Source organism: Saccopteryx bilineata, chromosome 2 (genome assembly GCF_036850765.1).
Source record: "Saccopteryx bilineata isolate mSacBil1 chromosome 2, mSacBil1_pri_phased_curated, whole genome shotgun sequence".
NCBI classification, from domain to species: domain Eukaryota; kingdom Metazoa; phylum Chordata; class Mammalia; order Chiroptera; family Emballonuridae; genus Saccopteryx; species Saccopteryx bilineata.
Genome location: NC_089491.1, coordinates 26,993,875 through 27,065,963, shown reverse-complemented (window position 1 = coordinate 27,065,963; position 72,089 = coordinate 26,993,875). Strand labels below are relative to the sequence as shown.

The 72,089-nt window shown below is 40.7% G+C and overlaps 1 protein-coding gene across 3 annotated transcripts; it reads left to right on the top strand.

Annotated features, from left to right (window-relative positions):
* Positions 1-27,967: 27,967 nt before the first annotated feature.
* On the top strand, positions 27,968-68,197 carry RAD23B (RAD23 homolog B, nucleotide excision repair protein). Of its 3 annotated transcripts, none has more exons than XM_066256585.1 (10): positions 27,969-28,437; positions 42,224-42,305; positions 45,857-45,936; positions 48,536-48,810; positions 53,487-53,542; positions 56,542-56,663; positions 58,394-58,526; positions 60,742-60,869; positions 61,555-61,725; positions 66,422-68,197. In XM_066256585.1, exons 1-10 carry the CDS (start codon positions 28,372-28,374, stop codon positions 66,533-66,535), a joined length of 1,227 nt encoding a protein of 408 aa, XP_066112682.1. In that variant the 5' UTR covers positions 27,969-28,371; the 3' UTR covers positions 66,536-68,197. The 3 variants fall into 3 exon arrangements, with proteins under 3 accessions (XP_066112683.1, XP_066112682.1, XP_066112681.1); XM_066256584.1 differs by having other exon boundaries at positions 27,972-28,437; positions 56,536-56,663; XM_066256586.1 differs by lacking the exon at positions 61,555-61,725 and having other exon boundaries at positions 27,968-28,437; positions 56,536-56,663.
* The last annotated feature ends 3,892 nt before the right edge of the window (positions 68,198-72,089 follow it).

Genomic DNA, 72,089 nt, shown 5'->3' with positions numbered 1-72,089 from the left:
TGCTTGCTCTGTGCCAGGTACTTCTCTAATCTCTTTATTTGTGATAAAGTTAATTTAAGGATTAAATGAGATAAAACATGAGATGTGCTAAGAATACCACCTAGCACGGGGTGTGTTCAAAAAATGTCAGCCTATTCAGAACCCTCACAAAGATCCTGTGTCATAAATAATATCATTATTTCTATAGTACAGAGATCTTAACTGAGGCTTAGAAGGCTTAAATGCCTTGCCCTACATCAGCTGTTCTCAAACTGTAGTTCCAGAATTGCCTAGGGCAGTGTTCTCATCCACCAGTTCTGCACTGGTCCACCAAAGAGTTAACCATCCTGATGTTGTATGAAGATTACAGACCCAATGATCTTAGTTGAATTTGCTTATGCTCAGGGTGATTGCCACTTGTTAGCCTGTATCATTGATGAAAATTCTATTGAAGTTGTCTTAGCTATCTTTGGAACGTGTAGGCCATTCGAACAACCTTTTTTGCACCGTGCAGAGCATTTACAAATCATGCACAATGAATAGAAAACATCTGGACAAACTTACATAGTATTCAATGCATCGTACACATGAAGTTCTGAAATCAAGCACCAGCTTGTAACGCGTTGCACGGTTATGTGAGGTAAGATAAAACTTTACTCGTTGAATGTTTCCGCCTGGCCTGCTAGGTCACGGGTCTCCAAGTGTAAAAGGGATAAAAACCACTGGCCTACAGAGCTCCTTAAAACAGCTTGCTGGGCCCCGCCCTTGAATTTCTGTTTCAGTGCGTCTGAGGTGGGAGCCCAGAATGTGCATTTCCAACAAGTGCCCCAGTGGTGCCCTTGTGCTGTGCAGGGATCACACTGCCTAGATGATCCCATTCCTAAAGACCTGGCCCCTGCTGGCCGCGCTCTCCACCACTACTCAGCGCTCTCTCCTTGTCATGTTAATGCAGTGTAAAGGGTCTCAGTATCAAGCTAATGTTAGAACTTAGACAACGTTTTTTAAAATAATTATAAAAGAATTTTAAAAGAACCTGGTCTGTGGTGGTACAGTGGATAAAGCATTTACCTGGAACATTGAGGTTGCCAGTTCAAAGCCTTGGGCTTGCCCAGTCAGGGCACATATGTGAAGCAAGCAATGAACAACTAAAATGAAGCATCTATGACTTGATACTTCTTGCTGCCCCGCCCCTGTAAAATCAATAAATAAAATCTTTTTTTTTTTTTTTTTTTTTTAGTGTGAGAGAGAGAGAGACAGACAGGGACAGACAGACAGGAAGGGAGAGAGATGAGAAGCATCAATTCTTTGTTGCAATTCCTTAGTTGTTCATTAATTGGTTTCTCATATGTGCCTTGACCAGGGGAGGGAAGGGACCTCCAGCAGAGCAAGTGACCCCTCGCTCAAGCCAGTGACCCTGGACTCAAGCCAGTGACCTTGGGCTTCAAGCCAGCTACCTTTAGGCTCAAACCAGCAACCATGGGCTCATGTCCACAACCCCACGCTCAAGCTGGTGAGCCTGTGTTCAAGCTGGATGAGCCAGTGCTCAAGCTGGTGACCTTGGAGTTCTGAACCTGGGTCCTCAGCATCCCAGGCTGATGCTCTATCCACTGTGCCCCACCTGGTCAGGCAATAAATAAAATCTTTAAAAAGAGAGAGAGAGAGAGAGAGAGAGAAAGAGAGAGAGAGAGAGAATAAAATGGTTGACTACACTACATACTGGGAAATCCTGAGCCAAACAGGGCATCAATTCTAAGGGGCACACTAGTCAAAAGTTTTCATTGGTAAGGGTCTTCTGCTTACTTTCAGCCACCAAATATGCTGGTGAAATGGATCATATCTTTTCTAAATTATGCAGGTGGCTGGACCTTCCCATGCAAATTATGGCTTGTTCTTATTGAATACACACCTCCTTCATGATAATGATTTTCCCCAAAAGGAAAAGAAGGCAATGGAAGTAAGAGAAACACACAAAGGTTTTGATCTGAAATCCATGTTCTTGTTCTTTGAAAAAATATGAAACAATTTTGGCAAAATGTTGAGTTTTGTTAAAGCTGGTTGATAAGTACACAGGTGTTTATTATAATACTATCCATATATTTCAAAATCTTTGAACTGTTTTCTAAATACATACTCTTACAAAGCCCCATGCCTAGTAGTCGATAGGGAAAGAACAGGGAGGAAAAACAGACACAGCTCCACCTCCCACGGGAGTCACTGCCCAGAGAAGGGGTGGCCCCGAAGCAAAACCGCTACAGACTGGTAGAGAGTCATCAACTGCCATCTCTGTCACACAGCTAAGGCTTGGCATGTGCGGAAGGCTTTTAACCCTAGAAACTGACCTAGACTTGGGAGCCGGGGACTGTTTCCCTGTGAGGTGGAAATTAAGCTATGAGCTGAAGGACATGTAAGTGTTAACTAGGACCAAATTGGTAGAGGCACAGAGAAAACAGTAAAAGGCTAAATGTTGGGAAGGAACAGGAGTTTTTAAAGGAATGAAAGCATGCCTGTGGGTCTGAAGAATAGTGAGCAAGTAAAAGGGTGGCACATGACAGAGCTTAAGGAGCGGGCAAGGGCCAAACCACGTAGAACCAGACTGAGGATGCTAACTTGAGCAGTGCCTTAGCAGAACGTAATGGGCCTTCATGGTTACTCGTAACAGGTTGAAGGTATAAGTATTAAAGACTCAACAATTAAGCATCTGTAGTATAACAAGTTGTATACTGGCAAACTGGCTCTTCAAATAAAAAAAAAATGTTCTGATTGGAGTGTTTGCCAATTTCTCTGGTGTAAATACTCTCACTCCCACCATGTCTGACTTCAACCACCTGATGTTACAGAACATGGAGTTGGGAAGACAGGTGTAGATAGGCTCTCCTGAGCTAATATAATCTGGCTTCTGCTTATCATTGTATTATAACTCTATTCTAGACAGACTCTAAATGGATATGATATTGCGTACTTTGGTATTAATGAGAAACAATCAGTTGTTGATGGCAGAGAGAATTTTTTTTGTTGTTGTTGTTTTTTACTGAGAATATAAAATGTTCTTATTCTATGAATTAAATCATCAGAATGAATTTTAGGTTTTGCCACTTTATGTAGTCAAATCAGAATAAACCATGATATCAAGCTAACCTTCAGCTTCTAAGCCTTGTCCATCCTTGTTTTCCTTATGTGTAAAAAAACAAATGCTTGAAGGTACAAAATACTTATTATTTTATGAAACAAGGTCTTCTATAATCAAGATCTAATTTACACCCATTAAGGATTTCTAGTTTTATTGTCAGGGTGTAGGGACACAGAAAATCAACCATCCACTTGCCAGTGGTTGCTAACTTATAAACCAAAATTTCTCCTCTTCTCTGTGTGTCAGAAAATCACCACTGAAGCTGGTTAAACAATTTGACTTTGCATTTTCAACATGTAGTCCTTAGCTTACTATGAGGAGGCATCTAATAGGTCAAATATCTGGATAATTATGTAAGCATTTTTATATCCAAAATTAATTCCAAGTGAAATTAATTCTACAATTAAAATTTTAAGACACCTGATTTTCTAGAGCCACTCTAGGTGATGGCCTACTTTGTGGAAGGTAGGCATCCCTGACTTTCTAAAGAAGTTTAAAAATAAAATCAGCGTTAGCTCATGAATCCCACTTCAGTACAACATAGATGTTTTCAGTACCTTTTATAAACCAGACTGCATGGAAGGTAGAAGGTAGAATTTCTTGATTGCTAATTTTTTTAAAGACTGAAATGTCTTAAAAGAATGGTCTCCTTGACCAAGGGTATCAGGCAGAATCCTCTAGCATCATTGACAAGGGGCTACAATAATTTCCCTTGTAAAATATTCCTATATGATTCATTTACTGCATGAAATAAAAGTGAACAGTGGCTCACACTTGCATGGAATATTGTTTGAAATCTCTCTGAGGATTTGTTATTACTCTAAAAACACCCCGCCTGACCAGGTGGTGGCGCAGTGGATAGAGCGTCGGACTGGGATGCAGAGGACCCAGGTTCAAGACCCCGAGCTCGCCAGCTTGGATCCAATGTTGCTGGCTCGAGCAAGGGGTCACTCAGTCTGCTGAAGGCCCACGGTCAAGGCACATATGAGAAAGAAATCAATGAACAACTAAGGTGTTGCAACGCACAATGAAAAAACTGATTGATGCTTCTCATCTCTCTCCGTTTCTGTCTGCCTGTCCCTGTCTATCCCTCTCTCTGACTCTCTCTACATCTCTGTAAAAAATAAAAAAATTAAAAAAATTAAAAAATTTAAAAACACCCCATTGCAGAAATTTATCATGAAATCTTTATTCACTCATGCTTACTTCAAGAGCTAGAGCTGGAGCCCGAAAGAGCTACCCAGGGGCACATGGCCATGAATTAGCCATATTGCTCTAAGAGACATCTAAATTTTTATTGTGGACATGAGTTTTCAGACATACCCAAAATTAGTAAAATGAATTATCATGTACCTATCACCTAGCTTCAATTATCAACTCATGGCTGATATTTTATTTATTTTATTATCAATTCAGTGAGAGGAGAGGAGGCAGAGACAGACTCCCGCATGCTCCTCGACCGGAATCCACCCTACAAGCCCACTAGGGGGTGATGCTCTGTCTATCTAGGGTATTGCTCCATTGCTCAGCTACCAAGTTCTTTTCAGAGCCTGAGGCAGAAGCCACAGAGCCATCTTCAGTGCCTGGGGCCAATTCACACCAATTGAGCCATGGCTGCAGGAGAGGAAGAGAAAGAGAGAGAGAGAGAGAGAGAGAAGCAAAAGAAGGTGAGAAGGTGGAGAAGCAGATGTAGCAGATGGACACTTCTTCTGTGTGCCCTGACTAGGAATCAAATCTGGGACATCCACATGCTGGGATGACACTCTACCACTGAACCAACTGGCCAGGTCTGGCTAATCTTTATCTTTACTCCCTTCCTCTTCCCATTCATTCATTTCCACACTGAATTCCTGAGAGCTTTCAAAGGAAGTCATGGAATCTTACCCTGTGGCCATAACAACTACTCACATTCTCTCATGGAGACTAGACTTTCTTGTAACCTTTCAGCCTGAGCATAACCCTCAAAGAAGGAATGAACACATTTTCTGAGGTATTCTGTTTACATGCTCAGGGTTTTTCATCAATCATATAAAAAAGGTGACATTTTCAGCTCAGACAAAAGTGATTCATCAAGCCAGAGAGGTGAGTCATTGAGGACATGTAACACCGTACAGTTTAACCTGCTCTTTGACTGTAAACACCTGTCATACTTTGCCATACATCTCTCCCTGATCTTCTGTAACGAGAGATCTGTTTACTGAATCCTGAATCCTACTGTTATAGTAAGAAATGAATTCAATATTTTGGCAGGAATGCTCAGTTTTTGGAGAGATTAAATTTAAATAACATCCAAAAGCAAGTTCATACCTTTTCTTCTGAAGTAAAGCAAACCACTAGAAAAAGAACTGGGGGAAGAGAGAGAGAAATTCTTTCAACCAGCAAATCTTCACTTATCAATTTTTCTTAAAGAAATAATCAAGTGAGTCTCCAAAAATATATGTATTCAGGTATTTATTGCAATAGTTGAATATTGGGAGAATATCAGAAACAATTATCCAACAATAGAAGATTGTGGAATGAACTGTGGAATATTCCACCCAATGGAATATTATAAAACCTTAAAAAATGCAGAAAAATGTTTGTGATATATTAATTAAAACAGAGTTTTCTTTAATAAATTGTAAAAAAATATATGGCAGAAGAAACTATAGCTTAAGACTTAAGAGACATATTAGCTATTTTTTGGTGTAATGTATTGTTCAAGCATGTGTGCACACAAAATTGAGATCTGAACAATGATCAGTTATTGAATGAATTTTTAAAATTCAAGAATTTTTAAAATTATTTTTTAAATGTGATAACGGCATATTACCTTTTAACTTCTATATTGAGAGATGAAATGCAGTGCTGAAGGGGTTAGGAGACTATAGATGAAACAAGATTAACAAAGTTTGCGGATTCATTATATTCTACTCTCTACTTCTGCACATGTTTAAAATTATAGACTGTAAAAAAATGTATGAAGTTATAAACAGTAGGTATACTGTGATTCTATTTATTTATTTTAGACATCTTATTTTCTTATTCTACTATATGAAACATGACAGTTTATATTGTGAGGTCGGTTGGCAATGGGGGAAGGTCACGTGAGGAACCAGGCCCGGGAACTTTGGCTGGAACCGCCCACAACCATGCGCCAAAAGAAACTTCCCAGGAGCTCTTTGGAAAAGAACAACTGTCCATCAGCCAATGAAATTTTGTCATGTCATATCAACTCGGCCACCCTAATGGCCCTATAAATTACCCCCCAGTGGGAGAATCCGTGCAACTTCTCTGGCCATCGTCTCATGGACCAGAGAACCTCATCTGGGAAGCGCTCTACTAAATAAAGTTTTTGCTGTTCCACACTTGGTAGCTATGCCCTTCCTTCTTCTTCAGCAGGGAAAATACCTTACATTTGGTGCTGAAACCTGGGAGGAGTTTGAAGCCCACTGGGGCTGCTCCTCTCCCCTTCCCTTCTGAGAAAGAACCAGGATCTTTGACCTCCTACCCACTTCGGCACATGGTGTGGTAAGTCCCCTGCCTCCAGACTCCTCTCAGTTCTTTCCGCTGAGACTCCCTGTCCGTAATCACAGCTGCGTCAGGGACCTCTTATCCATTCCGAGTGCATGTGTGCCCATGGAGACGTCCCAGACACACCCACTCTTCCTAACCATCTGGTGGCCAGAGCAGAATTATCTGATCTCTGATCACTCTGAGGGCTGAGGGTGGCCATAGAGGCACAGGAATCTAAACCTGATTCAAAAACACTCCTGGAGTGCCTTATCTAAAATCTCTCCCTCCCTAAAGAAGAAGAAACTATTATTCTTCTCCACTGTGGCCAGGCCACAAAACCCACTGGGTAATTGAACCAGGTGGCCTCCTGAATGGACTTTCGATTTTAACACCCTCACTAATTTAACTGTTGCCAAAGAACTGGGAACTGGTTGGAGATCCCTTACATTCTGGGCTTCTAGTATTTGTGTTCCTGTCCTAATCTCTGTGCTGCCTGTTCTATGGTACAGGCCCTTTTTGGCCAGAGAAACCTCACCTAAACCCTCCACTCCTGATCTTTCCTCCTTTGCTGACCCCCAGCTCTCTCTCCCTCCTGCCCGATCCCCAGGGCACCCCTCTCTCAGGACCCCTCTCTGGTCCCCTGCAAACCTCTTCTGCTCGGGTCTCTTCCCTCCAGGAAGCCCCCTCCCCTGCCAGCCAGGAGCCCCACCCTTCTCCGCTGTGTTCTTAAGCCCCGCCTCTGTCAGGCCACCCTCCGCCGGCCATTGGCCCTCACCAGGTTTGCAGGGCTCCTGACCCCACAGCCCAACCCCAGTCTTCTTGCAGGAAGGCTTGGCCTTGTCCTGCCTCTGGCTCCGGTGTTTCTCACCAGATCTGGGTGCTGGGCTCCCCAGGAGCCCCCCCTCTTATTCTCAACCCCCAAACCCCTATTCGAGACCTGATGAACATGGCATTTAAGGTTTTTAATGGTCAGGAGGAACAGGCCGAGGCTGCTCGCCAGGTCCGCATGCAGCAAAAAGTAACTCTCCAAACCCAGGCTCTTGTGGCAGCCCTGAGGCCGGCAGAGCAACAGGGGCAAAGCACAGGAAGTGCCCGACCCAAGTCTGAGCCGCAAAGAAGAACCTCACCAGAAGCTTGCTTTAAATGTGGCAGGGAGGGTCACTGGTCCTGGCAGTGCCCCTGCCCGAGGCCACCCACTAAGCCCTGCCCTAACTGCAAGCAGCCTGGTCACTGGCAGAGCGATTGCCCCTTTTGGGCAACAGGCTTTTCCTCGCACCTCTACATGGAGGACAAGCCACCCAGATGAGAGGCCAAGCCAGCCAGGCAGGCCCATCTCTCGAACTCCTAGGCCTCATGGATGACTGACATGGCCCAGACTCAAAAACTCCCATCACCCTCACCAAGCCCGGGTAATGCTACAAATAGCGGGTAAGTCCATCTCATTTCTTGTGGACATGGGGCTACCTTCTCTGTTTTGCCATCATACTCTGGACCTCTAGTTCCCTCATGGGTCTCGGTTATAGGGGTGGATGTGACCCCATATGGTAATACTGACTACTCCTACTGCAGCCAAACTCCTGGGGCAAAAACCTTGGTACCATGTCTCTCGCCTCAAGCTTGCCCCATACAGGACTGCTGGCAGTCGGAACCATTGGGCCCTACCCATCTCCAGCTCACCAAAAGGTTGGGCCCTGCAGATCCCCCATTGCTCCTGTCCCTCCCACCAGGAACCTGCCTCCAGAGTGAGCTAAAGCAGGGAGCAATGCTGTTCAATGAGAATGGCCCAATGGAAGAAAGCATCAGGGTCCTCCACTGTCTGCAAGAAAAACTGCACAAGGAACTTTCCTTCTACAACCCGCTTAACTCCTGATGGCAGCCACCCATCCTCACCTGGGCTGCCCCTATCCTAGGTCCTCTTCTAATTATCAGCATATTACTCATGTTTGCTCCTCTTTTTTAAAAATTCTTACAGGGCCACATCTGCGAGGTTTCTCGAGTCACGGTCAACCAGATGCTCCTACACCCATATACGCAACTCCCCTCAGAGCCACCACCTCCCGATCTCCCCTCCCCATGACACCCCTAACCAGCAGGAAGTAGCCAGATGAATAGCGGCGCCCCTATCTCACATAAAAGGTCGGAATGTGAGGTCGGTTGGCAATGGGGGAAGGTCACGTGAGGAACCAGGCCCGGGAACTTTGGCTGGAACCACCCACACCCATGCGCCAAAAGAAACTTCCCAGGAGCCCTTTGAAAAAGAACGACTGTCCGTCAGCCAATGAAATTTCACCATGTCATATCAACTTGACCACCCTAACGACCCTATAAATTACCCCCACACAGAAGAATCCACACGACTTCTCTGGCCCCCATCTCCTGGACCAGAGAACCTTGTCCGGGAAGCACTCTACTAAATAAAGCTTTTGCTGTTCCACACTTGGTGGCTAAGTCCTTCCTTCTTCCTCGGCGGAGAAAATACCTTACATATATAGTTTTTTAACATAGACATAATAGACTTTTTTGTAATAAATTACTTATTATTTATTTAACAACTTGACCTAATTTATGCTAGACATTAATCACCCAAAATTTTGTCTTTACCCATTATTTCTAACATACCACTGAACATTAGTTCATAAGCTGTTAAAAAATAACAATGTAAAATGAAGTCGCACATTGTCTCAAACTACATTTGTTGATCTTCAATTAATCTCAGACCCATACATCAGGTATGAAATGAGTTTTATCCTGTGACCTGAGAGCTATTCATTCCTGAAGCAAGCAAAGAGATAAGCACAAATCCTTTGACATCTTGGACTTTCAAGTTGCAGTACAAAGCTAGATCTTCATAAACAAAACCGTGAAGCAAACTGACTTTCCTGAAAGGTGAGTGCAGAGAAACAAACAAAAACTTACTTTATATAAATAATTTGTATACTTTACACAACTTTAGGGACAATTTTGACTAAATTAGTAAGAAAATGCTATTCTTTCAGGTAGCAATTATGCTTTTACTCTGTTAAGATAGCTGGATTTTCCTTTGGTAGGGAAAATGTCACCAAGACGTTACACTTTCAAACGCCTAAAGAGGCATTTTTGCTTTAAGTGGGACTTCCAGATTGTGACTGCCTGTATACAAAATGAAGTAGGATAAAGTAAATATAAAGTACTTAAAACATCAGAACTCCTGTTGATGGGTGTGTTGTCCTAAGTAACCTGCTCCTGCTTAAAGACTCTACCGAAGTTCTTATGTGGAGGAAAGAGAAAGTCTAGAAACTGGCTTTCTGTGTTCCTGCTTGTGCCTCCAAGCTCCAAATTATTTACAGGTAGCTGACTAGAAAACCCTGCTTGCTTCTAGTATTGGTCTCCCTTCCCAAACCCTCTCAACTTACAGTCCTGAGCCTCATTTCAAGTAAGGTTCTGTTCCACTCTAGCTCCTGAACCCAAGTTCATTCTCTGTCTCGCTCCACCAGAGAGTGGAGTCCAGAATGGATCTTGCTGCTGTTTCCTGTAGCCAGATGGGTGCGGAGAGCAGGAGGCTTCTCCCTGACCACTTCCCCGATAGCATCTCAGGACTTCTGTTTTGGTTTCCTGATTGCTCCCCTGGTCAACACCAAGACAGAAGCGCTGAGTCTCACCACTCTGACCTCAGATGTGGCCCTTACCCTTAATCATATAGTAACCACAAGCTTAGCTCCCTACATCTGGGACCACACTGCCCCCTGGTGGGTGCAGTTCTTCCTGCCTGGAGATACTTGCAGCCCGCCCACCCCTCACTCCACACGTTGCACCAAAATATCTCTGTAGGTAGGGATTGAATTGTAATTTGCCACAATTGTGAAAAACATAAACAGGACTGCAGGATACTCCTAAGGGTTGTGTCCGCTGATAACATTAATTCAGGCTTTACACAAGTTGGATTGTTAATCATAGCCATTACTAACATTTAAATTATGAAAACTTCAATTGATCTATATTAAAAGCAAAGATCATAAATGATCAGAACTCATCACTTCTTAATAATCTCACTACATTTTACTATTGTCTATGCCATGAGTTATTTCCATCTATTGTTATCTGGAAGGTAGAAATTATTCCACTTTTCAAATTATGGTTGAATTGGAACCATAGGCTGGCTATGGATAAGAGTTCAGCAAAACTTAGGCCCTGGCCGGTTGGCTCAGTGGTAGAGCGTCGGCCTGGCGTGCAGGAGTCCCGGGTTTGATTCCCAGCCAGGGCACACAGGAGAAGCGCCCATCTGCTTCTCCACCCCCCTCCTCCTTCCTCTCTGTCTCTCTCTTCCCCTCCCGCAGCCAAGGCTCCATTGGAGCAAAGTTGAGGATGGCTCCATGGCCTCTGCCTCAGGCGCTAGAATGGCCCTGGTTGCAACAGAGCAATGCTTCAGATGGGCAGAGCATCGCCCCCTGGTGGGCATGCCGGGTGGATCCCGGTTGGGCGCATGCGAGAGTCTGTCTGACTGCCTCCCCGTTTCCAACTTCAGAAAAATACAAAAAAAATTTTAAAAAAAAAAGAGTTCAGCAAAACTCAGGGAAAGCATTCAGTCAGATTCAGTTAGCTATAGGGGATTTAAAACGAAGAGTATTGCATATTTTATTACCATTTATCTAATTTTTTATTTTGAGACTGAGGAGAGAGAGAATCAGGGAGGTAGAGAGATGAGAAGCATTGACTCATAGTTGCATCACTTTAGTTGTTCACTGATTGCTTCTTATATGTGCCTTGATGGGAGGGCGGGGGTTCCAGCCAAGCCAGTAACCCCTTGCTCAAACCAATGAGCTTGGGCTCCAAGTCAGCGACCTTTGGGCTCAAGCCAGTGACCTTTGGGTTTCAAGCCAGTGACCTTTGGGCTCAAGCCAGTGACCATGTGGTCATGTCTATGATCCCACGCTCAAGTCAGATGAGCCCATGCTGAAGCCACTGACCTCGGGGTTTTGAACCTGGGACCTCAACATCCCAGGTCGATGCTCTATCCACTGTGCCACCACCGGTCAGACTATGTTATTATCATTCATAAATTGTGTGCTACACACCCTTTATATCAGTAAAATGTACAAATGGATATAATTTTTTTCAGAGAGCTAACTTAAACATCTTGCAGCACATTGCAGTACCCCTTCCTCCACTCCAGCCCTAGTTCTACAGACTTACTAAATTCTCCTGATTCTGCTCGCCTCCCATTACTGACTTTACTACCTCCCAGATGGGGGTAGAAGCTCACACCCAACCCCGTCTTCATGTATCTTGTCCAGGTGGAAGGACATCCGTTAACATCTCACCCCTGGCGTCTGCTCCCGCACACATCCCTCCCCCATCTTTCTCCATGTGGGGAAGCCTGTCCTGTTCTGGTGTTGCCTGAGGCTGCTGAGTTGGTTGGTCAAATTCTGGAGTTCATGTGAAGAACTCCACTTTGTCCAAGTTAGAAGCTGTGCTCTATAAAGTAGCATTGATTAGTAATGAGGGCCACATATTGGTCACATATCTGCTGACTCCTTTGTCTTAGTTCTCGGCTGGTTCAAAACTGAATGGGGAGCCGGGATGGATAGCTCAGTGTTAGAGCATCATCCCAAAGCACAGAGCTTGTTGGTTCAATCCCTTCCTTTCTCTCTAAAATCAATAAAATAAACATGTTTTAAAAACTGAATGAGGAAAAGCGGTGCTATTTATTGGGCTCCTTATAAACTCCAAAAGGGTCTTCTGTCATTGGCCTCTGCTCCTGAGGTCCCAGAATGCCTTGTGGCTGTGCCTTTATGTATTGGTATGCACGAGCCTTTTCTAAGTTAAGAAAACCTAACTGGCAAATTTATTTGATTAGGATTCCTCCTTATTACCAATATCTGCATGTGATAATATTGTAATAATGCTTATACGACTGCGCATCTTTCACATGCCAGATATTATACAAACAAGTATAATTACTGACCAGAGTGCCTTAGTAACTTTCCCCAGGCCACACAGTGACCACGCCCATTTTCTGATCCCACGGCCCTTGCTCTTTTCCTCACACTTTATCTACCCTCTTTCTTCCTCTTCCCTCCCACCCACCTCTCGAGTCTTCCCTCCTCTCCTCCCTCTCCCCTCTTTCCCCAGTCCTGCCACCACTGCACCTCATTCTCTAGGTCTTTGACACATCAGAAGACAGCATTTGTGCCCTCAGAGATCGCAGAACACACACACACACACACACACACACACACACACACACACACCCCGACAGCTGGGCCTCCAGACACTTGGCAGCAGGCTGTAGGAAAACTGTGGCTGTCCTTTTAGTGTCCTCCTCAGGTTTCTCACGAGGAATGTTCAGCATCTATTCATGGTCCTGGGGGAGGAGGTTACAAAGAGCCTAGTGTGCATGGAGAGACCACAGGACTTCATCAAGCCGGGGTCTGTCCAGGCTTGACCTGGGGCGGGGCTCTGGGTGAAAACTACAGCCTTCCCTCACACAGAGTGTTTGCTGCGACCTCTGAATCAGAGTGTTTGCTGGTGTCGATAGGTGTGTCACAGGTTCAGGAACTGGGCGGACAGTTTAGGAATTACGTGGGGAACGACTGAGGAGGGAATGAAAGAAAAACATGTAATATATAAATGCTTATATATTATATAATTATATTTATATATGATTATCTATAATAATGTATTTATATATCATACATAATGCACTTTTTATTATTTATTTATTTATTGTGACAGAGTCAGACAAAGGGACAGATAGGGACAGACAAGAAGAGAGAGAGATGAGAAGCATCAATTCTTCATTGAGGCACCTTAGTTGTTCATTGATTGCCTTCTCATATGTGCCTTGACTGGGGGGCTACAGCAGACCAAGTGACTCCTTGCTTGAGCCAGCAACTTTGGGCTCAAGCTGGTGAGCTTTGCTCAAACCAGATGAGCCCATGCTCATGCTGGCAACCTCGGGGTCTCGAACCTGGGTCTTCCACGTCCCAGTTTGATGCTCTATCCACTGCACTACCACCTGTTCAGGCCATAATGCATTTTTGATGGAGTAAAATTGCTTCTGAGGATGTGAAAATTTGTTCTTGGGGGAAAAATATATAGTATCTTATGAAATCATCATCATGACCCTGGAAGGTCAGTATGACACCCCCACTTAATGGCTAAAGCTGAGGCTTGGTGAGTTCACCTGGTTGTTTGTCCTCTTTAGCCACCAGTAATTAGTAGCAGGGCAAGCCTTCTGACCACTAGACTACAACACCTGCAATGTGCTTTTACCCACGGAAGGGGAAGACGAATGAAACGGTAAAGCTGTGGAGGAAAAATCAAGTCATGCAAAAAGGGGCTCTATTTTCATGGAATATGAAGCTAGCATATGGCAGAGCCCGCTGAAGCTGGTCAGAGCTATCAACTGCCAAGTTACAGGGAAAAGAAGACCCACCAAGATAGAGTATGGAAGCAACTCGAGATGCTGGGAAATCTGGGATGTAAAAGAAAGGACTTAGGCACACAAATGTTGAGAACAAAATGTGCTATGAAATATGAACTATTAGGTGCACATTGGTGTAATTTTTTATTTTGGGGCCATAGCTTCAAACGCAGGAATGACAGATATTTGACTAAGAATAGAAAGCATTTTTCAAGAAAATGAAAAGAAAGAATGTGTTTAGTCAGAAACCAACTCATCTGGCCAAAAAAGCTGTAAATGGAAAACAGATGGGAAGGGATCTCTAAAAAAACACCTAGATAAAACTAAAATGGGTTTCCATGGATGACATTATGGAGGGCTGGGAAGAATTTCAACAGAGAGGGAGGTACAGAGTAATTCAATGAGAAAACAATTGGAAAAGACATCAGAAACAAATAGGATGCAGTAGATATACAGGCATCGTACAGAGAACATGAGCAACAGGGTAACCTCGAGATGATAGCACAAAGGGACAAACAAGACCTCACAGAGACCTCTGCGAGTTGGCGGGATGGAATGGATTCATGGGAACATAATGCTAGAAGGGCGTGCTGTGCACAGAAGACCCACTGGGAGGAGACGGAACAGCACCGGAGGCTGTGATAACAACGGGTTCAGAGGAATCCCTGAACACTTGGATGAGGATGAAAGGAGAGGGGAACAGAGGGATGTTTTTATGGAAGCAGAGCTGAGTCACTTAAGGAAAGCCACAAAACTGGCAGAGCACACATATTCCGGATACTTCATTCAAATAAAAGCAGATCCTTTCACCTGCCTTCGTAATAATTTAATCTCCTAGGACATAGGGAAAGAATAAAAATAACTGTGCTCTGACTGATTCCACCCAATGGGAAAAAGCCATTTGCTGGAGCGGAAGGGATGAATTCTTTTCAAAAGAGGGCAAGATTGAGCTGGATAAAATGTATATAGAGGCCATTAGAAAGCTAGATTTTAAAATATTTTAAGGTCTGACCTGTGGTGGCGCAGTGGATAAAGCGTCGACCTGGAATGCTGAGGTCGCCGGTTCAAAACCCTGGGCTTGCCTGGTCAAGGCACATATGGGAGTTGATACTTCCTGCTCCTCCCTCCCCCTTCTCTCTCTCTCTCACTCTCTCTCCTCTCTAAAAAAAAATTAATAAAAGTAAAAAAAAAAAAAAAAAGAGGAATGTTTAAAAAATAAATAAATAAAATATTTTAAGGAAATATCAAAACCAGGCAAAGACAACACAAAGAAAGAAAATTATAGGCCAATATCCCTGATGAACATAGATATTAAAATATTTTAAGAAAATATAGGCATAACTCCACAAGTTTCCAAAAGAACAGAGTACCAGGAGGTACTAAGAAGCATGACTTTGGACAACTCCAATGGAAGAAAAAAGGTGAAGATACTCTTAAATTAGAGTGATGGCACACACTACTTCTGGATAGGATGTAGGATGAACATTCAGAAAGATGGAGGCAAATGATAACTCTACAGTAGGGACACAGAACCACATAAATAGCAGCTGTAATTTTAAAAGCCTGGAAGAATCAAAGCATGCAAAAATGGTAAGGGCCAAAGTATAATGGGACCAAGGGAACTTATAATAAATGGTAGGAAGAATGTACTATTTCTCAAATGATATCACATTCCTTTATGCTCTGATACGGACTGTGATCATGGGGCTGAAAAGACAAAAGTGGGTAAGAGTATGTTGACATCTAAAGCTGGAAAAGGTGTTATTGATTCCTGGATTCAGACATGGTGGTCCACAGTCTGTGAATCAACTGGCATTCTTTTGCCTATCTTCAAACTTTCTTATTTCAAATACTTTGGGTCCTGGGGCTCTTCTTAATTAACATGTAGTAGAACAACTCTACAGAATACAAGCACGCATGTGTTCCAAAACCACAAATAATAAACATGCATCCATGAAAAAGGAACCCACACATTCCATTGTAAGTTTAAAAACATATTTTAATGTAGTTGGCCCATATCTTTTCTTGCATGTATTGTACATTGTTGAGTGAAATTGGTTTTATAGTTTCTAATTCCCATTGGTATTCCCAGTCTGTCTCATCTTTTCTTGGGTTTCCTCACTGACAGTTCCAAACTATTATAAAGTAGATGTAAGCATAATGTCTTTAAGATTCATTTATGTTGTAGCATGTATCAAAATTTCCTTTAAAAAATATTTTGGGGGGAGAGATACAGGAAAGAAGAAAAATAAGAAGCATCAACTTGTAGTTACTTCACTTTAGTTGTTCGTTGATTGCTTCTCATATGTACCTTGACCAGGGGGCTCAAGCCAAGCCAGTGACCCCTTGCTCAGGCCAGCAACCTTAAGCTCAAGCCAGCAACCTTGGGATCATGTTGATGGTCTTGCGCTCAAGCCAGCAACCCCGTGTTCAAGCTGGCAAGTCTGTGCTCAGGCTGGAAGAACCGCGCTCAAGCTAGTGACCTGGGGTTTCAAATCTGGGACCTTAGCATCCAAAAGTCAATGCTCTATCACTGTATCACCATTGGTCAGGCAGTTTCCTTCCTTTTAAAGGCTGAATAACACCCTTGTATGTTTATACCATATTTTATTTACCCCATTTAATCTGCCTGTGGGCATTTGGGTTGTTTCCACCTTTTGATTATGGTGACTTATGCTGCTGTGAACATGAGTGTGCAAATATCTGTTTGAATCTCTGCTTTGAATCCTTTTAGTTATATAAGTATTAATGGAACTGCTGGATCAAATGGCAATGTTACACTTTTTTTGAACATCAGCCATAGTGGCTGCACCATTTACATTCCTACCAGCAATGCACAAGAATTCCAGTTTTCCCTCATCCTAGCAACTTCCTGAGATTACTTTAGTTGTTCACAGATTGCTTCTCATATGTACTTTGACTGGGGGGGCTCAAGCCATGCCAGTGACCCCTTGCTCAAGCCAGCAACCTTGGGCTCAAGCCAGCAACCTTGGGCAGAGATTGAGAGATTTATTTGACACAGGTAGGACCTGAAAGATAATCACTCCCCAATAAAGATGGAGAATAAATTATAATAAACTCATTAATAAATAAACATGATATCAAAAAAAAGCCAGCTATGATTTTTAGCTCAAAAGGCAAGGCTGGTATGCTTGAAATAAATGTACTAAAATCAGTTTTAGTTAGAAATGAAAAACCTGTTGAATGAGAAAAAGAATGTTGAATTGGGGGGGGGGGGGGAAGAACCAAAACTGTTTAAACACATTGACCTTTAGTAAAAGATCTATTTCACAATTTATTGCTAACAATTTTTCTACTCGCTCTTGCAAAACTAATGAGAAAATCAGGTCAAATAAGAAAAAGGAATGTTGGGTTGTGTAAATGATACTGTTTAAACATAAAACATGTGAATGCCAGGCCTTTGCCCCAGTGACTGGCTGACTGCACCGTAAAGTCAACTTTCCAAGTCATAGATAGCTAAGCTGGGAAAAATACTTTCAGGGGTATTCATGTAGTGTGTGTGTATAAGAGTTGACGTTCTAGAAGGTAAGAATCACCTATATGGCTAAATGGCTTTCCAAAAGGTTGTAAAATATTGTAAACTCATCAGCAAACTATGGAAACATCATTCCCATACACTTTTGATAATAATGTTGGAGGTTAAGTCTAACAGTTCATTTTAACACATAACAATAGCACCTTGTTTCAAAGGACTGTTTTTGGTGGATGGCTGAACTGTCCTTTTATTATTAACTGAGCTCTTCTTCTGTTCCAGGCACTCTTCCTGGTGCTTAAAGAATGTGAATGAGCAAGGTAGACAACGATTCCTTTCTTCTAACAGGACTAACAGAAACTAGTCAAGAAACAATACTGTGCAAGAACATTGCCTCATTCTCCAGGATGCAACGTACGCACTGAATCAGAGAATCCTAGAGGGCACCGTGTCCCCAGCAGGAAGACTAGTTGGGTGCAGGGAAGCAGGAGTGGGTCCACTTACCTCTCCCAGTGACCCACTGAGAAATTTTTCTGTCCCAAGAATGGTGAGACAATAAATTTTTATTGTTTTAAGCCACCTCGTTTATCCTACTTTGTGATAGCAACCCTAGGAAACAAATACAGGTGTATTCCAGGAAGATCCCATTAAAGGTCTCTTGACAATGACGTGGGGGGAGTACAGTATAGGGAAACCACAGGGAGAGTGTAGTACCCTGAAGTGAAAAATAAGGGCTCTTTAGGCTTGAAAGAGCAAAACAGGAAGCAGTTCTAATAGAACTTGGAAAGAGAGAATCACCTGTAAGAGGAGACCCACCTGGAGGATCACCCTACAGAAGCAATGACCTTGTATTAAGAGCACTGTCAACCACAAAGAGAAATAAACTCCCTAACTTCACTCTCCTCCCTCTCTCCCATCTCCTGCTAGGACTCCCCAGGAAACCAATTGTGGTAGTCTACACAGGTCAGCCCTCTTGGGCCTGGTGAAGAGGGAAGACAGAGCGATGGAGGAAGAGGAATGAAAGCTATCTGGCATGGTCTCTGTAGCAACTCTATTTTTTTTTTTTCTGAGCGCTATTGATTCTCTTCATGTGCTTTTTTAAAAATAGAACTTATTACCTGGCCTGTGGTGGCTCAGTAGATAAAGCGTCAATCTTGAACACTGAGATCACTGGTTTGAAACCCTGGGCTTGCCTGGTCAAGGCACATGTGGGAATTGATGCTTCCTGCTCCTCCTCCTCTTCTCCCTCTCTCTCTCTCTCTCTCTCTCTCTCTCTCTCTCTCTCTCTCTCTCTCTCTTCTCTAAAATGTATACTTATAATCTTAAAAAAAAATAGAACTTATCATCACCCAATAGAGTCTACCTCCAACATTATTATCAAAAGTGTATGGGAATGGCCTGACCAGGCAGTGGCGCAGTGGATACAGCGTCGGACTGGGATGCAGAGAACCTAGGTTCGAGATCCCGAGGTCGCCAGCTTGAGCCGGGCTCATCTGGTTTGAGCAAAGCTCACCAGCTTGGACACAAGGTCACTGGCTTGAGCAAGGGGTTACTCGGTCTGCTGAAGGCCCATGGTCAAGGCACATATGAGAAAGCAATCAATGAACAACTAAGGTGTCGCAATGCGCAACAAAAAACTAATGATTGATGCTTCTCATCTCTCTTAGTTCCTGTCTGTCCCTATCTATCCCTCTCTCTGACTCTCTCTCTGTCTCTGTAAAAAAAAAAAAGTGTATGGGAATGATGTTTCCATAGTTTGCTGATGAGTTTTTCAATATTTTACAACTTTTTGGAAAGTCTGACTATAAATACCTTTGTTTTTATATTATCTGCTTATCTATTATCCTACTAAAACAATTTTCCACCTTTTTCATCTCATGGCACACATGATTACTAAAATTCTGCAGCACATCAAAAAATATATTTTTTGCTAATTGATCCCCCCACAAAAAAAATAGGTATAACTTTCATTCATTCACACCAGACAACTATTGTTGTGTTGGCTGTTGTAATTTTTTAATTTGACAATCTGGGAAAAAGAGGTCAGTGCCCCTAACTAAATAGTCTGGGAGTGCACATTTTAAAAATTCTTGCGGCCAAAGCAGTTGAAAATTGCTGAAGAAAGGAAGAGAGAAAGGGAGGAAGGGAGGAAGGGAGGAAGGGAGGAAGGAAGGAAGGAAGGAAGGAAGGAAGGAAGGAAGGAAGGAAGGAAGGAGGAAGGAAGGAAAGAAGAGGGGGGAGGGAGGGAGGGAGGGAGGGAGGGAGGGAGGGAGAAAGAGAGAGAGAGAGAGAGAAAGAAAGAAAGCAAACTGCTACATTAGAATATAAACTCCTTGAGGGCAGGGGCTTTGTTTGGTTTCCTATTGCACCTCCAGCACCCAAAACAGTTCCTGGCAAGGGGCAAGTCATAACTATTTCCTGAATGAATGGTAAGTCTGGTATTTTTACCCCAGTATTTTCTTTTCCTTCTTTCTTTGATTTAAAAAAAAATAAGTTTATTCGAGCCAAACTGACACTACAGAAGCTAGGTCTCAATGCTCCCCTACCCGGGGATTTCTAAGTCAGCAGATGCCGCCTCTCTGCCGGCTCATCCGCTTCCCTGAAATCGTTTGACTGATTTCCAAAAATACAAGCAAAATTCCCTGGCTTGTTACCAAATATTTAGAATGAATGACTCCCTTTGATCTTTTATCTTGACCCAACAGCTCTTGAAGAAGTCCAAGGCCTACCCTCCGAGACTTTGCTCACAAGTGCCTCAGCTTGGTGGCCTCTGTGTTTGGGGTGGGGGCCGGTGGAGGTGGGGGTCCTGTCATCTGTCATGTGGATGGTGGGACTCTGGGCAGAGGCAACTACATCTTACAAGAATGCAAATAGCCTGTCCAAACTGTGCTAGTGGGCCAGGAGCATGTATGTCTGACATAGTTTTTCTAGAAATTAAAACAGAAACAATACAGTAATATAATGTTATAGTAATTAAATATATAGAAATATAGAATAATATGGAAGATATATAGAAATAAGTTAGGATATAATATTAAAAGCCATTAAGGCCTGACCTGTGGTGGCACAGTCGATAAAGCGTCGACCTGGAAATGCTGAGGTTGCTGGTTCAAAACCCTGGGCTTGCCTGGTCAAGGCACATATGGGAGTTGATGCTTCCAGCTCCTCCCCCCTTCTCTCTCTATGTTTCTCTCTCCCCCCCTCTCTCCTCTCTAAAAATGAATAAATAAAATTAAAAAAAAACTTTTAAAAGCCATTAAGGCAAGTGAATAAGGCTATGCCATCTGGATAGGAATTAATCTAGTGTATACAGATATGATAGACACACTCTACCTTTTGGGCAGGGCCCAATAAGTGTGTGTGTGTGTGTGTGTGTGTGTGTGTGTATGTATGTGAAGTTATATATAAATAAAAAGTGGCTTGATGTGATAACTCTGTAGGTTAACATAAACAAGAAGGTTCCATAGAAACACCTTAAAAGTGACTTGATGTGACCTTTCAGTAAATTAACATAAAAAGGGCTCCCTGCTAGGAACTTCCAAAAAGGTGGTTTGAGGTGATAATCTTGTAGATTGACACCTGTTAGAAGGCGGAGGCCAGAAAAGGTACTAAAGCGAAGGGGCTCCCTGCTGCGGTAGCTGCCCAGACTCCCAACATTGAATGTGGGCTGTCTCCACGCCGCTCTGACCACAGACAACCGAGAGGAGCACACCGACGGGCCCCCTTAAGCTGCACTCAGGTACGCCAAAAAATTTTGTGAGTCATAAACTGCCTGTGTGATTCTTGACACTAACTTGAGTGTCTTTTCTCCGTTGGCAGCTGGTCTCAGGAGTGATAAGTAGAATTCTCCCAGCCGCCTCAAGAGTCGTCTCTGAGAGGCTGCTAGCCCTGCTGTTAAGCAGGAGTGTCCCACTGTGCGGGAAGTTGAACTGCAGACGCCTGACTGACGTAGAGCTCTGGCTCTACTGGGACAACTGTACTTTAGGAAGTGTTATTGAGTGAATCTTTCAATTAACTGACCTTTAAAATCTACTGTTGTCACCACTATTTGAGGGAATATATTTTTAAATATATCTAAAAAATTTCTAAAGACATTCAAAACAACACTTATTTTTCAGAAAGGGGGAGGAGGATTTTTACCTACAATTTCTCTTTCTATACTTTTTTAAAATTTATTTTATTTTTTATTTATTCATTTTAGTGAAGAGAGAGAGAGAGAGAGAGAGAGAGATGGGGGGGGGCAGGAAGCATCAACTCCCGTATGTGCCTTGACCAGGCAAGCCCAGGGTTTTGAACCAGCGACCTCAGCGTTCCAGGTCTATGCTTGATCCACTGCACCATCACAGGTCAGGCTCTCTTTCTATACTTTTAACTGTATATTTTTTTGCCATGAGCAAATTTTTTTTAAACATACACTTATAAATGGACAGCCATCTCTCAATTCTTTTTTTCCTGCAGACAATAGTAGTTGTAGCAAGCAGTGTTTTAATATTGTAACTCTATACACTATAGTCTAGTTTTTAAAATGTCTTATCATGTTTTCCTACAACTGTTGACAACTTTAAGTGACTTTGTCATTTTTTTAATGAATGTATTCGAACATCCACATTGTGCTAGACTCTGAAGATACTAGTACGAACAAGAGTGACACACATCTGGCCTCACAGAGCTTACAATTGACTTGGGAGTCAGTCAACATATGTGTGGGGCAGCTGTGTTAGGCTTGCTCGCAGTTTACCTGCTGCAAGCACTTTGTTCCATTAGTGCACAAGCACGTGGCAGAGGTACGTGTACATAGCCTATATAAGTAAGGTGACCAATCGTCCTCCTTTAGGAAGGACAGTCCTTCTTTTGTAAGTTCCGTCCTCCCTTAAAAAGTGTCCTCCTACATGTCCTCCTTTTTGATATTGGAAGACTAATCTGTAAATGTCCGTATTCAATCGATGCAAAATCGATCCATTGCGTGTGATGTGACGTATTTGTATTTGACATGACGATTTGTCAAGGATCAGTAGTACAGTGCGGTGAGACGCGATTATGAGATGCATGCACTCCGCACAGGAGACCTTGAGAGAGCTTTCAATAGATATACCAATAGATATACAGAGCGCGCAAATGGCTTTGTGTACTTCTTACTGAAACACGACACAGCACATGACATTGTAGACTCACGATTATTTCTTTCTCAGTGAATATTCAATCATAGGTAAGCACAATTCACGTTTTATTAATTCACTACTTAATAATTTCTAAATACGTATAACTTTATTTACAAGTATTTTCCTGAAATTCGAGTTTTAAAGTCGAAATCCAACCTAAAACCATATCTATTAATAATGCATTTGGATTAAATAGTTGCTTAAAACAGATGTTTTTAATTAGAAAATGATAAATACACCCGAATATCACTCCAAATCAGTGGTTTTGTTTGATATTTAGTTTTACTAAATGAGTACTTTTTCTTACAATCATTAAAAATTAAAAGGCATGTAAGCATAATTACAATATAAAATATTACAAATGTTTTTATTACGCATTCATGGCCAAGCACGTGAAGGTTCCCATTAGATTAGGATAGAAGGTAGAGAAACAACGGAGCCAAAAACTGGTGGGGCCTGCTTTTCTTCTAGCCTCGCACTGGCTGGCGAGAAAAAAACACACAACAGGAAAACACTCCCCATATTACACTCAATTATATTATAGTGTATTATTGTTGCAATGAATAAAATTTATTTTATTTACAATATTGTTTTCTTCTATTTATTTCTGTCCTCCTTTTCCTTGTAAAAAAGTTGGTCACCTTAATATAAGGGGACGGGTGCTTCCCCCAGGGCAGCGATTCTCTCAGATCTCTCTCTCCGCCAGGAGGTGCGCTTTTCCTTGCTCCCTGGCCCTGACTGCGAATAGCACACTTTCCTTGGTTTGTTAGCTTTCCCTTTTATTGTTTATGTGCTCGCCTGTCCTTGCAGCCTTCAATACACGGGTACGGCCGACACTTTCACACTCCCCACTTCATCTACGCTCTGTCCAAATTCAGTGGGAGCCTGCCTGGTCCGGCCACCAGCATTACAATATGCAATCAGCACCTACTCTGTTCCAGGCACTTTTCTATATGCTGGGGAAGGAGCCGTGAATAAGGCAGTGAGTTTCTTTCCCTAAGAAGCAGACATGGGAAGCAGAGTCATCATGTGAGACAGACAATAACAAGTTAAAAAATAATAATTTCAGGTAGATCCATGAAAAAAATTTAATCCAGGGTAATGGTGTACCTATCTATCTCAGGGAGTTTTCTGGGGCTCAAATGAGATTATACAGGGAAAGTGTCTAGAATGGAGCCAGGCCGAGAGTAAAGGGCAATATATGTTTATTTATTTATTTATTATTTATTTTTTTTGTATTTTTCTGAAGCTGGAAACGGGGAGAGACAGTCAGACTCCCGCATGCGCCCGACCGGGATCCACCCAGCACGCCCACCAGGGGGCGATGCTCTGCCCCTCCGGGGCGTCGCTCTGTTATGACCAGAGCCATTCTAGCACCTGGGGCAGAGGCCAAGGAGCCATCCCCAGTGCCCGGGCCATCTTTGCTCCAATGGAGCCTCGCTGCGGGAGGGGAAGAGAGAGACAGAGAGGAAGGAGAGGGGGAGGGGTGGAGAGGCAGATGGGCGCCTCTCCTGTGTGCTCTGGCTGGGAATCAAACCTGGGACCTCTGCACGCCAGGCCGACGCTCTACCACTGAGCCAACCGTCCAGGGCCTATATGTTTATTATATGATATGAGAGTTGTTGGAGAAGTCTTCTCTAAGGAAGTAAAATTTAACCTGGAACCTGAATGATGAAAAGGAGTTAGCCATTTAAAGATATGGAAAGACAAGAGTTTCAAACTGAAGTCATCCTGACTGCAAGGCTGAGGCCAGAACTGGCTCAGGTTGTTTGGAGCATGAAAGAAATGGGGTGCAGAGGGTGACAGTGAGAAAAGGAAAGAGATGAGGTCGGGAATTTGGCAGGAGTCAGATCATGTGACCTGTCTAAGGATAGGTAAGGAGTTTGAATTTTATTCTAAAGTATATATAATTACATATTAATAATAGATATGACATGCTTTGATTTATTGTTGAAAAAGACTGCTCTGACTGCTGGGGAAGCCATTGGAGGAAAAGACTGGAAGTAAAGAGCCCAGTTGGGAGGTGAATGAAGGATCATGATTGTAAAGCCAGTAGCCGCGGCCACCATCACAGCCCCCTGGCCCGTGCAGGTTCTTATTTGATTCAGACAGATGGTAATGAAACAACGGAGCCAAGAACTGGTGGGCCATCATCTTCATCCTAGTTTGCACCCGGCGGGCAAGTAATACACACAATGGGAAAACACTTCCCTTTCCATTCAGGGCTCCCAAAGCCACTGAATTATCCGAGTTTCCTAGAATCAAAGTTTTCTACCTCACCAGCCTTATTCACCTCTGCTCCCCATCTCCTTCTCTCTGCACGAACTGGCTTCTCCTTCAGCACGCCACCATTTTGGCTGCTTCTCCTCTCCTCCACGTGGCCTTTCTTTGCTCTCCTTTCTCTGAGCTCTCCTCTAATGCTAATCTCAGGAACCAAGAGAGAGGAAGCTCCCGGTCTGCCCCATATTAATAGTGTAGAAATCAAAACTTTTAATCCAATATACAAACAAGGAAGTCTCTGATACAAAGTCATTTAGGGTGGGAAAGGCTTAGTCTTAAAACTAAACCTTGGGGTATAACAACCCTGCCTGCTTACAGCCTGTCTCCCACACCCAATGCAAATTATAAGCTAGCAAACCTATATATCATATTTACAAACTTATCTGACCAACAATGATGGATTAGTTCCGGGTAGTAGGAGGAGAAATGGTGAGAAATGGCTGAAAATTGGAAAATAATTTGGAGAATAAACTTGACAGGACTTGATAATGGAATCGATGTGGAGGTTGAGTGGGAGGAAAGGAGGAAGGGAGGAAGACCTATCAGGGATGATGACTAGATTTTTGGTCTGACCACCTGGGTAAGATGGTGGTACCATGATATATGATAAGGAAACACTGGGAGAGGAGCAGGTTTCAGGAGGAAGAGAGTTTCGGAGGGAAATCATTGGCTCTGTCTGTGTTAAGTTTCAGAGGCTTATTATATTTCCAGGGAAGATATTGCATGGCAATTGGTTAATCCTATCAATAGCTAAGGGGAAGAAGTTCAGGTTGGAGGCATTTTAAAACAAGGGATGATATCAGCTGGTGACTAACAGAGATACAGGAACACAGAAGGCAGGTTAGATATTGAATTATAATACTAATACTTGCTGTGAAGGGGAACATGAAGTTAGTGAAGAGGGAGGCTGGTCAGAGAAAGTTCCACAGAAGAATCATATCTGAATTTCTAGTATTTGTAGAACACCAAGCAGTGACTTGTATCAGTGAGTCCCACTGTCCCACTGTCGCATAGTTCCTTTGAAACTGTATGCAAAGTATTTAATGTAGCTAATGGTCTAATTGTAACTTTGCTTTTTACTTGAACTACTTAAAGTCAAATGTGCCCTATTATGAGAATAGCCAGGCACCCAGGAGTAAAGGCTCTGGAGCCATTCTGTTGGGTTCAAGTTCTGGGTCAACCACTTAACTAGGAGGGTGTTTCTAAGCATATTACTCAACACCTCTATACTTCAGTTTTTCTTTCTTTTCCTTTTTTTTTTTTTTTTTTTGTGAGAGAGGAAAGGAAGAGGGGAGAGGGAGAGAGAAAGAGAGAGAGAGAGAGAGAGAGAGAGAGAGAGAGAGGCATTAACACGTAGTTGCTTTCACTTTAGTTGTGCATTGATTGCTTCTTGTACATGCCTTGATTGGGGATTGGATCTCTGACTCATCTGAGCCGCAACCACTCATCCAAGCCAGGACCTTGGGCTTTTCAGGCTACGGATTTCTAGGATCATGTGGAGGATCCTTCACTCAAGATAAGTGACAAGTCCATGCTCAAGTTGGTGACCTCAGCATTCTGGGTGGAGGCTACACTTGAGTTTTCTTATCTGTAAACGGGCATACTGGACGGCTTATTATGTTCCTTGTACTAAGATTTTACGTATATTATTCACTCCCCCCCATAATTAATAGAGTTGAATGCTGTTAGTATCCTCATCTCACTGATGAGAAACGGAAGCCCATTCATCCATTCCACAAACATTTATTGTGTGTCTGCCATGTGCCAGGCATGTTTCTTCTGCTGGCGTTAATTAAATCCTTGCCTTTGTGCAGTTTCAATCTGGAGTTTAGAGAAGGGAGAAAGATGAAAAACATAATAAAGATGTACATTAAAAGGTAATTACAAGATGATAAATACTGTAGGAAAAAAACGGCAGAATAATGGAGCTAGAGAAGTTAAGGTGCTCCACCCCTCAATTCATCCCTTTATTTTACTGTTTCAAACATTATACTTTAGTGTAACAGGAGTCCTGGGGGGGGGGCGATTAATCTATCAGAACATATCTACGTTGCTGTTTTTTCAGTCACCTTCCACTTAACCATATTTGTTTTCTTAAAATGTAAAATAGAAATTTAGAACACGAAGGTAATGTAGCAGTTACAGCCTCTGGCTTAGAAAGTAGTTGATGGAAGTTGCGGTTTTAAGTTGGGTGTCTAGGGTAGACCTCACTGAGCAGGTGACATTGTAGCAAAGATTAGATGGAGGCGAGACGGCGAGCGACCCAGGTGTCCGGGGGAAGAGGATTCGGGAAAGGGAACAGCCAATGCAAAGGCAGGCGGGAGCACATGCTTAGTAGGCGCGCGCGCGAACACACACACACACACACACACACACACTCACACACACTCACACACACACTCACACACACACTCCCCCACCACCCAGAGCAAACCGGAGAGAGTAAGACGTGGTGAGAGATAGGGGCTACGGAATGAGATTCAGGAACTTTTGACTTTTTCTCTGGGTGAGATGACAGACCAATGGACAGTTCTGCCTAAAGGAATGCTATCACTTGACCGCCTGTTCTCGGCCCTTCTATTTAGGCTCAAAGTCCAGCAGGCAGTCCGGCGCTAGAGCCTGTGCTCTCAAGATTAAAGAACCAGCCGCCACCACAAAGGCTCAGCTACACAGCCAGAGCCTCCCCACGACTGGTGACCATGATCCTTTCACTTAAGCCCCGCCCCGACCTACCGCCCTCTAGTTCCCCAGCTCCAAGGCTCGGTATCCACTCAGCCGAGTCACCACGTAGCGCTTCCCCAGCTACGGATTGCGCAATTCAAGCAGCCGGGCGGAGTCTGGATGTAGGCGGAGCGACGTAGGAGACGCGACGAGGCAGCCTTTAGAGCCCACGATACACAGTGACTGCGCCTGCGTACACCGGATCCGGGCCGCCGACATTCCAGAGCCGCCATTGCCCCGCCCTAATTCCGGGGCGGAGTTCTTAGCCACGCCTGCGCACAGCCCCGCCGCAACCTACGCCTGCGCGCTTCGCCATCCCGGCCCCATCCCCCAGGTTTTTCGGGTGGGGGAGGGGGCGCTTCTCCGCGAGTCACGATGATGGCGGCCACCATCCTGTGGTGAGCTAGCGGATTCTCTGCTTCTCTCGAAGAACCCCTCGAGCCTCCTGCAGACTTAGTGGCTGACGCCAGGCTCCTGCAGAAGTACGACGGCCCGAGGTCGCGGGAAGGGCCACAGTCGCGGAAGCAGCGGCGCGGCCCGAGGCCACGGCTGGGGGAGAGGCCGCGCCGCAGGGCGAATGTGACAAACCCCCACCCCCACCGCCTTCCTCCCGAGTGCACGAGGAGCGCTGGCGACCCCGGGGCCCCGCCAGGCCACAGACCCCGCCCAGCGGCCAGCACCCGGAGCAGGTCCGGCAGCGCAGCGCGGCGGCACCATGCAGGTCACCCTGAAGACCCTCCAGCAGCAGACCTTTAAGATCGACATCGACCCCGAGGAGACGGTGCGAGCGGCGGGGAGCGCGGGCAGGGGCGGACGGGCACGGGCCGCGGGGAGCGCGAGGGGTCCGACGGGCCCGGGCGGGGGGCGGCGCGCTAGTGCGCGGGGGCCCCGCCGCAGCTCTGAGCGGGGCCGGGCGGCGCGCCGCAGCGGGGAGAACTCTGGGCGCACCCGGGACAGCTCGGCGTGCGTGGGGCCCGGGCCTGCGGTGTGCCGGATGAGGCCTGCGGGCTCCGGGCACGAACAGGGCCCGGCCGACCCGACCCGACCCTTTGGAGTTGGCCACGGGCTTTGTGGCTGGAGTAAGGGGAAGCGGTGGCCAGACGCTGGAGGCCTGGTCGCAGATGGCATGGAGCACACGCACGCGGGGCACTGGCGGCCTTGGCCTAGGAGCTCTCCTGAGGGGGGCCAGAGGGTGGGTGGGGTCAGGGCTTCCGGGGTGATGTGGCTGGGTCCTCTGGTGTGGGTGCCCAGATGGGGGAGGGAGGCGGAGGCGTCGCTAACACCCCCTGCGTGCACCTGGTGAGGTGCTAAGCTCCAGGGAGGTAGTAACCGGAGATAATGAACCATTTTAAAAGAGGGTGTCAAGTTCCATCTGCCGCAGTGTCAGAGGTGAGGCTTGGGGAAGGGGAATTCTGTGCCCTCTTCCTCCCAGAATTGGTAACCTTTTTATTTGCCTATATGTCTTGACTCGTTTGGCTGCAGTTCTCCCGCCAGCGTACCGACACCCATAGGTAGATTGCATTTTAAATCCTCTTTGATGGTGAAGATTTATTTCTTTAGAGCCCTTCAAATCCAGATTCAAACTCAAGTTCAGGTTAATGGGTGTTCGGTGTTAAAAGTTTTAGAATTATAGGAATTGGAACCCTCCATTCACCCCCTCTCCCAATAAATAGCATGTCGTGAGAGGAAAAAGAAAATAAAAACTTTTGATCTCTTCTGCGGTTAAACCTTGGAACACTTCAGAAGTCCACATGGTAAAATCTCATGCGGGAGTCCGTATTTGTGACTGCAAAAAGGGCCACTGTTTTGAAATCAGTATAGCTTTACTGCCAAGAGTCTAAAATGCCCTGAGTGTACATTTACTACTTATGTTTTGGAATTGCCATTCTTTATACTTTTGGTATTACCCATCTCATTTAATCTAAAGTTTTCTACATCTTCAATCATTTAGGAGACAAAGTTCCCAACCTTTTTGGAATTGTGGCACAAAATGATTTTATTTCAGTGCTGTGTGATTCCTTAAAGGTGCAGAAGATACCAATCATAGATGAGAAACTTAAGTGTCCTCAGAATTGGCAACACCCTGTGAATCGATATTACTAATAGAAATCAGATTCTTGACGATTCCTTTACTGCTTAGTATAGACCTAATATGTTAGATGATGAAAGTTACAATGCAGCTCTTTAATTTTTTTAGGTACAACTTAACATTTCTATTTGACTTTGGTTCTTTGTAGTATTAAATGTTGGTGCTGCAGGAACTTTTGCCAGCTTATAAAATTCAGAATTAATTTCAGAATTATTGAAACAAAGGTTTTTTTAAATGTATCTGTGAGTTTTTTGAAGTTATTCAGTGACTTTCTTCAGCTCCACTGAAATATTCTATAAGATTTGTATAGCTCTGTGGGCACTTGATACATGCATTATTTTAGAGCCAATATTGTATTTGTATAGATTTTTAACTAAGTATTTGCTATTTTCCAGTTGATTTCCAAGGCAGTATATTAGTTATATGTATTATAAATATACTTCTAGAAGTATTATTTTCAGAAAGCTCATTGGTACAGAATGGCTTCTTTACCCTTAAATATTAGTGATTTTTAATGAATATTTTTGATATTATTTGAATGTAGAATTTCAGAAAGAAATAAGGAAGAGTATGTTAATAGAGACTAAGTGTCCTATTTGTAATCTGTTGTGAAAACTAGGTAACCAAGGATATTAGAGAGAGAGCAAAAATAAAGGGGAAAATGGATTATAATGAGACTTGTAGGGAGATGTACATAAAATGAACAGCTCTGTCTGCTCCAAGGTTTTTCCTTGTTTGATTTTTGCTTAGAATGAACTGAGGAAATTAAGTATCTTGAAGGTGCCAGCAGAGACCTTTGCCGTGAGTGAGCAGGAGCAGAAAGGAGTGAGAGAACTGAGAGATAAGCTGAATCATGAGAGAGATTTGTTTGTTGAACAAGTAAATGTTTAGTGAGCTTTGACTGGCAGGCCTGGAGGAATACAGGGACTTGTAGGACCTGGTCTTGGTCTTCTGGAAGCCTAATTGGCCTAGTTACAGCTTAAGGTTATGCAGTTGGAGGTGTACAAAGGGGAAAAGGTAAGAGCATTTGTTTTTTAGTGTACTGTATTTAGATTTTTAATATTGGAAGTCCTTACCCCCCCCTTTTTAACTAAAGAAACTTTCTTAAGCACTAGCCATTTTGAACAGTTTCAAAAGTCTTTATTATTAGAATAGTAATGCAGCTTTTATAAAATATTTAAACAACATAGAAACCAAATGAGAAGATGGGATGGGGAAACCATTGCTGAAGGAATATTTTTCATTGTGTGGAGTTCTATTGTAAATAGTTTAAAAAAGAGAAATTTAAGCTATATAATAGAGCATTCTGAGATGTCTGATAGACTGATACTCATATAAAATTCTTTAAAATTCTAAAGGTTGGTTGTGTGGATATTTAGAGGGCAATGAAGTATACAAAGTTAAAGTCAGATCTGAAGGCACTTAAATGTTTTGTTTTGCCATTAATTGAGAACCAGGTGGATTAAAGAACAAAAATTGATTTTAATACAGTGCAGATCATATTGTATCAATGAAAATGACAAAAAGAGTATGTCATGTAAAGATTTAACCTTTTGATCTGCTAACTCCTGCCACTATTGTGTACTTTCAAAACTGCGCTCTCTCTCTCTCTCTCTCTCTCACACACACACACACACGCACGCGCGCTCACACACACACCCTAGCAGAGATGAAACTTGAAATGTACAAGCTGGCATGTAATTGTGTCACCATATAAGTGACCTCAAAACTGTGTATATACATTGGAAGTTTTTGATAAGAGGAATGTAAAGATACAGTAGTTTTAATTACTGTAAACAGCGTAGTGTGCTGTACGGTAATTTGCAAAGAATTACCTTGCTATGCTCTTTATCTGTATGATGTTGATTATGCTATACAATACTGCTTTTGCAGTTGTTCTCCATATGGTATTTGCTAGCCATACCAGTGTTTTTTTTGTTCATGAATTGTTCCTGTTGTGGTTTATTGTATTTTAATATAGCTGTTCTGGAGCTTGTGTCTTACTGTAGAGGTTTCCTAAATTATTAAAACATCAAGTAATAAATGGATTAAAATCTATATTGCAGAGGTGAAACTAAGATTTCTTGGTATATTGGTAAAGTAAAATATAGAAAGTACCTGGGAAATCTGGTATGGTTTCTGCCGGAGTTTTTTTCTTTGTACACCTGACACATAGTAGGCATTTAATAAAGATCTTTTGAATGAATTGAATACATTCTTTTGATGAACTATCAAGTCATTGATCTCATGTTTGCATGTTAATTCATTTGATATTTGTTGAATGCTTATTAAATGTCAGGTCCTGTTGTGATGCATACATTATAGTGGACTAAATCAGTAAAAAAAAAAAATTGAAACCCATATAATGGTAAAAGCTATGTAGAGAATTGAAATAGGGTGAGTAATGTGATAGTGCACGGCTGGGTGGTTACTTTTGTTTTTTTCCTCATTGATTTGGCAGGGGAGGGAGGGAAAGAGAGAGGGAAGCATCAACTTGTCCCACTTAGTTTCATTTAGTTGTGTACACATTGATTGCTTCTTCTAGGAGCCTTGACTCGGGATTAACCCACCACCTTGGTGTGCCAGGATGATGCTCTATCCACTGACCTACTTTGCCAGGGCTGGGTGGCTACTTTTAAAATGACTAGTTACAAAAACCCTTTCTAAATAAGATGATTTTTAAATGAGATCTAAATTACAATAAGCAATCAGATTGGGAGAGTCTTTTCTTTCTTAGGGAGAGAGATGAGAAGCATCAACTCATATTGTGTCACTTTAGTTCATTGGTTATCTCTCATGTGCCTTGACATGCAGGGTAGGATCTGGGGTGCTCAAGCCTAGCCAGTGACCCCAGTGACCTTGTGATCATGATGATCCAGAGCTCAAGCTGGCAAGCTTGTGCTCAAGCCAGATGATCCCACATTCAAGCTGTGACTCCGGGCTTCGAATGTGGGACCTCAGTGTCCCAGGTCGGCACTCTATTCACTCTACCACCACTTGTCAGGCTGGAAGAGTATTTTCTATAGGTAAAGACCTCCCCCCAACACCCCAGGGAAACAGAGAAGAAGGGAGAGAGAGGGGAGGGGTAAACATCTGTTGTTCCACTCAGTTGTGGGAAACCCGCTCTTAACCAACTACTAACTATCCAGGGCAGGTCAAGACCTTTAATAGAGTGTGTTTGGGGAGTCAAAAAGGTCTGTATTGCTGATCTGGTAAATTAGGGTTGGGGGGTGTAGGGTAGAGAGATCAGAGATTGGAGGGTTAGGCTAGGAGCCAGAGTCTGTAGGGCTCTAATCAGCTGGGGGTTTTCAAGGCAGATTACAAAGCCTTTGAGAGATTTTAAGCTTAGGAGGAAAATGATTTTTTTTTGTATGATTTTAAAGTTTCTTGGACTGCTGTATGGAGGATAGATAGAATAATAAGCAGGAGTGAAAACAGGGAGACCAATTAGGAGACTTGCACAGTAGTCTTAAGCAGTGGAGGCTTTGACCAGGGAAATACTGTAGAAGTGGTGGAGATGAAGAGAAGTGGATGGATTTGAGATAATTTGAGAGTGTTATTGAGAGAATTTTTTGAAGGGTTGGAGTAGGGGAAATTGAGAAAGCAAAAATTAAATCTAGATTTTGGTTGTATAAATTGTGTGACTGCTTATGTTTTCCTGAGATATGGAGAGCTAAAAGAGGACCAGGTTTGGAGATTGGGGTGAGGACTTGAGATTTAAGTTTAAGATGCTTATTAAATATTCAAGTGGGAATGTAAAAAAAAATTTATTACGAATCTCAATTCCAGAGAGAAGTTTGGGCTGACAATAGGCAGCAGATATGATTGGTTAACTCAGTGTGTGGGACTAGATGGGATCATCCAATAGGCTTTTTTAATGCCTAGTCTTTTTTTTTTTTTTTTTTGAGCCCTAATGCCTTAAGCAGGGGTCCCCAAACTTTTTACACAGGGGGCCAGTTCACTGTCCCTCAGACCATTGGGGGGCCGGACTATAAAAAAAAACTGTGAACAAATCCCTATGCCCACTGCACATATCTTATTTTAAAGTAAAAAAAACAAAACGGGAACAAATACAATATTTAAAATAAAGAACAAGTAAATTTAAATCAACAAACTGACCAGTATTTCAATGGGAACTATGCTCCTCTCACTGACCACCAATGAAAGAGGTGCCCCTTCCGGAAGTGCGGCGAGGGCCGGATAAATGGCCTTAGGGGGCTGCATGCGGCCCGTGGGTCGTAGTTTGGGGACCCCCGGCCTAAAGTATGTACAGTATATGTTTAACATTTATGCTACTAGAATTAAAGAACATTGATGAGATTGTTGCTGGGTAATAGGATGTGGCCTAGGGCTGAATCTTGGGATCCTCTAATGTGCAAAGATTGACTAGTGATGAGGTCAAAGAGCGACCCCTGTTAAACTAGGAAGAATGCAACAAAGAAAATGTTTCAAGGAGGAGGAAAAGGTCAAATGTGTCTAATAATTGAGAAATCAAAAATAAGATTTAAAACAAGACGTGACCTTTGGTTTTGGTAATGTGGAAGTCATTATTGACGCTGATGGGTAGTCTCCATAGAGTGGCAGGGCTAGAGCTAGATTTGAGTGGACTGAGGAATGCTTGAGTGATAAGGAAGTGGAGATGGTACCTATGGACATATACTGATAATTATCCTAGACATTGTCCTTTTTCCTGATGTAGCTGCCTTTCTCTGTGGGTTAAAACCATGAAAATGATTACAATAATTCTGAGTTTCACAGCATGTGGTAGACATTGTTTTAAAAATAAACCACACCAGTCTTGGACAGATAACTCAGTTGGTTAGAGCCGTGGTCCCCAACCCTCAGGCTGCGGACCGCTACCGGTCCACAGAGAAAGAATAAATAACTTACATTATTTCTGTTTTATTTATATTTAAGTTTGAACTATGTTTTATTTTTTAAAAATGACCAGATTCCCTCCGTTACATCCGTCTAAGACTCACTCTTGATGCTTGTCTCCTAAGTTTGACAGTTATATTTAAAAATATCACAGTTTTTACGCCGGTCGCATAATTTTATTTTGTGCATTTATCTGTCCCACCCTAAAGGCCGGTCCATGAAAATATTTTCTGACATTAAACCGGTCTGTGGCCCAAAAAATGTTGGGGACCACTGGGTTAGAGCATTGTCCGGATATGCAGAGGCTGCCAGTTCGATCCCCAGTCAGGGCACATACAGAAATAGATCCATGTTCCTGTCTCTTTATCCCATCTACTCTCTCCAAAATCAATAAATTTTAAAAAATAAGTAAAAAGAAACCATACCAGAATTGTGAAAAATATGTAACAGTATAAAACATACAAAAGAAGCGAGGACCAGCATGATTAGTAAGTTGCCTGGGATCACACAATGACCTTTGTAGTTTCACTATCTATGAAAGGCAGTCTTGCTCATGCCCTGGCCTTCTATTCCTTATTTCTCACCAAGTTATCTTTCCTTCTACTCTCCCTCAGTCCCATTGATTAGTAACTAGTGCTTATCATTACTGTTAGCTGTAGCTCTTTCTCCATCCCCACTAATCTGTCTTTGGTATCCCATTTTACCTTCCCTCTGATTCCAGTTCTAATGAGACCTGTAATCCTTTTTATTCATACTTTTTCACTGGCCCTCCCCTCATGTTGTCGCATCCACCCTTGCCCTATGACAAATAGGGCTGGCGGTAATCACCCCCATGCAAGGGTCAGCATAGTATGTCCCTTGAACCAGGCTTCTGGCTGTATAGCATTTGCTTGTGACTTTGGGCAAGTTACCCAGTTAGGTGCCTGTTTCCTCATGTGTAAAATGAGAGCACTGCCACTGGAATTACTAACTTTATAGGGTTGTTTTGAAAGTTATATGAGTTTGAGATAATATAGAGTGCTTAGAACCGTGACAGTGGTTGGTAACGTGGTCCCACTTACACCCTGTTGTTTTCGCTGGAAAACCCCAAATGTGATTAAATTGAGCCCCGCTTGTGCTTGCAGCTGTTCAACTGGAAGGTAAACACATGGTCGCATTGACTTGTCTCACTTAAATTCATGAACAGGTAACCTTAACTGGGTCCTTAAGTACTTGATAGTCATGTATTTCCCTAATCCATTCACTCTTCCACTGCCCTAGGCAGATTTCATATCATCTCATCTCCTTATTTTCAGCAGATGACCCTAGACTTTATATTTTATTGAAATTTTATATTTTATTGAGAATATAGAAATAGTTGGGACTTTTAAAAGGGCCTACCAGAGCTACCTACCTGCTAGCCTCATTTTATTGTGGATAGCCATCTATTGAGACCAGTCCCTCCATTTTTCCACAATATTCTACATATACTACTCCATCATCAATGAAGGACGTCACTCCATTAATTCTCCTTTTCTCTTCTGCATCATTCCTTTTCCATTTCTAGAGTATGCAAACATTTCCCTATCTTAAACCACCCCCTCCATCCACAACCCTCTTTGGCTGGTGAAATGGGAGTACTATAACAATAATTTACCTGCCTTCATAGAGCTGGTGTGATAATAAGGTGAGCTCGTGGCTCTCAAAAAACAAATTCTGCTTTCATCAGTTTTCCATTATTGATGAATGTTTCCACTATCCTTTCTAAAGAAAGATATGTGTAAATCTGAAATCCTCATTCTCTCAACTTGATGTAATCAGCAATTTCAAACAGTTATTAAGAGCAGTGTTCTGCCATTTTTTTTTAGTTTGGAAGTTGTGAGATTATTTATTTGATGGGTAATGTATAATATTTTTGTCACTTTTGGAAAGAAAGGCTAAATTTAAGCTTGCCGTAACACAGTGAATTCTTGCCGAAGGACACCACACCATCTGTTCCCTATAAGTTTGCATAAAGTCCTTGTATAGTGTCTCAAAGAGCTAATTTTATAACTGAGTGAACTTTATAAACCCTTTGAAACATTATTTAAACTTTTTCCAGCAGAAGAGGTAGACTGGTGACAAATGACTAATATGCTCTAAATGAACAAGTCCTGGATGCTTCCAGCAGGTAGATAAAAATTTGTCCCTTCTCCCCCCACACTGCTGGTTGAATTAGGGATTTGGCTTTTTTTTTTCTTTTTTTTCTTTTTTTTCGAGTAGTGCATTCATTATGTCCATTCTCTGCCTATATAAAAACTTTAAAAGTTACAGGTAAACTTTTCTAGTTACTTGGTCTTCAAACTCTATGCCTCTTTTAATCTTATTGGAACTTATATTATGCAGACTATATTTTGGAATAGAAGACATTAAAGTGTCATGAATAGGTTGACTTAGGAACCTAAACACCATAGTTTCTGTGTGAGATGTGGATTCTGGATATTATATTTAAAGTAGTAGATTTTGGAACCATAACCTCAATTAAAGAATTGATTACCTTTGTTTATTGTCTGTTTATACATTATTAACATTGTACTCTCAGTTATTGTTTCAATAAGAATATCACTTGTGCTATATATTTTCATTCCTTTGGGTCCAGCAAGGAGATTTTTTCTGTTGCACTGATGTCAACTAACGTGTTTATAATCAATTTGATTTTTAGAATTAGCAGGAGCCTACTTTATGGGAGAAATTCAGGAAATACTCCTTGGTGCCTGTGCCAGTTTCTAGATGGAATGATATCACCCAGGGATCCAAAAAGGAAAGAAAAAGCTTTGCCTGTAGTGTGAATCTGTGAAGTCCTTTCATAAACATATTTGGCTTGGGCCTTTCTTTTTGGTAATGGTTAATTGTCAAAATTAAGTTGATCTTGTTTTTATAATTTGCTAGGCTATTTAGTATTAGAACTACTGCTTAAATCTGTTCCCCAAATCGCAGTATATTTTTGTGTAATAGTAGTAAGCAATGGTTGGGGGAATGCAATGAAATTTTCTTTCTTTTAGCTCTAAATATTTTCTTAAATTACTAAAATAATTCAGGCTTGTTATAGTAAAGTCTATAAAGTAAAAAGTGACAGGCTTTGGGCCACTGGTCTACGTAACCACTGGACTCTATATGTAACTAATATTCTTACTATCTACATGTAATATATATAAACACTACACTGTTCTGTTTTTTTAAAAAAATTTTATTTATTGATTTTTAGAGAGAGGAGAGAGAAAGAAAAAGGAGGGGAGGAGCAGGAAGCATCAACTCGTAGTAGTTTGTTGTATGAGCCTGGAGTTTTGAACCGACGACCTCAGTATTCCAGGTCGACACATTATCCACTGTGCCACCACAGGTCAGGCACAACTGTACTGGTTTTTAAAAAATAAATTGCTTAGCCACTAGCTTTTGTCTTTTAAATATAATTACAAATAATTCATTCATTCGTATGTGCATACATTCAAGGAATACCTTGGATATATAGTCATCATTTTGTTGTATTGCATCATATTCAGATGAATGCATGTGCGGTAATGTATTTTATCATTTCACCATTGATGGATGTTTAGGGTTGTTTTCAGTATTACCTACAAAAATGTAGTGCACATATTTTTTTCAGGTATCTTTGAAGTACTTGTGTGAGCATCTGTTTAGCATTCGTTTCTAAATAGGAAATTTTTGGATCTAAGGCTAGCAGATTGCTTCAAAAATGCCTGCATCAGTGCTCAGAAATATCAATGGTATTTGTTTACAAATACTGACTTCCATATGAGTAGCTGGGATTCAAATAGAGATGTAGCACAAATTAAGGGAGTTAAATATTGTGAAGCTCTGTATATACGGCCTGGTGTAGAGTAAATAAGTACATAGCACCTGTGAGCTGTTGTTATTTATTTAACCAGATGTTTCAGGGCAGTTTGCATAGTCTTTTCCTGTGTATAGTTATAGCAGTAATATAGAGTCTGGCCAGGCAGTGGCACAGTGGATAGAGCTTTGGCCTCTAGGACGCTGAGGAACCAGGTTCAAAACCCTGAGGTTGCTGGCTTGAGCAGGGCCTCATCCGGCTTGAGCCCAAAGGTTGCTTGCTCAGCTAGCCCTCCCCCCATCAAGGCACGTATGAGAAAGCAATCAATGAACTACGGTGCTGCAACTATGAATTTATGCTTTTCATCTCCCTTCCTTCCTGTCTGTCAGTCTGTGTCTGTGTCTCTGTCACTAAAGAAAAGAAAAAACAAAAAAGCCCAGTAATATGTAAAATATACTGTAACATTGAGGAAGCTGGGTTATTATAAACATTCAATTGCTGACCTAATCAATAAGGAGTAGTCTTAGAAGTGTTATGCTAAAGTGCTATATAAGAAGATTGAGGGGGCTGTAATTTGAGACATTATTTTGATACCTGAAACATAGAACTTAAATTTGTTAAATGAAAATGACTACTTTTAATGGTTGTTGGCCTGAACTAGGGTAGTGAGTAATATGGTATGCACTGTAATATCCACATTGGGAGATAAATGGTAACTGAACCACCATATAACTCATTTGATGTGTGGAATATGGAAGCAGCAAGAGAAAAGCACATCACACGGGAATGGGGTAAAAAAGGATTGCCCACCGGCTTTTGCATTAGCTCTTTTAATAGACTATCGGCAAATCTTGGAGATTTTGCTGATTAGGTTCCAGACTACTGCAATAAAATGAGTATCACAGTAAAGTGAATCATAATATTTTTGCTGGTGGGCTGGTGGTGGGGAGGTCTTGCCATCAGTTCATTAAAAATGTAACATCTGTGAAACACATTAAAATGAAGTATGCTTATATTGTTATGATGATCTCCCTTTTCCTGGTGGGGGAGGGGGGAATAAAAAGCCAGTCTATTATGTTTACTATTAGATATCGAGTACGTTTTATTTATTTATTTACTTACTTATTTTTCCATTGATGGAGAGAAGGAAGGAAGAGAGCAAGAAGCGTTAACACATCCTTTCACTTAGTTGCTCTATTTAGGTGTGTACTCATTGCTTCTCATATGTGCCTTATCCAGGGGTCAAATCTATGACCCCTGACGACACTGGGTTGGCACTTTATCCACTGACCAACTAGGGCCGGGCAAGTATGCTTTTCTCTCTTTATTTTTTTGTGACAGAGACCAAGAGGGACAGATAGGGACAGACAGGGAGGGAGAGAGATGGGAAGCATCAATTCTTTGTTGCGGCTCCTTAGTTGTTCATTGATTGTTTTCTCATATGTGCCTTGGGGGAGGGGGGCTACAGCAGAGAGTGACCCCTTGCTCAACCCAATGACCTTGGGTTTCAAGCCAGCGACCTTTGGGCTCAAACCAGTGATCATGGTGTCATGTCTATGATTCCGCACTCAAGCCAGATGAGCCCATGCTTAAGCCCGCAACCTAGGGGTTTCAAGCCTGGGTCCTCCACGCTCCATCCACTGCACCACTGTCTGGTCAGACTGCTTTTCTCATAAAGCACACAATTTCCTAAGAGACGCAAGTGACTAGAAAAAAGTTTGGTTTCTTGAGTGTTAACCATGCTTTGTCTCTAGCTGAGTTACTGATGAACTCCAATTATTTAGGAGGAAATAAGCAGCAAAATCAAAGTTTAGTACCTGCTTGTTTATTAACTTTGGATAAATTCGTTCTGGTTATTTACTGAGACTGGGGAGCTCAATTTTAGATCCATTCTGTTGATGCCTTACTGGAACAGGAGCATTGACACAGGGCTTAGCAGGCCATTACCTTCTGAAGAGAAACAGAGACATTAAGGTTGAATTGCCTGTGCGACATCCAGTGAAGGTTTCTAGAAAATTTGGGTATGCATTACTGAAGGGTCAGAGGAGAACTGAATTAGAGATAGAGATGACAGGCATCTGGGGGTTATTAAAAGTAGGAGCAGATGAGATACATTATCCTGGTATGGGAGAAAAGGCAGCCTTAAAGGACTGGCTAAGGAAGAGGATTTCACAAAGGAGTGAACAGAGCTAGGTAGGAAAACCAGGAGAGATGGCTTTGTGGAAGCCAGAGGAAGCCAGTGAAAAGGAGACAAGTCAATACTGTCAAACATGACAGGGAGGTCAAGTATAATAGGGAAGGACTAAGAAATGCCTGATTCTGATATTACTAATATCAGAGATACTGGTAAGAGCAATCTAAATGGAATTGTAGGAGTAGGTATTACTGGATAAATTAAGCAGCAAAGTGAGAACAAAGTCCCTGCATCTATTGATCAGCACATTGGAATAATGGGTGTGGGGCTACCACTAAGTAAAGGTGATGTGTGTAGTTAAGTTTCTGAAAAATGCTTGAGACTAAGGGAAGGAGAGTATAGCTAGCAGGAGAACAAAGGGTTGTGGGTTTTTAAGATGATAGAGAATTGAGTCTGTTTAAATGTGAATGGAAATGAACTAGCTTTGAGAGGGAAGTTGAAAATAAAGCTGGGGGGGAGGGGAGAGGACAATGACTCTAGAAAGGTACTAAAGAGCACAGGAGGGAGAACTTGGAATGGGAAAAAAATTAAGTTAAAAGGATACCTCTTTCACTTAGGTGGGAAGGAGATTAGGTAGATCTGGATGCAAAAAAATGTCATTTGTGAATTTGTGTGTGTTAATGTACATGAAGCCATATAAACATTACTATCTTTATTTTGGAAGACTATACCATAGTTAGTCCTTTGTATCCCTCTCAGACAGTTTTTACCTAAAGTTTAGAAATATCAACGTATCCAGTTTTTAAAAGTATTCTGGGAAACCAAAGGAAATGGAATTTCCCCTCTTGTTTTTTGTTCCATTGTAATGAAACTGGTTCCATTATATTTTACTCATGTGCCAGTCTACTTTCTGATAAGTTAGTTTCAGAAATTGATGTACTTCATCATGAGCCTATTGTCATGTAATTTTAGGAATCAGAGAGACCATAAAGATCATGTGCTGTATTCCAGTTCCTCTTACTTTATGGATGCAACTGATGCTGAGAGAAACTGAGCTACTTGTTTAAGATTACTTAAGTAGTACAGTGATTTTTCAGCCTTGGCTGAACTTTGGAACTGTTGTAAAGCTTTTAAAAAAATAAGATGTCCACGTCCCACGCTCAGAAACAATGTTTTTAGTTGGTCTTTGTAAAGCCCCCTTAGGTGATTATAATGAAACACTACCTGCTTTTAAAGTGAATCACTGGCCTTGTAACATTCACATTTCTCTTTCATTATTGCACATGGGCCATTTTATTTCTTAGAACTTTACTTTCTTACTCTGAGAAATAAGCCTATAAACTTCATGATGAGAATCAATGCTTTTTGATGTTGAAATCTTTATTTTAAATAGATTTATCAGGTCAATTGGTAAAGTTTTTTTAAAAAAATTATGTGTAACAGATGATGGTATAACAAAATTTATACTTTTTGTGCCTAATAATATGGGTTAACTTAATAGTGAGTCTTTTGATATTGTAAAGACATAATCATTGACTTTTTGGAAGCATTACTATATATAAACATTTTTTCTTGCATCATTTATTCAGATTCTGGATATCATTAGTTGTTTAGACTTTTTTAAAAATAATAAATGCAAATCTTTATTTTTCCTATAGGTGAAAGCATTGAAGGAGAAGATTGAGTCTGAAAAGGGGAAAGATGCCTTTCCAGTGGCGGGTCAGAAATTAATTTATGCGGGTATGGATTGAATGTTGAAATTAATGTGCCACTTTCTTCCTTACAGTAGATTCTTTTAGTTTTAGAAATAGTCATTTTAGGCCCTGGCCGGTTGGCTCAGCGGTAGAGCGTCAGCCTAGCGTGCGGAGGACCCGGGTTCGATTCCCGGCCAGGGCACACAGGAGAAGCGCCCATTTGCTTCTCCACCCCTCTGCCGCGCTTTCCTCTCTCTCTCTCTTCCCCTCCCGCAGCCAAGGCTCCATTGGAGCAAAGATGACCCGGGCGCTGGGGATGGCTTTTTGGCCTCTGCCCCAGTCACTAGAGTGGCTCTGGTCGCAACATGGCGACACCCAGGATGGGCAGAGTATCGCCTCCTGGTGGGCAGAGCGTCCGCCCCTGGTGGGCGTGCCGGGTGGATTCCGGTCGGGCGCATGAAGGCGTCTGTCTGACTGTCTCTCCCTGTTTCCAGCTTCAGAAAAATGAAAAAAAAAATAAATAAAAAAAAAGAAATAGTCATTTTAAGGATTGTAGTGTATACTAATTGATTCTGTCAGAAACATGATTGTACAGATAGAAGCAGTGAACGAGCAGTCATTTGAATATAGTAATATCTAGTCCCCTCTTTATTCACATTTGGTTTGTATATCTCTAATGATGTTAGTTTTAATTTTTTGTTTTTGGTTTTATTGAATAAATTTGATGTGTAACATTGTAAATTTAAGGTGTACAAATTATAGTGCTGTATTATCTGTATTCGTTATACTGTGCATTATATCTGTGGCTATGTACTACTAGTTAGAAGTTTGTACCATTAAACACCCATTATTGAGTCTTAGCCCCTCCCCACTCTGGTAACTGATGCCCTCGTAACTGTCATTTTACTCTGTTTTTTAATAGGTTTAACTTCTTTATATTTCACATATATGTGATGCATACCCTATAGTACTTGTCCTTCTCTGTCTGACTTATCTCACTTAGCATAATTTTCTCAGGGTCCATCCATGTTGTCATAAATGGGAAAATACCTTTCTTATCACTGAGTAATGTTCCGTAGTGTTTGTCACCTTTTATCCATTCATCTTTGGGCATTTGGGTTGTTTCCATATTGGCTATTGTGAGTAGTGCTGCGATAAACATGGGAGTACATTTTTGAGGAGCCTCCATATTATTTTTCATGGTGGTTGGATCAGTTTATATTCCCACCAACAGTGTATAAGGGTTCCCTTTTCATCATTTTGTTAATTGTTCCTTTGTACAGTAGCTTTTGAGTTTGGTGTAGTTCCATGTGTTGATTTTTTCCCTTTGTTGTTTGTGCTTTTGGCAATATTCCTAAAACATTATTGTCAAAAACAGTATTGGTGAGCTTCTTCCTCTGACTTTTTCTTCATTCTTGAGTTTATTGGGGTTCCCTTTGTTCTAGGAGTTTTATGGCCTCAGGTCTGATTTTTAAGCCTTTGATCCATTTTCAGTTAATTTTTGTGAGTGATATGAGATAGGGGTCTGGTTTTATTGTTCTGTGTGTTTCTCCAATTTTCCCAGCATTGCTTGGTAAGGAGACTACTCCTTCCTGGCTTTTGTATTTTTAACCAGCCTGAGACTTTTTAAAATCTATTGAAATGAAACTATTATACTGATTGTTTTTGTATGTACTTGGAGTTATTCTTGTGAAATTAAATTTCAGTTCTTTTTTTTAATAAAATACCAAAATTGACTGAAGAATATAGAAAACCTTATATATCAAAAAATACAATTAATGACAGGAGAAGAAAAGGTTAATATTCAGATTATATAAAGAGCTCTTGGAAAATAATAAGGAAAGAATGACCCATTAAAAAGTTAACAAAGGATATGAATAAGAAATTGCATTACTGGCCTTACTAGTAATCAGGAAAATATATTTTAAATATAGACTTGCTATTTGACTTTTGTGGAGAAAATGCTTTTCTTTTTTTCTATGAAATCAACATATCATCATTGTAGATGTCAGTAAGGTAGCGGGTCTTGGATGGCCCATGGATTCTTATCTCTTCTTAGAAATTTTGTTGTATTATCTTAACTGAGATGATTTAAAGAAAACACCCCAAATTAGGAGTCAGAATCCTAAAAAGGCAGGTAGTTGGCAGACATAAAACTAAAATTTCTGGTTCCTAGTCTTGGTTTGTTTTCTCAGTCCCATATAGAGAGACTATTCCTTTCAGTCTTAATGCCAATAGCTTTTTATGCAGTAACTTTTTAAAAAAGATTTTATTTATTGATTTTACATAGAGTGGAGAGACGGTTGGAGGAAGTGAGAAGTATCAGCTCATAGTTGCTTCACTTCAGTTGTTCGTTGCTTACTTGTCATAATGTGCCTTGACCTGGCAAGCCTAGAGTTTTGAACCTGTGACCTCAGCATTCTAAGTCAATGCTTTATCCACTGCACCACCACAGACCAGCCTATTCAGTAACTTTTTTTAAATGGAAAACTAAATTCAGGGAAAAGAAAACCTGAAGGAATCCCAACCTAGCATTTGACCTTTAGCATTATTGAAGTCTTAAGTAGTTCTTTGCGTCTTACCTAATTCTGTATCTTGTTGGCATTTCTGTGTACTAAATCATTTTCTAAAAGTACTTTTTGAGCATCTCACTTTTATAGCATTGGAATATTTCTGTTTTGCCAGGCATCTGGTATTTGTAGAAGCAGGAAGTTTGTTTTCTCATTTCTCCCATGAAGAAGAATTATAGGTTATTCCCCAACAATATTCCTGTGCAGTCTGAATGTTGGCTTTTTTGGGTTTTTTTGGTTTTCATAATTTACTTTCATAGGAATATTTAAGGTTAATATTTAAGGTTAAATATTTCCTTAACCAGCAAGTCTTTTTATTATAAGTATTGCTTTTAAGAATTGTTTGGGCCTGACCAGGCAGTGGCGCAGTGGATAGAGCCTCGGACTGGGATGCGGAGGACCCAGGTTCGAGACCCCGAGGTTGCCAGTTTGACCGCGGGTTCATCTGGTTTGAGCACAGCTTACCAGCTTGAGCCCAAGGTCGCTGGCTCGAGTAAGGGGTCACTCGGTCTGCTGTAGCCCCTCTGGTAGAGGTACATATGAGAAATCAATCAATGAACAACTAAGGAGCCACAGCGAAGAATTGATGTTTCTCATCTCTCTCCCTTCCTGTCTGTCCGTCCTCTGTCCCTCTCTCTGACTCACTCTCATACACAAAAAAAGAATTAATTTGGGATATCTACACTGCTCACAAAAATTAGGGGATTATTTTATAGCTTCATATTCATTTTGAAATATCCCCTAATTTTTGTGAGCAATATATATACCATATATGTGTTTGATATCTTTTATTTTTAATTTTTATTTTTTTGTGTGTGTGTGATGTCTTTTAGTCAGATGCTTATGCCTTTTTAACTAATTGTGTTTCCATTTATATTTATTATCTTGGCTTATTGGTTAATGTTTCTCTTTTGGGAAAGTATTAATTGATAGAATTGGTGTTGGTGATTGTTTTAACTTCATTATGTTTAAGACAAAGGTTACTGTGCCTTAAATAACATTTTTTTTTCTTCCTTAATAATACTAGGCAAAATCCTCAATGATGATACTGCTCTAAAAGAATATAAAATTGATGAGAAAAACTTTGTGGTGGTTATGGTGACGAAAGTAAGTTTCAGCCTTATTCTGTATATCTTCATGAATGTGAGTTTTTAAATAATAATAATCCCAAGTCCAACCTTTTTATACCTTTAAATCAGTGGTTCTCAACCTGTGGGTCGCGACCTTGGCGGGGGTCCAACGACCAAAACACAGGGGTCGCCTAAAGCCATTCAAGACCCCGAGGTCGCCAGCTTGAGCGTGGGCTCATTTGGTTTGAGCAAAGTTCACCAGCTTAGACCCTGGGTTGCTGGCTTAAGCAAGGGGTCACTCGGTCTGCTAAAGGCCCGCGGTCAAGGCACATATGAGAAAGCAATTAATGAACGACTAAGGTGTTGCAATGCGCAACCAGAAACTAATGATTGATGCTTCTTATCTTTCCATTCCTGTCTGTCTGTCCCTGTCTATCCCTCTCTCTGACTCTTTCTCTGTCTCTGTTAAAAAAAAAAAAAAAAAAGAAGAAAGTAACAATAATTGATAACATGCAATAGAAAACATGGTTCAACAAATAAATTTTAACTACTACATACTTTTGTACTGAGGAGCAAAAGTAACAGTTTATATGGATTAGACTTAAAAAATTTCAGTCCATTAAGAGCCAAATATATTTTGCAGTATTCAAGCACTAGTCATTAATCATTAAACTTTACCTATAGAGGAACAGATCACAGGAGGAAATTTTTTCTCATCTGTTATTTTTAAATATGATAAAATACACATAGCACAAAACTTATTATTGATATAACCATTTTTAAGTGTGTGGTCCATTGTCATTAAGTACATTTACTTTGCAATCATCACCACCATCATTTTCTAGAACTTTTTTGTCTTCTCATACTGAAACTGTACCCATTAAACAGTAATTTTTTTCCATACCCCCCCAACCTCTACGTACTTCATGTAAGTGGAATCATAAAGTATTTGTCCTTTTGTGACAAATACTTATTATTTCAAGGTTCTTCATGTTATAGCATCACTGTTCTTTTTAGAGTTGAATAATATTTCATTGTCTCATCTAGTTTTATTGTACATTGTGCATAATGAAAAATGTGGAGCCCACACGTTTGGTTATGTATTCATTATTGGGTTTGTTTGTTTTTTTGTATTATAGTAGTAATCTTGACCCTTAGAACATAACTAAGAGTTAACAGGATCGGTTTCAGAATAGGTGCACGCATTTGAAGAATAGCAACTTGGAGCCAAGCCTATTCTTTTTTTGTTGTTAATTGATTTTAGAAAGAGAAGAAGAGGGGAAAAGAGGGAGAGAGAGACATCGATTTGTTGTTCCATATATTTATGCATTCATTGGTTGATTCTTGTATATGCCCTGACCAGGGATCAAACCTGCAATGTTGGCATATTGCAACAATTCTCTGACCCAGCCTATTCTAATTTACATAGAGTTCCAGTGATAATTGTGCTTGCTCTCAAGTTCCCTGCCCCTACCTTGCATATAGACTCCTAACAGTATGGTTTTTACCCATACATAATTGCTTTCTGTTCTATGGAAATCTTTATGGCTCTGCTTCTAGTTCAGAAAATGCAAAGTGGCCCTGGCCGGTTGGCTCAGCGGTAGAGCGTCGGCCTAGCGTGCGGAGGACCCGGGTACGATTCCCGGCCAGGGCACACAGGAGAAGCGCCCATTTGCTTCTCCACCCCTCCGCCGCGCCTTCCTCTCTGTCTCTCTCTTCCCCTCCCGCAGCCAAGATGACCTGGGCGCTGGGGATGGCTCTGTGGCCTCTGCCTCAGGTGCTAGAGTGGCTCTGGTCGCAACATGGCGACGCCCAGGATGGGCAGAGCATTGCCCCCTGGTGGGCAGAGCGTCGCCCCCTGGTGGGCGTGCCGGGTGGATCCCGGTCAGGCGCATGCGGGAGTCTGTCTGTCTCTCCCTGTTTCCAGCTTCAGAAAAATGCAAAAAAAAAAAAAAAAGAAAATGCAGAGCATGTGGTTATAACTTTATTTGGCCTTTTTTTCCCCTGTTTAACTACATAGACATTTCAGAACTTTTGTTAACCTCTTTGTACTTAAATCTATCAGTGTTGACCTTTTTTTCATATTAACTTGATACAAAGGCTGAAATTGTTGAGTAGAGCTAATTGAGGTTGATAGTTAAGATAATATATATGCTCTCAATCAACTTTGAAAGAGTAACATGGACCCAGGCTGGTGGCTCAGTGGGTAGAGCATTGGTCCAGTGTATGGACCTCCTGGGTTCAGTTCCCGGTCAGGGCACACAGGGGAAGCAACCGTCTGTTTCTCTTTCCCTTCTCTCCCTTTTCCCCTCCCACAGACAGTGGCTTGATTGGTTTGAGCGTGGCCCTTGGGCACTGAGGATCGCTGAGTTGGTCCAACAATAAGCCTTAGGTGCTAAAAATAACTCGCCATTCAAGCATCAGTTGCAGGGTGGATCCCAGTGGGAATCTATCTATCTACCCTCCTCTCACTAAAAAAAAGAGTAACATAAATAGTGATTCAGTGTGTTAATGTTGACTATTACGTCACTTGACAAAGTTATGTTCAAGTTATTAGTGTTGTGTTTGTAGCATTCTGTTTCAATACAGTCTAGTATTTTATCATCATTCATTATTTTGCTTTTTAATGTGTTTAGCCTAAAGCAGTGACAACACCAGCACCAACAACAACTCAGCAATCAAATGCTACCACCACTACCACAGTTAGTTCCTCCACAGCACCAGCTGTGGCTCAGGCCCCAACCCCCACCCCTGCTTTGGCTCCCACTCCCACTCCCACACCTGCACCTATCACTCCAGCCTCAACAACAACATCTTCTGAACCTGCACCTGCTAGTGCAACAAAACAGGAGAGCCCTGCAGAAAAGCCGGCAGAAACACCAGTGGCTACTAGCCCGACGTCAGCTGACAGGTAAGCACTGGATTCTGGAAAATTGTATCTCAGAATACATTCAAATACATTCATAACAAGAACTTCCTGCATGCGTTTATTTTGATTTTTGTTTTGATCTAATTAACTTTCTAGCCACTGTTAAACTTTTTCTAAACTTTGAAGTCTTGATGAAAACTGTACTTACGTGTAAATTTCCATAATCTAGGTTTGTATACTCTGCATTTTATTTTCCAGAGGGAAAGGGAAAGAGGATCATAGTCATTATTCATTTTCTGTAGAAAAGTTTGGAAATACATATGACCAAAAAGGAGAAAGAAGAACTATAGCCAAAGCAAATGCTTTAGTTCTCTTGGCTAAAAATTATACAGGGCTCCCAGCTTTATCTGAGCACAAGTTGTAGCATGTTAAGTGTGCACTGCCTTGGAGCTGTTTGTATTGTGACTTTAGTGCAGCTCAGGACCTCAGTGGCAGTAGCTGGAGTCCTCAGTGTCTGAACCAGACACAGTGGAAAACTGCAGCAGTTGGAAACATTTACTGACACGGGAGGATGTTAGAAATAAATATAAGAATGATCAGGAAGAATTTAGTCATGATTCTTCAGTTCAGTGTTCTGCCTTTAAGTACAGTTTCTATGTCTGATCTAGCATGTTTGGAGGGGTTTGAGTCACCTTGTTCATTGCTCACTTGGGTCCTCTTTTCAAGCACTTGATTCCCTAATCAGTGGTCGGCAAACTCAGCAGAGCCAAATATCAACAGTACAACGATTAAAATTTCTTTTGAAAGCCAAATTATTTAAACTTAAGCTATATAGGTGGGTACATTCCTTATCGAGGTAGCGCCTGCTCGTGGTATTTTGTGGAAGAGCCACACTCAAGGGGCCAAAGAGCCGCATGTGGCTCATGAGCCGCAGTTTGCCAACCAGGGCCCTAAGTGGACAGCACAAGCTCAGGTGATAAAATATTTTCCCAATTTCTACTGCTACACCTTGCATTAGGCTTCTGAGGCACCACTGCCAGACTAGATGTTTCTCCCTGTATACAGATAGAATGCATTTAACCCTTGTACCCGGTGGGAGGCAATCCCAAGTTAGGCTATGCTATTATATCAGAAGGCTGTTGTCAGTTCTGTGTATGGGAGAAAACTTACAGATTTCAGAGACAGGTTTCCTGAACTGTTTAAATGCTGTAAATGTAATTAAATATGTCTAGAGTCTGTATACTATATCTTTCATAAATGCTTTAAGCTCCTTAAAAACCTCAGTGTTATTTCAGAGTCAATCATATGTTTTAATGTGCTAATACTAATACCATCCATTCAAATTTCTGTGTTATCACTATTCTTTGTGTTTCTTCCTCGGGGGTATAGTTTTGTCTACCTAGTCTAAGAGTGAGGATTACCTTTTCAGACCTACAGAGGTTGAGTGAATGAGTTAATAGTGATCCAGAAAAGCAGACCCGGAGTTGCTTACATAGTTGGGCTTTGTACACCAACTATTTACTCTTATTTCCCAAAGTTTTGCACCTCAGAGAAGGATAACACAGGAAGGACAGGAGGAAAGGAGCTTAGAAAACAAATTACTTAACTGTGCCTCAGTCAATGTTTAGTGTCCTGTAAAGCAGTGGTCCCCAACCCCCGGGCCGCGGACCGGTACCAGTCCATGGGCCATTTGGTACTGTTCCGCAGAGAAAGAATAAATAACTTACACTATTTCCGTTTTATTTATATTTAAGTCTAAACGATGTTTTATTTTTAAAAAATGACCAGATTCCCTCTGTTACATCCATCTAAGACTCACTCTTGACGCTTTTCTCGTAAGTTCGACAATTATATTTAAAAATACCACAGTTTTTACGCCGGTCGCATAATTTTATTTTATGCATTTATCCATCCCACCCTAAAGGCCGGTCCTTGAAAATATTTTCTGACATTAAACTGGTCTGTGGCCCAAAAAAGGTTGGGGACCACTGCTGTAAAGCACAAAACTTAGATAATTATTCTGGTATGAATCTGAGGTGTGTAGGAAAGTTTGTCCATCACCACGGACCTGACATTTTGTTATTACGGATTTGTTTCTTAAATTAGTTATGTTTTTTAAAAACTATCATAATGCAAATTCCACTCTTACTTCATCCTCTGAGGTTGATAGGTGACTTAGAAACCACTTGTGCACAAGAACTGTATTGTTTATAATTGGGAACAAATTGTAACTGACTTAAATATTTGTTAGAAAGGGAATAACTTGACCGGTGACTTACTCATACCAGAAAACGAGTGCTACTCGAAGTGCAGTCGTCAGTAGGCAGCCTCATCATCATTGGGAGTTTGTTTAAAATTTGTTCTTAAGTTCCAGCTCAGCCCTCCAAATCAAAGTTATCTAGGAGGTGGGCCCCAGAAATCTGTATTGTAACTAGCTCTCCTGGTGATTCTTAGGCTTCCTGAAGTTTGGGAAGCCCTGATGTCCAGTGCCACAGGCCAGCTAAAGCATGCAGTATATATTTATATTAAGTGAATGTGGTTTCAGGGCTTTGCTGTCAAATGTAAAAAGCAGATTGCAAAATGATACAGGTAATAACCATAAACCAAACAAAAACCACAAACAGCATTGAATATCTTATGGGTATGCATATTAATGTGTAGAAAAGCAGTGGCAGAGGAGGAATGCACTAATAGGTGGTTTCCTCGGGGGAGAGGAGAAGTGGTGAGGTGGCATCAAGAATGAGGACAGTGGTTAAAGGATACCTTAGGCTTAGCTGTGTGATCTTTAAAAGAAATTTTAGAGCAATGTGCAAAAATAGCACAAATTATTCTGTAAAAGAAAGATGATGAAGAGGCCAATCCTACTAGATAATAAAAAGTATTATACATGGTAACAATTACAGTTTAGGATGGCTCTTGCTAGAAAAACTGCTCAAATAGTTGGTAGACTAGAAATAGAAGAGAATACTTATAGGGACTTAATATAAGATAAAGATGTAATTTCAGACCACTGTGGGGATAAGGCTGTTGGGTTAAATGCCTAGCCTTCTGGAAGTGCATCACATACCTTACACTCACAAACATAAATTCCAGATGAATAAAGATTTAATGTAAAAGTGAAACCATAAACTGGAAGAGAAAATGGGAAAAGTAAAAATAATCTTAACCAAAAAAAGTTATAAAAAGGGAATGATTAATAAATTTTACTACAGAAAAAATTTAAGTGTTGGCAGCCAAACTAAAAATTTCTTAGTAGGAGATTGATGCAGAAGCTGTGGTTGTACTAACATGAAATAATTATTAAGTTAAATAAAGCACAGAAGAGGACATGGGTCGTCATTGTATAGAAACTGGTAGCAGTGGTTATACCTGGACAGGAATCAAGTTTACCTCTACACATGTTAGTTTTACTATTTCGTTAATGAAGATACTGTAAATATTATACCAAAGTGTTGTAACAACCATATTGGGTATTACGATGCCAGGCACTTTGCTAAGCATTTTACCCGCAGTAACCCTACACACAACATTTTGGCATACATGGATACTATTGTTGACCTCACTTTATTGATGAAGAAACTGAGCCTTGGATACTATTGTTGACCTCACTTTATTGATGAAGAAACTGAGCCTTAGGAGATAATTTATGAGTTCAAACTAAGTGTTTTCCCTTGCTTTTGCTATGCCACAAAGGTTTTCTCAGAACTGAAGTGCACTGTGTGTGTATTTTTAAAATTAGAAGAGAGTTATAAGTGTGTCAGCTTGTGTGCATGTTTTAATCTAAACTGCTAACTGCTACCTTTACTTCTGTAAACTTCAGTTTATTTGTCTTTGGCTTATTCTTCATGGTCTTTTAAAGTCTTATTTTTGTCTACTTTGTTTTCCAGACTTATGTGCAGTTGCCCAACAGAAGCAGTCTAACCTTTCAACTGATTTACTTTCAGTTACAACTTGGCTTTGTCCCACCTCTGCATTTTTGCTTATGCTTTGTTCCCTGACTTGAAGTCCTTTTCTTTTTCTTTCAGTTTTTGTGTTTAAAACTTACCTAAAAGGTCTAACTGAAATTCCATTATGTAAAGACTTGCCAGGCCTTTCTAGCTCAGTGCAGTTTTTACATGTGCTTTTTATTATGTACTGCTTTTGTTACTTTTCCTGTGATTTGACTTATAGATTATTTAACTTCTCATGTAAATTCTTTCAGGGAAATAGTTATGCGTTATCTTTTTTTGTATTTCTTAAATAGTAAGCTATCTGTGAGAATGTTATTTGATATCTTTGGATATTTAAAATGATGGATTTGCAGAACATGATGAGTAGTGAGATTGAGTCTTTCCACCTGACCTGTGGTGGCACAATGGATCGAGCATCAACCGGGGATGCTTGAGGTCTCTGGTTTGAGACCCAGGCTTTTCCGGTAAATGCACATACAAGAAGAAATACAAGTTGATGCTTCCCACTCCTCCCCACAACCTTTGTTTCTATTTCTCCTCTCTAAAAACCAATAAATAAAATATTTAATAAAAAAGAAAGATTGATTCTTCCCAAGTTATAAATGTTATAGATAAAGCTTTGGGGTTTAATTTAGGAAACTTTAAATACCATTAGCCAGACTTTTACATTTAATTGAAATCAAAGACTCTCTTTACAAATCATTTATTAAACTTTAATGCACATTTTACATACTTTCTGATAACGATTTTCTAAAATCCTTTTTACAGTACATTGGGAGATTCCTCTCGGTCCAACCTTTTTGAGGATGCAACAAGTGCCCTTGGTAAGTGACTACATTGTAAATAAGTTTATAAGAGATAGGGAAGAGGTTTAAGTTTTATATTTCTAGATTATTATATTTTTATGGTTGCTTATAATTTAGCTGCTAAATGATTGATTTAGATAATTATTCAATTAATGTTGCTAAAGACTTTGTAAATGTTTTATACAATGACTTTTTTAAGATGGGTTTTTAAAATTTTCAGTTCAGTTGACATTCATTATTATATTAGGTTCACATATACAGCATAGTGGTTGGACATTTATTTAACCTCGTCCCCCCCCCCATAAGTGTTGTACCCACCTGGCACCACACATAGTTATTTCAGTATTACTGACTATATTCCCTATGCTGTAGTTCACATCCCCATGACTGTTTTGTAACTGACAATTTGTGTGTCCTATATTCTATTTCTTAACAATATATTGTAGGTCTGTTCATGTTGTTGGAGGTATACATTGTATCCTTTAAATTGTCCTGTTAGAGTTAAGCATGTTTCTAAAAGCAAATAATTTTTATGTTCCAAATGTGAATTTTAAATGAGATCTTAACAAAGTTTGATCTGTGTACAGGTTTATTATAAAATGTTACTAAGTCTGTTTCACCCTTCATCTTTATTCACCTCCAACCTTTATGTCAGCTTTTAGCCTTGTAGGTTCCCATCTACATCTTGTTACTTATATTGTACTTGCAGTGAAAGTGCCTCTTTATCCCACCTTTTAACTTTATCTGTTGAATAATGTCTTTCCAGCTTTCCTCCAAACTGAATATGTCACAATCAGTCCCGTCCCCCCCCATTTTTTCATTGTAACATCTGGCACACAGTTGCTGCTGTGCCTGCTAATTATTGGTCTCCTTGCTAATAGTCCCACTCGTGCCATTGGCAGGAAACGGTAGAGAGGGAGAAGATTGGGAGTAGTAGGTGGACACAGCAGCTTCAGTGGTGTCTGGACTTCCGGTTTCCTCGCTTAGCTGATGCAGCGGCAGCAGAGTTGAAGCAGCAGTAGTGTCTCATAAAATCTGAGCTTGGCCTTCTGATCAAATTGCACTTGAACTGCATGATGCCCTAGTGCCATTGAGTGTGGCACACTGGTTTCCCATAGCATACAGGAGCAAAACAGGAGCAAAATAGTTGATTAAAGAATCAGCCTAAAGTTACCTGGATATAGCAAACTCATATTCACATTTTTGAAGGACTGTTCTTTGGGATTACCCTGCTGCCAAATGAGCATTCATGTCCAATCAGGAAAACAAATCACTTTCAAATAGGGGAAAGCTTAATCTTAGGAAATTGTTGCAGACATACTGGAAGGGCTTGAGAAGGTTACCCAGGTATCAGTGAAGTGCTCTGTGGCCTCAGAGCTAGAACCAGCTGGCATTTGTCCCTAAGGCTGCTGGAGGTTTTGCTGCTTCCGTTGAGATGCATTGATGCCACGAGCATGTGCCCAGAAGTCCAGAGCTCTAGCCGCCGATGGTCATGTCTTCCCTTTTCATCTTGTATCTCCTAGAACAGCCGTTCTCATCTGTGTGGTCTCGGGATCTTGGGGTCTTTATGATCTTACCTCCTTAAATCTTGCATTTACCAGTCTTGACATTGATACTCTGCTTCTTTACATTTGCTTCTTTGGCTTCTGTGATACCACTCTTTCCCTGATCCATACTTCTGACTGTTCCTTCTCAGGCTTTCGAATTAATTCTTTTCATTTTACCTGGCCCTTAAATAAATATGCATTTTTTATGGTTCTGCTTTTGGTTTAGTTCGAAGTTCAAACTGTGGGAATGACTGATATACTATACTGCTCACAAAAATTAGAGGATGTTTAAAAATGAATATGAAGGGATAAGGTATCCCCTAATTTTTGTGAGCAGTGTATATACTACATAGAATTTCCATATAAAGGACTCCTAAAATTTTAACTCTAGTACACATCTCCCTTTGAGCTCCCAGACTCCTTCTTTAAACTGCCAACTTGAAAATCTAGTTTTCCTTTTGTTCCAGTTGACTCATCGTTTATTTCCTCATCTGATTCTTTGCTTCCTTCCTTGTTTGTATCATCATGCACTCTGTACCAAAATACTGGCATCCCACTTGACGCTCAGCCTCTCTTGGCCCAGTGCTAGGAGTCCTCTTGCTCCTCCTTCCCAAAGTCTCTGGAGTATTTGTTTCTACTGCCATTTATTTGCTGTAGTTTATGTCCTTAACTCACTGATATTCTTGAATTACCTGCTTCTAACTGGTCTTTTCTCTACCATTGTGGGTTTTCTAGAACATACATCTAAACATGAGGTGATTGTTGGTTCATTTTATAGCTCCTAAGTGACCTAGAAGATAAATCCAAGACTCTTGTGATATGTAAGACTCTTTATTACTACTTCTATAGCCTCTTTAGCTCTGTCTCGTGTTGTCCACTGTCCCTAATTTCTTTATAAGTCATTTGTCTTTGTACTTTTTAAGATCTAAAATGTATCAAATTACTTATAGGCTTTTTTTCTTTCTTTCTTTTTTTTTTTGCTTTTTTTCTAACTTGATTAATTAGGAAGCATAGAAGCTGCCCACATTCCTTGGCTCATAGCCCCTTGCTTGCCCCATCATTCTCAAAGCAGCATAGCATATCTGACCCTGATTTTGTTCTTTCTTACATCTATTTCTGTGATCCTCTTATCCACTTCCCTCCTGCTTTTAAGGACCCTTGTTTACTTGTGGCCCACACAGATAATCGAGCCTTATTTCCCTATGTTAGCTGATTCGCACCCTTAATTCCCTCTTTCCAGGTTACTTAACATATTTGTAGTTTCTTGAGATTGGTGTGGGGGCATTTATTCTACATGACACATACATGTTGTAGTTTATACTGTTATTTTTTTTTGTATTTTGTAGTACTGTGGTGCCTGAAACATTGTATACATTCAAGAAGTATGTGGAGAATGTTTAGTCATTAAATATTCTTTCTTTTCTTCCCCCCTCCCCCCCCTGCCCCGCGCCCACCTTTTCGTAGTGACAGGTCAGTCTTATGAGAATATGGTTACTGAGATCATGTCAATGGGCTATGAACGAGAGCAAGTGATTGCAGCCTTGAGAGCCAGTTTCAACAACCCTGACAGAGCAGTGGAATATCTTTTAATGGTGAGAAACATTTTTTCTTCATTCTAGTTGAAGACCAAAATCTCAAAGAAACAAAGATTTTAAAGGAACAGTAATAATTTACAGAATAATAATGCTACATATTTATATAATGCTTTATTTATTTTTTTTTAGTGAATTAACATTTTATGTGGGTAAAATGACCTCTTCTAAAGGATTTTGATGATTTTAGTTTCTAAACAACATGGCTGACTGACTTGTAAAGTTGGCTCTTCATCTGGAGTAGATCCTTCTATCCCAGTTAGGTCGTCCTCAAAGGCTGATAGCTGGTGGGGTGGGGCATTTTTTTCTTTTTTTTATGTAATGTAATCTAACATTTTAATAGCTTTTTTGACTGCCAGCATAATCCTTGATTACTATTTAGAGCAAAAGTTTCAAGTTAGAAGCCCAACCCAAATTTTATGTGATTTACAATATTATATTAGTCTCAGGTGTATAAATAACAGTCATTAGACATTGGTATACATTACAAAGCCTTTATTCTTTCTGTGTATACTGGGAAATGGGACTGTTCATCATTATAATCTCTTATTCAAATGGAACATTTCCTCTTCTCTTTCCATAATCTGAGGAATTTTTTTTTTAAGTGAGAGGAGGGGAGATAGTGAGACAGACCCCCACATGCACCCAGCCTGGGATCCACCTGACAACCCCTGGCACCTGTGCAACCAGTCAGCTATGTTTAGTGCCTGAGGCCAATCCTCAGACCCACGGAGCAAGAGGGGAAGATGCTCAAAGCAGTCAAGCCACTGGCTGCGGGAGGGGGAAGCAGATGGGCACTTTTCATGTGTGCCCTGACTGGGATCAAACTTGGACATCCGCACATCGGGCTGATGCTCTGTCCACTGAGACAACTGGCCAGGGCCATGAGAATTTTATAAAGACATTTTAATAAGTTGTATATGAGAAGTTTTATAAGTCATTTGCATCAAAATAGGTTGCTTCAAGTCATAGTGCAGTTTTAAGGTAAATGCTACAAATTTAGAAAAAAAATCACCTAAGTAACTATTTAAGGTTACTTTATATCTGATTTTGTAAATTTTGAATAATCAATTTTAATGTTTAATATGTGGTGTTTTCTGGATGACTCTCAAAACCATGGACCAGTAGAGGAGATCCTCCTTACATGGTCACTGTCATCACTGGTCCATCTCCGTTAGACTTTTTTCTTGGGGTCATTTCAGAACTGCCATGTGTGCATCTAAACCTCTTTCTTTGGATGATCTTAAGCCTAGGGTTACAAATACAATTATTTCTAAATTATAAAATCCCTTCATACCTTAGATCTGTATTGTCTGTTATGGCACTATTAAGTACATATAGCTATTTAAATTTAATAAAATTGAAATTTTAGTTTCTGAGTAACATTGACTGCATTTAAAGCTCTCAGTAGCCACGTGTGGCTAGTGGGTATTTTATTGGACAGCATGCTATAGCATATTTCCATCATCATGGGAAGTTCTGTTGGACAGTGCTGCCTTATAGAAATGTAGGTTCTTCTATACCACACTCAGGCCAGTTCTAATCTAATACAAATCTAGGCAGCTTTCAGATAAGTCTTGGTCCTTTACTTTTAATTAAAGCAGACATCTGCTTGATGCTTTTGTAAATTAGACAAAGATATTAAATATATTAATAAGTCTTTTATTCTGTGTGATATTTAACTAACTTTAAGTGATGGGATATTTTAAAGCTTGGAAATTGTATTATAGGGAATCCCCGGAGACCGAGAAAGTCAGGCTGTGGTTGACCCTCCTCCAGCAGCTAGTACTGGAGCTCCTCAGGCTTCAGTGGCTGCAGCTGCAGCAACTACGACAGCAACGACTACAACAACAAGTTCTGGAGGTAAAGTGGAGGCCTTTGGATGGGGAGAATATGGTCCGGAATTTGTACTGTAAAATAATTTAATAGGAGGTATTTGAGGTGAGGTTTATTCCCAGAGGTTTGGATAGCTCTTAAAGCACATTCTCTTCATTAGTATTACAGAAGGGCCCAAAAGCAATTCTACCAAGTAGATGTAAAAGATACTCTGACTTTTATTAAACATCATTGCTCTAGTTTTAGTAGAGTGTGTTCTGAGGAAGAGATGGTTCCCAGTTTGTGTTCTCTTTCTCAAGCCATTTCAAATGGTTTGTTCACCTTGTCTCTTTCTTTCCTTATAAATGTTATAAAATGTATATAATTTCAAAGCCAGTAATATCTTAGTGATTATTATACAACCACGGACATAAAACCTTGAAAGGTTTAAAATCTTGTATCTACAGGTGAAAACAAACTTGAATTCAAGTGTCTACTGGCCAAAGTCCACATTTCCATTGCCAGAAGTTTGACTACAGAGCAAAGCCTAGAGCCTTTGGGAGGCCCAGTAATTACGTAGTGTTCTCCTTTATTCTTTCTTTTGTATATGATAAAATATTCAAACTGTTATTTATTTATTTATTTATTTTTGCTTTTAATACCGTGAGAGAAGGAGAGGCAGAGACAGACTCCTGCATGTGCCCTGACCTGGATCCACCTGGCAAGCCCACTAGGGGGTAATGCTCTGCCCATCTGGGGCATTGCTTCCTTGCTCAACGACTGAGCTCTTCAGCACCTGAGGCAGAGGCCCTGGAGCCATCCTCAGTGCCTGGGGCCAACTCGCTCCAATTAAGCCATGGCTGTGGGAGGGGAAGAGAGAAAGAGAGAGAGAGGGAAGGGTGGAGAAGCAGATGGGCGCTTCTCCTGTGTTCCCTGACCAGGAATCAAACCCAGGACATCCACACACCAGCAGATGCTCTACCACTGAGCCAGCCAGCCACAGCCCACACAGTTAATTTTGAAGAGGACATTCCTTGATGCATTTTCTAGCTATAGTTGTAGCAGTCAGTTCTGGTTGAAACAATTTCTAAGCACTTTGTGTACTTTGTGTACAGTCTCCCAGAGGACAGGCTATTCATTTCTTGAGATTCAACATGGATTGGAAAGAGGAGACCATAGCTCTGGTTCAGACTGAGGGTGCTGTCCCATTCTGTAGCACTTACTGAGCAACTTAGTTTGAATCTTTTCTTCATCTGTAAAACTGGTGTTACCCAAAGGAGAATAAATGTTCATGTTATGCGGTCATTTTAATCTGAATGATTGTCTTAAATTAAAATTTAGGAAATTAAACCTAAAAAATTATTATTCATTGTTAACCTCAAAATCACAAATTTTTTTTGCAATTTTTGATTTTATATAGCCAGATAAATACCACCCCAAACAGGCACAAGTTCTAGGTCTTAGATTTTATACTTTATTTGGCATTATTAATATTTATTACTATAAAGGGATTTTGGACTAAAGAGTTCTAAATGTGTTAGAATTAGATTGTCTTGTGGCTTTATCTCATTTATAGATTATAAATGTTTGAAATTCAGTGATAATAATAAATCTTCTTATTATAATTTAGTTTGTATTAATAAAACTCCGTCTGATCTGCAAACCTGGACTCTTTAATTATTAAATATAGGGGTGGGCTAAAGTAGGTTTATAGTTGGGAGTATGTGAAACACACAGTTTATTCTTGGATTGTTATTTATTAATTTGTGTTTTTCCATATGAACAACTGTAAACCTACTTTTGTTCACTCCTCTTTTGAATTTCCCGGGAATTCAAGCCCAGATTTGAAGGTTTGGGTTGTTACAAAGCAGGTTTTCTTGTTTTTGTTAGTTTTGGTATATGTTTTCCTTAGAATTTTTGAGCAACAGTAACAACTTTCAGTGCTTCGCATTTTGATAGGGAGTGCATGCAGAGCACATGCCCTCGGTGTCATTTGGTAGTGTTGAGTGCTTAGGGCAGTTGTAGGAAAACACCTTTTTTTAAAGTGTTCTCTGCTCTACGTAGCTCATGGGGATTCATTTCTGTGGCATGTGTCTTGGAAATTGGTAGAGTTTGAAGATTTTGTCATTATTTACTTCATTTAATATACATCTGAGAACTCATTAGTTTACTTTCCAGTGTCTACTGTCTAAATTAATGATTGTACCAGTTCTTTGTATATGTAATTGCTACTTTTGTTTAAAAATGTTTATGTGTATTTTAGGACATCCCCTTGAATTTTTACGGAATCAGCCTCAGTTTCAACAAATGAGACAAATTATTCAACAGAATCCTTCCCTGCTTCCAGCATTGCTACAACAGATAGGTCGGGAAAACCCTCAGTTACTGCAGGTAACTGTTTAACCAGTGTTAACCTCAGAGTGGGGTTAGAATGTATCACATTTTGAAAAAGTCCCTAAGCAGCTCCACCACCTCTAAACCATTCTTCTACGCTACCTGCAGTAGAATATGCTATATAGATCGATGGACTGAAAAAAGAGTTGGGGGTGGAGTTTGGGTTAATTTTAGTTGGTCAAATAATAAATTTGGGAAACACTTTATTAAAGAGTCTGAGAATCTCTTCAGCAAAGCAACTGTTAAGTCTTTTTCCCAAGCTTATTATTAGTGGAGCACTGCCTCTTAGAAAACATACTGGTGGGACTAATCCTTAGTTCACAAAAGTATTTGCATTTTGTACATCATTGTACAGCCTGCTAGCATGGAACACATGTAAATTGTTTTTTCTTAGTTGTCAAGTAGTTTTTTAATATTGATTTACTTTTATTTTTTGGTGAGTTATATTTGTGAAAGAGTTCGGATTCTCTTAATTCTTGACTGTTTACCCCACTCAAAAGAACTGAGTTTTTAAATAATATACAAGGAATTATATCCTTCCAAAGACTAAATAGTCTAGAATTATTCTAAAATATTAGAGTTGCAAAGTTATAGCTTCTCTTATTTGTATTTAGAATTCTTATTTTTTTGAAGATAGTTTATATCAGTGTATTGTTTTTTTCTGTCTTTCAAATCCCCACAGCAAATTAGCCAACACCAGGAGCATTTTATTCAGATGCTAAATGAACCAGTACAGGAAGCTGGGAGTCAAGGAGGAGGGGGTGGAGGTGGCAGTGGAGGAACTGCAGAAGCCGGAAGTGGTCACATGAACTACATTCAAGTAACCCCTCAGGAAAAAGAAGCTATAGAAAGGGTGAGTTTAAGTAAAATAACAATTCAGATCTTTAGTTGTATTTCAAATACTCAGTATTCACATGGGGCTAGTGGCTGCTGCATTTGATAGCACTGATACAGAGTATTTCCTTCACAAGAGAGTTCTTTCAGAGCCACACAGAGCTCTGTCCCTAGGGATTGCAGTCCCGGCTTCTCTGCCCTGCTCCCCCATCATGTCCTGTGAATCTGAGGCTCCAGCAGAGGACCAATCTAGCATAGAGTAGTTAAAATAGATGAAGAAAGCGATCTTTCGTTGTACGTCCAATTTAAGATTACCAATTTAACTTATATTTCAGATTTTAGCTTCACTGCTGTCACTAAAATGTCAAATAGATATGTATATGAATTAAAAATGTTGTACAGTGAACATCAGACCCTGGTGTCCTAATTCTCCCGTCCTTACCGGGTTGCCCTGTGTACATTGTGGCACTGCGGCAACCTCGTCTTTATGACACGATGACTAGTCATTCATCCTCTAGCCTCGCTGTTAACACTGTAAAGAGGGAATCACTGTACTTGCCCTGTTACATAAAATGTTCTGAAATGGAAATTGAGTGAAGTGCATTTGAACTTAATACTTAAAAAGTCATCCGGACAATAATTTGTCCTTTTTTATGACATAGACATACTAAGTGTTTGAGGTCTACACTTAGTATTTCTTAAAAGATTCTTTATATACTGGGCTGGTATTTTCTCCTGTCAAGTAACTGAAGTGAGTAAATGACACCTCAGTTCTATAACAACTGTGTAATGTTTTGAGGTCAGGGTTATCAGTTTTTGATTTCTGTGTTGGAGAAATTTTTTTTGTTGCTGTGCTTTTAATGTCATACCAAGAGAGCATTGCCTAATACAAAATGGAAGGATTTACTTATCTTTTTTCTGAAGAGTTTATAGTTACTATTACCTTGAAGTTTGTCTTGCATCTGGCCATCCAGGCGCCCCAGTACCTATTATTGAAAATACCACTCTTTCCCCACTAAGCTGTCTTCGCATTCTTACTAAAAATCAATTGACCATAAACGTGAGGGTTTATTTCTGGGCTCCCAGTTCTATTCCATTGATCTCTATGTTTATCTTTTGACAGTACCTCACTGCTTTGATTACTGTGGCTTTGTAAAAGTTTCTATAACTTCTTTCAAAAATATTCTATAGTCTTCAGTTGGTACTTTTTTGTGTTAAATTTATTCCAATATTTTTATTGTTTTTAATGCTTTTATAAGTGGAAGTGTTTTCTTAATTTCAATTTTGGATTGCTCATTGCTAGCTATGCAGAAATACATTGCTAGTGTACTGATCCTACAGCTTGCTATTTTCCTGAACTCGTATCAGTTCTGAACCTTTGTGTGTTCCTTTGACTTTCTATATGCAAGTATCATTTGCAGGTAGACAGAGTTTTACTTCTTTTGTAATACGGATATCATTGTTTGTTTGTTTTTTGTGCCTAGTCACTGTATCTGGAGTCTCCTATGTATTGTTGAATAGAAGTGACGAGAACCAACCATCCAACCATGGGTGTCTTATTTTGGATCTTAGGGGAAAACATTTCAGTCTTTCACTATTAAGTATGATGTTAGCTGTAAGTTTTATTAAATTTATTTCAATGTGTTGAGGAAGTTCCCTTATATTCCTAGTTTTTTGAGTGTTTTTATCATAGAGATGTTGGATTTTTGTCAGATGGATTTGCTGTGTTTATTAAGATGATCATGTAGTTTGTTTCTTTTCCTGTTAATACATTTTATTATGTTAATTTTTTTATATGTTGAACCTGCCTTGTATTCCAAGGATAAATCTCACTCTGTCACGGTGTATAATCTTTGTATAATCTAGAGATTTGGTCTGTTAGTGTTCTGTTAAGGATTTCTGCATCTATCTCCATAAGAAATCCTGGCCTGTAGTTTCCTCGTGTCTGCGTCTGGTTTTGGTATCAGTGTAATACTGGCCTTACAGAATGGGGTGGAAAGTGTTCCCTTCTATTTAGAAAAATTTATGAAAAAATTGGTGTTAATTTTTCATTAAGTGGTTGGTAGAGTTCACCAGTGAAGTTTTCTTGGCTTGGCTTTTCTTTTGGGAAATTATTTGTTCATAATATGTCCTTATTAGTTTTTATTTCTATAAAAAATAGTAATGTTTTTATATTTATTTCTGGTTTTAATAATTTTAAGTCACATTTCTTTTTTCCCTTGTCAGTTTAGCTCACATTTTGTGTCGATGTTGTTGATTTAAAGGGAAAACATTAACTTTTGGTTTTGTTGATTCTCTGTTATTTTGCTGTTTCTATTTTATTTACACTGCTCACAAAAATTAGGGGATCAGGGAATGTGCAGATACTCCAGTACTTTTAGCCTTTTGTATCGTGCATCTTCACCAATGAAATAAAAGTTGGTTTTGCATCTCATTTGCATAATTGAACAACTTTCTTTGATTTGTTTGCTTTTCTGATATTGTTTAATAAAAAAATCAAATGCATCTTTTTTTTATCACTTCATATTCATTTTGAAATATCTCCTAATTTTTGTAAGCAGTATATTTTCTCTTGGGTCTATTATTTCTCTCCTCTACTTTGGAATTAATTTCTTTGTTTTTTAGTTTGTTAAGGTGGAAGCTTAAATTATTGATTTGAGATCTTTCTTTCTTAATGTTGATGTTGACAGCTATCACCGTCTCAAACCCAGCTCCACCAGCATCCCATGAGTTTTGGTGCTTTGTAGTTTTGTTTTGTTTGCATGTGGTTTTGTTTTCATTCACCTCAGAGTATTTTCTAATTTCCTTTGTGATTTCTTCTTGGATCCATTTGTGATTGTTTTAATTTCTGCATATTTATGAATGTCTCCAATTTCCTCCTATTACTGATTTCTAAGTTCATTCCATTGTGGTCAGAGAACACTCTTTGTATTACTTTAATCCTTTTAAATTCACCAAGGTTTGTTTTATGGCCTCACATGGTCTTTATGGAGAATGTTCCGTGTGTGCTTGAGAAGGATGCCTAACCTGCCAAGTGTTCTATAAATGTCTGTTAGGTCTGGGTGGTTTATTGCACTGTTTCCTTTTTGGTCTTCTGCCTAGTTGGTGCATCCATTATTGCATGCGGGGATATTGAAGCCTCCAGCTATCATTGTTGAATTGTCTCTTTCTCCTTTCTATTCTGTCAGTTTCTGTTTCATGAATTTTGAACTCTGTTATATATGTGCCTAATGAAATCTTTCTGATGTTTTATCATCATAAAATGTCCTTTGTTATTAGTAGCTCTTTTTATCGTAAAGTCTGTTTTGTCTGATATTAATATGGCCAGTCCAGTTCTCTTTTTGTAACTGTTTGCATGGTATATAGCTTTTTCCATCCTTTTACTTCCAGCATATTTGTGTCTTTGGTTCTAAAGGATGTGTCTTGTAGAAGCATGTAGTTGGATGGTGCCCTGTCTACCTTTTACTTCAGCTAGCCCAGCTTTAATCTGGACGAGACCTAGGTAATAAAGTCATTTTTTAGTTTCTTCTCCATTCATGGATGAATAATCATGCTGCATTGGGACTTCTGCCCAGTTTTTTAAGGTCATTTCTTCATAGAGTCGCATACAGGGAGATTTGAGACAGTTTAGTAGGGGGTTTGTAAATAACGTTTGGCTGACAAATTTACATATAGTATCTAGTGAATTAGATCATTGACCTTAGTGTTTAAAGGATGTTAAAGCAGTGATTATTAGGTTACATGTGATTTTTTTTTTTAATTTTTTTATTTTTAGTGAGAGGAGGGTAGGCAGAGACAAATTCCCGCATGTGCCCTGACTGGGATCCACCCAACAAGCCCACTAGGGGCAATACTCTGCCCATCTGGTGCTCTGTTGTAACCAGAGCCATTTTTTTAGTGCCTGAGGCAGAGGCTATGGAGCCATCCTCAGTGCCCGGGCCAACTCACTCCAATTGAGCCTTGGCTGTGGGAGAGGAGGAGAAGAGAGAGAGAAGCAAGAGGAGAGAGGGTAGAGAAGCAGATGGGCATTTCTCCTGTGTGCCCTGACTGGCAATTGAACCCTGAACTTCCACATGCCAGGCTGACGCTCTACCACTGAGCAATCCAGCCAGGGCCAAGTCACAACTGATTTTTAATAGGTTAGGAAAACAAGTGTCTCGTATCACCATTTAAAGTGCTTCATAATTTAAGCAGATAAAAATAGAATACCATATATCTTGATCTCAGAAATATCATGTAATATTACTAATAAATAATTTCTATTATGGAGTGTTCCGTAAGGCAAGGAGATTGAGAATATTTGACCCTAATGAAAGATAGGACTTTCTTTACAGATAATTAGGTGAGGTCATTAAACTCTTCTCCAGTTGCTCTCATCCATATCTTCACCCCTAATATACTAAAAGCCATTTGATGTGCAAGTATCTGCAAGGCCATGAGCAACTAATTTTTAGTGTTAATGCCAGTGTGTGTAAACCAAGTATCTGTTAGTCAAATAGCTCTAACTAGGAACAAGGAATTTGTAGGTGGTTATTAAAGGAAAGGGTATGGGTTCCCTTTGGCCCCTTGGGTTGGACAATGAATCCATATTAGGATAGGGATGAATTCATGTAAAATTCTCAAAAGCTTTTTTGTGTCTTTTATAGTAAGTATTCAAGTGATGATCAGTCAGTAGTGCTATGCTAGAATAATACGTTTTCTTTCTTTTCTTCCAGTTAAAGGCATTAGGATTTCCTGAAGGACTTGTGATACAAGCATATTTTGCTTGTGAGAAGAATGAGAACTTGGCTGCCAATTTTCTTCTACAACAAAACTTTGATGAAGATTGAAAGAGACATTTTTTTTTTTTTTTTTTTTTTTTTTGTAATCTCACACTTCACACCAGTGCATTACACTAACTTTGTTCACTGGATTGTCTGGGATGACTTGGGCTCATATCCACAATACTTGGTTTAAGGTAGTAGATGGTTGGGGTGGGGAGGGAGGGATCTAGGGCATAGGGCAGGGATAAATACAGTGCATGTCTGCTTCAGTGAGCAGATGCTGCAAATCCACACAGTGTGTAAAATAATACAACCAAAAACCAGCTTTTGCAGGTCTTTATCTCTTGTATAAAGCAGTAGGGAACTTCCTAGGTCTCGCTCTTTTTAGTGTACTAGATCCAGAAATTTAGTGTAATGCCCTGCTCTCTATTTCTTTGACTTTACATTGCTTTCAGAAAGAATTTTTGCTACCTAGACTCTACAGTCTCTATTTCATGGCAACACTGGATAATGGCTTTGTGAAATTTAAAAAAGAAAATTGGAACAACTAAACATATGCCAAATTATTGATGGTTATTGTTGCTGCTTCAAATAGTATAAAATTAATGTCAAGAAAGCCCATTCTTTCATGTTAAATACTTGGGGTGGGGGAGGGAAGAAGGAGAACCTTTTCTTAAGATGAAAATACTTACTGCTATTTTAAAATCTCTTGATCATTGAATGTGAGACACTCTAACATGATTTGAGAAGCTGTACAAGTATAGGCAGTTATTTTCCTGTTTACATTTTTTGTTTTGTTTAGGGGGGAATTGGTAGGTGTCTAATTACTGTTTACTTCCATGTTATATTGCAGTAAAAGTTTTAAAACCACCATTGCATGTTTGCTTTTGATGTATCCCTTTGTGAAATGAGCACTCTGGGGCCAATGGAGAAACACGGTATTCGCTCTCCCTCTCGTTCCTCCCCTCAGCAGAATGTGTGTGTCAGCAAGTTGTGAGTTCTAACTGCTGCCTTTTTCAAAACCCATGAAATGCTGATTCAGTTCAAAATTCATGCAAATGTTTCAAAACTGGGTTTATGATATTTGTAAATGTTTTTCCTTACTAGATAAGATTGTATGACCATTGAAGTCATTAGGATTATATTGCTTTCAAAAAGAGAAAGTGAACAGAAGTTTGATCCAGCATCTTTTACTGAATTGGAAAGACTGATGAAATCTTTTGGAAGGGTTGGGATATATGGCTGGAAAAGGACTTTGGAAAATATACAATCAAGATATCTCATGGCATATTAAAAGAAAAATCTTAATAGCATTGTTGGCTTTTATTTGGATTTTTTCATCTCAGTTTTTTCTTTAGACTCTCTTTCATTGGTATTGTTATTTGGTCATAAGGAGGGGGTAGATGTCTACTTGTTCAGTTTTTCAAATCTATTTTCTGAATATAAGCAACACTATATTTAAGAGAATGTTTTCCTACCATCTGATACTGAGTTAAGAAGATGAATGGCACAGATCTCTCCCTGAGTAACTTCCTGCAATAATGGTCAGCACCGTTCTGTGATAGCTTTAAGCTCTTACATCGTGCGATCGTAACCCATCTCTTCTGAAAATAAATGAAACCATGATTTCTCCCCACAATGTTAATCCTGTAGTTTAATCTTTATGTGTTTATTCCGTAAATGCAACAGGTCTTTGGACTTTGTATTTCCTGTATATTTTATAATGAATCATGCAAAAATCTCAGGAGAATAAAAGAAGCATTTGTAAATATGTTCATCTTTCAAGGCAGAGGAGTTGGGAAGGGGGGTGGCATTTCTGGTTGGATTATGGAGTGCTTTCATTTATGACATTTTATCTGCTACCTAATTTGCTCAGAGATAGCGAAAACTGGAAAAAGGAAAGAGCAGCAGCCTCTTCCTAACTGGAAAGTGACAGCAGAAGTTGGTGGCATGGAGCTTTTTGTCTTTGGACAACAAAACTATGAGTAGTAGGGTTAAGTTTTACCAGAGGACAGTTCAGGCCAAGTTTTGACCATTCTTGACAATACCTTGTTTATCTGCTTAAAGAACGAGACACGCTATGAAAGAACTAGGCTTTTTGTGACCTTTTGCTCTTTTCATTTACAGTTTTGGTAAATCTAATGTTAGTGACTATTTCACTTTGGAATTTTGCATTTGAGGTATTATGTTATCCAGTCCTTGAAATGTTTCTTTCTATTCAGCTGCTCTATGGAAAATATGAGGAACCCTCAGTTTATATTTGTTAAGATCTTACTGCCATCCTCAAGTCAAATATGTCTTTCCATTGTTAAAAATACTGAAGTGTTCCCTCAGATATTTTTTTCCTGTACCAGATGGCTAGGATTCCAGAAAATTGATTATAAAATATTTTTAATACATCCAACATTGCATTTCTCATTTTTTAAGTGACTTTGCCATATAGTATCTCAGATTGAAAGATGACAGTGCCTCTATCCCCTGTCCTTCTGTGTTCATTAGCAATTGTGAAGGTAATGTGGAGGAGGCCAGGCACTAGGTCAGTATTATTGGGTCTCCTGCTTTCTCAACTAGAGCACAACAAAAATGGGCTACCTGATGGAGTGTAAGTCACGGCTCAGAAGGCTCTTAGCGAGTCCGGCATCCCCATTCCTCCACCCTCCCGTCTTAGAGCAGCCAGCTGAAGACTGCAGAACGCTAACCAACATTAGCAATTTCAGGGACTCAGAACCTACCAAGTTGTATTTGGGTGAGTTCCCCCTCCATGGGGCTCATTGCTGCTTTCAGTTGACCTACCCTGTACATTTTGTTTCACTTCGTTCCTTTAAGCGAGGGGCTGGCAAAGTCCAGCCCTCCATGAGCCTAACCTGGCTCAGTGCTTGCTGTATAAGCTGAGAGTGGTCTAATTTACATTTTAAAATGGTTTGTGAATGTTATGATATGTGAGCCTGACCAGTGGTGGCACAGTGGATAGAACAGACCTGGGATGCTGAGGACCCAGATTCAAAACCCTGGGGTCACAGCTTGAGTGTGGCTTCATCTGACTTGAGCTCAGGCTCACCTGCTTGAGTGCTGAGTCACTGGCTTAAGCCAAAAGGTTGCTGGCTTGAGCAAAGGGTCACTTTCTTGACTGGAGCCCCCCAGCCAAGGCACATATGAAAAGCAGTAACAACTAAAATGATGCAACTAAGAGTTGATGCTTCTCATCTCTCCTTTGATGTCTCACTAAATATACATGATAAGTGAAAATTATTCAAACTTCAGTATCCATAAATTTATTGCAATACACCACAGTCTTTTTTTTTTTTTTTTTTTTGTATTTTTCTGAAGTTGGAAACGGGGAGGCAGACAGACTCCCGCATGCCCCAGACCTGGATCCACCCGGCACGCCCACCAGGAGGCGATGCTCTGCCCACCAGGGGGCGATGCTCTGTCCATCCGGGGCGTCGCAACCAGAGCCACTCTAGCGCCTGGGGCAGAGGCCATGGAGCCATCCCCAGCGCCCGGGCCATCTTTGCTCCAATGGAGCCTTGGCTGCGGGAGGGGAAAAGAGAGACAGAGAGGAAGGAGAGGGGGAGGGGTGGAGAAGCAGATGGGTGCTTCTCCTATGTGCCCTGGCCGGGAATCAAACCCGGGACTCCTGCACACCAGGCCGACGCTCTACCACTGAGCCAACCGGCCAGGGCCACCACCAGTCTTCTGTTTAGATATTATCTATAGTGACTTTTGTGCTACAGAGATTTGATGTTGAACAGTTGCAACAGACTAAAGCCTGCCAAGCCTAAATTTTTGTCTGGCCCTTTACAGAATCTTGCCATCCCTTTTCTAAACTGTGACAAACCCATCATATGTTAAATTAATGATGCTTTGTATTCCTTTTTGGCATTCTTGGCCTCTTGACTTCAGGTCTTAACTTTAATTTGGTTTGCTTGACACAGTCGCAGGCTCTTTCCAGAGGGGTGGTGCCACTCCCACATGTGCACTGAGGACAGAGCAGTGTGCCCAGTATGCCTGCCTCACATGTGTGTAGTGCCTTGGAATTATTCTCTGCTGTTGCCCTATTTCTTGCTCTTAACAGAAAGATCATGAAATTCAGCACTAAGTGCACTGTCAAAAGCACCTGGCATAATGATAAAATCAATCAGAACAAAAAGATGAATTCTTGGGCCTTGGGATCAGAGTTGGGGCTTTTGAACAGCCGGAAAAAGAGTGCGTGGAAGGAACCTGAGAGGGAGAAGTGTAGCTGTTGGACCTATGTGGGTGGCAGACAAGTTTCTAGAACGGTGTGGGAGTGGGGAGGGGCAGCGAGCGAAGGCTTAGACTTGCTCAGGAGAAGAGACTGCATTGTGCAGTGACGTTTGGGGAAGCACAGTGACTGCGATGGTGACAGATGGGTTATAAAAAGCCTTCCTTATGATGTTAGAGTTGGAAAACATCCCTCAATTGGGGTTTTCACTGTGGAGGGGAGGCTGGGGGCACCAAAGAAAGGAATGACAAGTTTGCCTCCTATGCATGGTGCTGCAGATTCCAAAATGAGTGGGAGCGTAGAACTTGAATTACTACTGAAGAGTAATGGATCCTTTCATGGAAACAGTGTAACTTGTCTTCCAGGGGCACACTAGAAAACAGAGCCCCAGACTCCTGCCTGATGTCTCCGTCTTCTCTTGATCAAGGGCTCCGCATCTTCCTTTCCAACCTGACTCAGGGTGAGGTATAGGTGTTGAGAGCACTCCTCTCCCACTCGTGAGGTGACCTTCAGGGCACCTGCTCTCCCCCCTAGCCCTAAGCAGCCTACCTTTCCCCTCCCCCAATGCTTTGTACAAGTATGTTTGCGGTGAGGAAAGGGGTGGGGAGGCTCCGTGCTACACCTGTTGGTGGCTTCACACTTAAGCATGTGTCTCCCATGCTGTTGACGGCTCTGGAACAGCCACCTGAAGCCTCAAAGGGGGTTTGGTTATGGACGGCTTCTATCTCTATTATAAAAACATCCAAAATTGTTTCAAAATGTGCTTAAAGTGTTTGCCTATAAAAAATTACAGGAGCCAATCTAGGTTTTATTTGCCCATAATAGCACATTAGAAGAACACTTGATATATTCATTCAAAATTCATTGGTTAAAAATTGGATGAGAATGAATGGAGCTGGTGGTGCTATGTCTTAGAACAGCTTGGGGTTAGGGTTCTTGCTTTTGAGTGACTATGAACCCTGGAGTGATTTTTACAGCTTTCTTGCATTTTAGTCTAAGGCAGGGGTCCCCAAACTACGGCCCACGGGCCGCATGCAGCCCCCTGAGGCCATTTATCCGGCCCCCGCCGCACTTCTGGAAGGGGCACCTCTTTCATTGGTGGTCAGTGAGAGGAGCATAGTTCCCATTGAAATACTGGTCAGTTTGTTGATTTAAAGTTACTTGTTCTTTATTTTAAATATTGTATTTGTTCCTGTTTTGTTTTTTTACTTTAAAATAAGATATGTGCTGTGTGCATAGGGATTTGTTCATAGTTTTTTTTTATAGTCCGGCCCTCCAACGGTCTGAGGGACAGTGAACTGGCCCCTGTGTAAAAAGTTTGGGGGCCCCTGGTCTAGGGTTTTTTTTATTGTTTGTGGGTTTTCAAATTTTTTGGTC

What these genes read in the sequence shown, in the direction of transcription:
- RAD23B (XM_066256584.1), top strand. Translation starts at nt 28,372, where the DNA reads ATGCAGGTCACCCTGAAGACCCTCCAGCAGCAGACCTTTAAGATCGAC. An exon ending in AGCCCGACGTCAGCTGACAG is followed by an intron (nt 48,811 to 53,486) that starts GTAAGCACTGGA and finishes TCCTTTTTACAG; the next exon opens with TACATTGGGAGATTCCTCTC. An exon ending in AAAAAGAAGCTATAGAAAGG is followed by an intron (nt 61,726 to 66,421) that starts GTGAGTTTAAGT and finishes CTTTTCTTCCAG; the next exon opens with TTAAAGGCATTAGGATTTCC.